The sequence below is a fragment of the Gadus morhua genome, chromosome 6 (assembly GCF_902167405.1).
Source record: "Gadus morhua chromosome 6, gadMor3.0, whole genome shotgun sequence".
In the NCBI taxonomy this organism is placed as follows: Eukaryota; Metazoa; Chordata; class Actinopteri; order Gadiformes; family Gadidae; genus Gadus; species Gadus morhua.
In genome coordinates, this window is record NC_044053.1 from 9,382,433 (window position 1) to 9,441,034 (window position 58,602).

The 58,602-nt window shown below is 42.5% G+C and overlaps 2 protein-coding genes and 1 long non-coding RNA gene across 5 annotated transcripts; 2 read left to right on the forward strand and 1 right to left on the reverse strand.

Annotated features, from left to right (window-relative positions):
- Positions 1-6,705: 6,705 nt before the first annotated feature.
- On the reverse strand, positions 6,706-25,687 carry si:ch211-225b11.1 (sodium- and chloride-dependent GABA transporter ine). Of its 3 annotated transcripts, XM_030358912.1 has the most exons (14): positions 25,020-25,687; positions 21,144-21,278; positions 19,664-19,782; positions 17,732-17,942; positions 17,209-17,341; positions 16,711-16,845; positions 16,440-16,543; positions 16,015-16,139; positions 14,176-14,288; positions 11,468-11,608; positions 10,542-10,641; positions 8,756-8,856; positions 8,275-8,442; positions 6,706-7,814 (listed from the first exon to the last, which is right to left on the reverse strand). In XM_030358912.1, exons 2-14 carry the CDS (start codon positions 21,158-21,160, stop codon positions 7,707-7,709), a joined length of 1,575 nt encoding a protein of 524 aa, XP_030214772.1. In that variant the 5' UTR covers positions 21,161-21,278; positions 25,020-25,687; the 3' UTR covers positions 6,706-7,706. The 3 variants fall into 3 exon arrangements, with proteins under 3 accessions (XP_030214772.1, XP_030214771.1, XP_030214773.1); XM_030358911.1 differs by lacking the exon at positions 19,664-19,782 and having other exon boundaries at positions 25,020-25,686; XM_030358913.1 differs by lacking the exons at positions 21,144-21,278; positions 25,020-25,687 and having other exon boundaries at positions 19,664-21,128.
- Positions 18,768-21,888, forward strand: LOC115545599 (uncharacterized). Its single transcript, XR_003977129.1, has 2 exons — positions 18,768-19,086; positions 21,636-21,888. It is a non-coding gene; the product is annotated as an uncharacterized LOC115545599 (long non-coding RNA).
- Positions 25,688-34,509: 8,822 nt separating the features above from the next.
- limk2 (LIM domain kinase 2) lies at positions 34,510-56,502 on the forward strand. Its single transcript, XM_030359056.1, has 16 exons — positions 34,510-34,875; positions 35,185-35,284; positions 41,305-41,440; positions 45,114-45,223; positions 45,787-45,978; positions 46,612-46,717; positions 47,667-47,881; positions 50,261-50,447; positions 50,755-50,841; positions 51,301-51,432; positions 52,110-52,166; positions 52,782-52,847; positions 53,127-53,298; positions 53,682-53,737; positions 53,869-54,026; positions 54,667-56,502. The coding sequence occupies exons 1-16, from the start codon at positions 34,860-34,862 to the stop codon at positions 54,962-54,964; spliced, it is 2,088 nt and encodes a 695-aa protein (XP_030214916.1). The 5' UTR covers positions 34,510-34,859; the 3' UTR covers positions 54,965-56,502.
- Positions 56,503-58,602: the final 2,100 nt, after the last annotated feature.

Genomic DNA, 58,602 nt, shown 5'->3' on the forward strand with positions numbered 1-58,602 from the left:
AGCCCCCAACTTTGACGTAGTGCAGGGCCGGGCTCAAACGCGGTTGAATGATGCGACTTGACAGCAGGTCTGAAGTTATTACAAAACCGGTTTCAACTTTACTTTTTGCCTGACGCTGTTGAAAAGTTGAAGAATGTTTCCAGGGCCAAATCTGTCCTGCTGAGCAAGTGGTTCTGATGTTCTCATTAGCTTTCTGAATCCTTATTTTCCCATTGTATAAATACTCTGCAAAAACTCAAAATTGTTGGTCTCATTATGATTTCTGAGTAAAATGAATATAAAACATTAAGTATTCATGAACAACTGTGCAATGCAATTTAGTCCAACCAACAATGTTGAGTTTTGGGTCAAAAGTTGGGCTCACTGTAGTCTCTTTGTCAGCAAGACACACGGGTTAAAGTCAGACTTCTGTCTGAGGCTGGGCCAACTACGGTTCGCATGCGCATTTCGACACTACCCCCCGGGGAGTCTCGGTATTCGTGATGCCAGTTGGGAAAAAGGGGTTTATTGCCTTTTGTCAATTTGTTTCTGTTAGGTTAAGTTGGGTTAACGGCAGAGGCGTCGTCAGCCCCTTTTTACTGGGGCACGTGCCCCAGTAAAAGTCTCCAGTGCCCCAGTAAAATTCCATTGATCATTATTAAATTCATCTGCAGAAGCGCCGCTCTCGCTATGGAATCGGCAGGATTCATCAAGTGCATCTCCTGCTGCCTCTGGAGTCTTCAGTCGAGCCTGCCTCTTACCAGCCAATCAAAAAACGAAAGGGGCTACATAAAAGCCAATCAGAAAATACCCCTACTGTATCTGGGTAAGATTTAACGCAACAACCAATGAAAAAAATCAGTTATTTACGGATTCGTCAAAGTGACTCTTCTGAATGTTTCAGTGGTAAAGTGTGTAAAGTATGACCAAGTGTTTCTTTCTGTTCAATAGTCTAGATAGAACTTTATCAATCCCCTGTAGGAGAAATTTGTTAATAAAACAATAATGGTAAAAAAAATAAGGAATCTCCCACTTCCGCTTAATTTAAGGAAGTTATCTCCAGTCACGCTGAAACTAGTTTGCTAGTAGTAGCGCTTTAATTTGCAGCGTAAGAGAATTCTGAGAAATCTGAATGCTGACAAAATTCTCAGAATTCTGACACTGCAATTTATTTGCACGCTACGACTAGTGAACTACTTTAAAAAAAAAACACTGCGACCAGGCGACAAATGACTGGGGAGAACCTTCTTAAATGAACCTTTAATGCTGGATTTAATTATCAGAATTCGGATTTTATCCAAGTATTCTGACTTTATTATCAGAATGCTGAATTTTATCTCACAATTCAGAGTTAATTAGCCTATTCGATTTCTGAATTAAAATTCTTGTGATGAATAATCTAGATTTGTACAGTCGATGTGCAGCACTTTAATTCCCGTCAACTTTGTTTTCTAACACCAGCATTTCCACAATTATGCTCATGTTCGTGACTGCTATACAAAACCATTTATAGTGCATCTATTTTTCTGCTGGGTAGTGATAGTCGCCCTAAATGCAGCTTTAATTTGGGCTCTGATTCTGAATAAATGCCGCTGCTGAACTGTGTGAATAAATAAAGGGAACTGAAATCTAAAGAAGACGTGTGGTTTTGATGTACCGTGAATTCCAGCTGAAAGTGGAACATTGCTGCCATCAGGGGAAATTAATGTAACCTAGGCATATTGTAAGTAGCTTTCAATTCCTTGTTTTTTGTGATCATGTTTCGTTGGAAACCACGGGAGCTGGAAACAGCCCAGAGTAAGTCATCTCCTTTTTTAACGTTACAACAAATTCACAACTTGTTTGACACAAACAATGACAACTTGATTGCTGTTAAAGAATGTTGCCCATATAATTAGCACCAGTTTTTCAATACTGAGCGTCTGTAGCCTGTAGTTTTATAGCACACACACACACACACACACACACACACACACACACACACAACACACACACACACACACACACACACACACACACACACACACACACACACACACACACACCATGCGTGCACGCACACACGCGGAAAATGAATAATGAATGAAAAATTGTCTGTATTCAAAACTTGAAGTTTTAGTGGACAAAAACTTCCTTAACACAAAAAAGGAAATTATGGATATACAGGGTGTTTTTAACATACTGGATCCAACAATGTTCCCAACACTGACACAGATAATTCAGATCATTGCACTCACAATTCCTGTAAACAGTTGTAGTTGTGAGCGATCTTTCAGTGTGTCGAGAAGGCTCCACACCTGGCTTAGGTCAACCATGGGGCAAGGAAGGCTTCACCAACTTTCTGTTTTGTCCATTGAAAAGGAGCAACTATGCATGTGAGTCAAAGCCACGTTATTGACCGCTTTGCCACCATGAAGGCGCGGCGATACAGCTTAATAGTGAAAAAATTATCATTTAAAAAGGCTCTATGCAGTAGTGTATGGCCTTATTTAGTTTAATTTAAGAGCTTTGATGGTTCTATAACATTTTCCAGGTTGATTGGTGGCAATGAGCCACCTCACCTTAAGTCAGAAATTCTATTAGTTTTAAACCTTGTTTCTTGCCTTTTTAGTACATGTCGTTCTGGCAAAATTATGCTGTTTCCACACAGCTTCTAAATAAATATAGATGTGTAGACTTCTCCTGATAAAGAGGTGAATGTCATAAAGAGACTTTTTGTTTATTTGTCAGTTACCTTATTTGTAAATCTTTGAGATGTGTATGTGTTTAAATAAATATAATTGTACGGTACTCATGAATCCATCTTTGCGTCTTTACCTTTACCAGTGCTTTAATATAGCCTACAGTATGACAGTGACAATGGTTTTGAAGCTCGTTCATAACCTTCTGTATCCATCTATTTCATATTGTGCACACGTAAAAAAAAAAATGTTGGCAGTTGGGGGCCTGTGCCCCAGTAAAACTCTAGGTCTAGCAACGCCCCTGGTTAACGGGTTTGGGGTCTTTATTGTTTGTGTGTTGTTTATTGTGCGTAGTGTTGCCGCCACCGTTACCGAGACTTGCATGTCCATTGGTTGGGTGTGCGGTGCGCTGTGTGTTGCCGATGTGTGTTAAATAATGGCAGCTCTCGGGATCGTGCGGTGTATGAGGCACGAGAGTTGCGTCACCGTTTAACCTGGGCTCCCGTCTCGTGCAGAACAAGTTTGACAATAATGTCAAACTTGTTCTGCTCTTTGGTTTGCTGCATTTAGACAGCGATTCTCTGCTGCTGAACTGGCTGCATGTTGCTTGTTCTATTGCTGTCTGGCATTCAGAAATGTAAAATGGAAGTTTCAAATTATTAATTTTAATTAAGTGAACTTAAAACTCGTTTTGCATTCTTTGAAATGTTTTTTTTTTTTTTTAAATAATATTAACCTTAATTTGAAATATTAAGTTAACACCCCTGACTTATTTTTTTGAGTTTGTAAAATATGAAAATCTTAGTTGGTATAACTCTAACTTTCAAGTTTGTCTAAAGAAGAAAATCACGTTTTTGATGGACTCAAAACTCAAAAATTGATTGCAGTAAGTTGCCTTGCAATTTTGAGTTCGCCCAACTTTTTATTTTATACAGTGTAGAAATCATGTCCTTTGCTTTTTTGGAAACGAAATCGTCATCTCCAGTGTGCGAAATACCCGTCAATATTCAAGGGGGGTCCCATCCCCCGATTGTTGCGCAATACCGATCTAAATTATCTCAATATGCAGTAGGCCTAATAGCCTACATTACAATATTCCATGGATGCAAGCAATCAGTCTATAGCCTATATGACAACACACACCCGCACACAACAATTGTTGATAATCCGATATGCTATAGTAGCCTATACGAAAAATAAAGAATTTAGCCAATGCAGCCTCGTATACTGACATAGGAGGCTGCATTGGCTAAAGTTGTTTGGACGCACAATGTTTTATAACAAGGAGCGGCAAAGTTGTGCATTCCAATGCAAACAAAACAATAATTGGCACCAATATAGCGCACAACAACTGAATAAATGCCAGGTAGGCCTATAGCCTATCGGAGACGGGCACGCAATCAGTCAGTGCACTTGCGAATGAAAGCCTGCAGTATGACCGATCGTGTGACATTATTTAACAATCCATCTACAGCAAATACGATCAGACAGATACATCTTTGAACGCATACACAAAGCACATTCGTCCAACCACGGCGGATGCTGACAAAATTTTACACAAGCCAAACATCACCACGGCAGGGGCACTCTCTCTCGCTCTCGCACGCACGTAAACAATTAGGGCTACTCCAACTTGCAAGGCTAGGCTGCTTCACTAAGACCACAACCAACCACGAAGCCTTCATAACCATGCAGTATGCCGAAGCCGGAAAGGACATGCATGCACACAGTTGCACACACTCATCATGCACAGTGCACCCTATGTCCCAGTTCTATCATCACAATTCAGTCACTGCAAAGATTTAAAAGATAGCCTCTTACCTTAAGTTAGAATGGACATAAGTGTGTGAGTGATACACTCTGGTTTAGCTTTCGCTTGCTAGCCGTTTATAGTATGACTTTTCAACACGTCTTTCTTCTGTTTGGCGAACATGCATAATTTCCATATATACGTACACAGGACTTGCTGGCTCCGCTTGGCAAAAAATAACATATTTGTTAATAAATGTTTTGAATTCTGAATACTGGACATGGTGAGCTTAAAAATACTTCAGTGACCATTAGTGACAATAAAATATGTATTTATTTATTTTTTTACTAAATTTGAGACCCCGTCAAATTTTGCTTTTCAGGCTTTCAGGGGGTCTCATCGGTAAAACGGGGGGGTCGAGCCCCCCCGAACCCCCTCGTACTTTTCTCCATGTGGTGCACGGGAGAGCTGAACTGAGCTTTTTTTAATGGGCAATGATTTTGAGCAGATTTTTAGATTTGTGGTATGAATATTGGACTTAGTCAATCACAATCACAACTGTCCAAACTTTTCGAGAATAAAGAGTAATCCAATTTTATAACAATTATGGTCGTAAATTTGGGAAATAACGGTTCTCCAGTAGCGCCGAGGTCGTTGATTGGCCTGTGGCACGTGCCACTGCGACTATGGCATATGCCGTTCTGGAACGGCACATGCCGTTCAGGTGGAACGGGTTCTGGAACGGCTGCCATTCAGGTTGAACGGCATATGCGTTCAGGAACGACACTGCCGTTCCCAACAAATATGACACCAGCCAACCCCGCCTCCTCCGTTTAATTTCAAGACTTTGAACGGCAGTATTGCCGTAAATGTAAAGCTAGCCTATGTATTTTTGGTCTTCATTGACACTATATCACACAAAGCTGAGGTCCCCTGCATGGAAAATCAGCCCGAAAAGAGGTTCGAAGCCGTGCCTTATCAGATGGAAACCCTTCGCTTCTCGACGGTCCCCAGGGGGTCAAGAAAACAGGCCAATACAAAAGGCAGCTAGAGAAACGGAATGTGAAAATAATATTTTCCCATTACATCAGCCCGGAAAAAAACCTACTTCCTCCCAGGGACCAGACGGGTAGGCTACTCTTTACAGGACTCTATCCAACCCACAAATAGGTTAAGGAAAGGAACGTACCACTGCAGTTGAGTGTGTTAACTGTTCACTAGAGAAGTCCTGAGCTCTCCCCTTGAGAGGCTAAACCTTACCTTCTCCTAACCTGGAACTTTCTTAGATGTTCACTGAACCTCAACCCCTGGGCCCTTAATTTAGGAAAGCGACCATTGGACCGAGCTCTGAACCCCAAGCCCTTGTCAGTAAACAAGCAGTAGAGGTAAAAGTGGAGGGAGGGGCCGGGGCCGGGGGAAAGATGATTCGGCCTACCAGTTCATATTTAAAGAGTGTGTACGATTGAGTGGCATCTAGCGGTGAGGTTGCAGATTGCAACCAACTGACTATCCCTACCATTCCAATGGCCTAGGATAAGCTGGCATGCCTTTTAGGTGCCATTATGTACTTTCAAAATGATGTCATTGTCCATGACAGCATCGATAAACCAAGGGTCAGGTGATGAAGTTAATTGATCGATTTATGCATTTTAATTTGTTGCTAAGTCTGTACAACTAGGTCATACCTTACAAGTAGCGATTAGGGTTGCTTAAAATGCAAAAGATGTGGTTGCTCGAGCTGTTTGTCCCTTCTGGGCTACTATAGACACATGGAAGTGCAATATGGTATAGAAGACTTTAACCATGGACCTATTAGACTTTAATAGGTCCATGATAGAAGAGAACCAACTTCCTATGTCCTGATTACAAATAGCTATTTGGATGGGTAGGACTCGTTAAAAAAATTACACACAATTGACTATTAAAAAAGCTTTAATAGTAAGATATTCAGTACTATACATATGTATACATATACATTATATATATATACATACACATACATATACATACACATACATATACATATATACACAAATATAGATAATTATTATTTTTATTATTGCCCCTTAGTTACAGCAGCTTGCAGAATCTTAACATGTGAATTTCATAATTGTCTCTTATTATGCTCACATAATAAGGACATGAAATTTAAAACAGCTTATTTTATGTATAGTAAAATAGTAAAAAACAAACCTCTTTTGTAAAGTCAATTAGTAAACATGTTCATTTAGACCCATTCAAATCTCCAAATCCATTTTGATTACAAAAATCAAAATCAAACACGTAAAAAACATGCAATATTCCATCATATTTTATTAAATATTTACTAAATATTGTCATTCAGGTATGTATGAAAAGATCAATATTCTAGAATTAAGGCACTTAAGTGAATATAAACTCCTAAGCAGCGAACGTAGGTTTTTCAAAAATGTAAAACAGTGAAAAGAAAAGGCTTGCATCATAAATTGCACAAAGCTTTAGTTGATAATATTTAACATAAAATTATAATTTGCTCTAAAGAAAGACTTATTTATCATGTTATGCCATAGTACAACAGAGTAAATGGCCATAAGGCGTATCATTTCATGGTTTATCCATAACATAATCTAGCGGCAGTAGTACAGTGATCCAAATGTTATTCCATAATTCCGAACCCGATATACATTTTATAACTTAATTTCTTTGGTATAACACATTTTAGAGACATTGTTTGACCTTTGCAAATACAGATGTGAGTATTTAAAACAATATTCAGTGCTTATCTCTCTTCAAGAACCCTGGAAGATACGGAGCAGATCTAGGTCATGGATCATGGGAAGGTGCAAAACAAATGAATAAAAAAGCAGAGGGGGCAATCTCCTGGATTACCTCCCTGTTAGGCCAATTCAACGTAATGGCACAAGATAAAAGGTTCCCTAATTGGCTAAAATTCAACCTTGCGGTGAAATGCCCAGTACAAAAGAATCATAAAAGAAGACTCAGTAGGCTTAGCCTTGACCTAATGAATCTGTTAAAGGGCCACTTGGTAATCAAAACGGCATGAGAAAAAGTTCAAAAAGTTACAATTAGCTTATATATATAATATATATAAACACAAATGGCATTCAATATATTTTGCTAATGAAAATAACCAAAAAGTTAACATTACTCCCATAGAAACCTAAAACCAAATGACCCTTAACCTAAAAACAAATTATGTAAATTGAGCTCTCTGCATATGGATGCCAGTTGACGAACATATTAAAACTATGTTTGATGCATACTAACCCAGCACAGCTTGGTTCACCAGTGTCAAATCAATCATGGCTATTGATGGTTATCAATGGGAACTTTAATTTCTTCTCCTCTGGGTGGTCATCTTCAGCATCCAGGTCTATGGTTGGCTTTAATGCATGTTTTATTCTCTGCGGAATGTTAAATGGAGGTTTCAGAAACAAGTATACAAACATAGCATACCAACATACATACAAACTTACACACACACACACACACACACACACACACACACACACACACACACACACACACACACACACACACACACACACACACACACACACACACACACACACAAAGGGTAGACTGCTGACATATATGATAAATTAACCAATATTACAGGTTCAACGTCAGGGTTAAGCTTGTTCCCACTTCTTTGGCACAGGTCAATGCAGAGAGACATCCACATTGAGGGGATTAAAAGTGTTTGAACAGACGAGAAACTCAAAAATGACTGCAAGTCACGCGACGACAAAGAAAAACGGGACAAGGCCGGTCCCACATCTCTGTGCGGTGGTAGAAGCAGGTGTTGCGGAGAGAGTGAAGAGTGTGAGCGTTTGGTTTGGTGTTTGGTGGAGCGGTGGTTACCTGAAGCAAGGTGCCCTCGTTCCTCCAGATCTCCTGCAGAGCTCCCAGGGGGATGCACACGATGGAGAGCAGGGAGATCCCCCAGCCCACCACGTTCGCCCAGGCAGGGAACACGTACTTTCCGTAGTGTGCCGGGCTGTACTGCGCGATGCTGGACACCAGGATGACCTGCGATAGCGTTGTTTTTATTATTGAGGCATGACGTTGCTTTTATTCACAGCAGCTTATAGTGAAGGTTTTCTTGTTGTCGTGCTGTGTGTGCTTTGTTTATGTACTGTGACCCTGGCTGCAAAACATTTTCCCACTCAGGGACAATAAGCCACCTGAACTTGAGACACTATTTAGGAGGTAGGGGTAAGGCTTCGTGCTCAGGGGGGCCAACAGGTTATACTGCTGATTCTGGGGTTTGACCAAATAACCTTTTGGTTAGGTGTCTGACACCCAAACCTATAAATCGTGAAGGAGCTAATAAATGACTCACCAGCACCAGGAGGGGGGTGGCCACCATCCAGTTTAGCCGGAAAAAGAGGTTTGGTTCTTTCCCAAGCATCGTCCTTATCATTTTTGAGATTCGACTCACCCCTGGAACAAAAACCTACTTATTAACAAAATGCTTTGAAATAATAACATTTGTATATAAAAAAAAACGTACAGTTTATTAATAAATAAATTAACAAGAACTAAAAAAAAAGAGGAGAAAGAGATAGAGACAGAGCGAGAGAGAGATCCTGAATGACTACACCAGAGTTTTTCAACCTGTGTTACGCTTAACACTGGTGGTACATGAGGGTACTGCAGGTGGATTATATTCTTTAAATGAATATATAATGTATACATATATAATTCTCTTTGTTCAGTAAATATAATATTATAGCTTGCTATTATTAAAAAAAATACTGTCGCTTTGTAAGTCCCATCATATGTTTTCCATTGTAATGTTTTCCATCAATGTTTTGTCTTCATTTTTTTCTTTGCTAAATAAACCTACTCAGGGCATTAGCAGCATTGCTGGGATTTCCTTCAACTGTTTCCATCTGGCCATGGCCTTTCTTAAAGTAATAATTCTGTATAGATTAGATGAGGGCACTATTTGCTCAGCCGCTGCATGTGTATTCATAAATATGTACCGTTGGCATATGAGGTCTTGATAACAATTTAGTTGTACGCCAGAAATCTAAGGTTGGGAGCCATTGGGCTATACCATGCAGTACACATGACAACTAAAGTTGTACACCTATAAAAAGCTAGACAAACAAACATATGAGGAGTTGAGCCGTTTCTAATTATAGTAACAGTTCTACAAGCAAGTTTTCAAAGGATAACTCTAGAGAGTCAGCTTCAGCCATTTCCTATGGAGCAGTGGCGGCCTGTCAATGTCTGTCCTCTGAAAGTGTTTGTTTTGCCACTGACTGACTCAGATTGTTATTAGGAGTGTTATAAGCAGATTTGTTTGGACACACTAACAAAGAGAAAAGTTATATTTCTCTCTAGGATTCAATTCCATTAGGGTGAGGACACAACAATGTGATCATGTCAGCGGCCGAAAACAAAGCACTTTTAGAGGGTGTACATTGAGGGGAGGCTATTGCTATTGCTGATATCAGGAAGCAGCAGGAGGAGGGGGGTTGGGGGGGGGGGGGTTGTGTAATTGGCTGCCACCTCCCCTTACTGCAAAGCATCTGCCTCACACGATGCCTTAGGAAAGCGCGGAAAATCACAATAGGCTACATTTCACGATGCTGCCATCTGGTAGACGTCACCGGAGCATCCGGCCACAGCCCCCTAGACTCACAAACTATTCTTTTCCCTAGGTCTTGAGGTTTTCTCAATGAGATAACAGCACGGAGAGCGTGAGAGTTATCACCAAAACTAAAATAAGCTATCTCTTTAGCGAAATGCAAATCCTTCTGACAAATAATCATCATCATCATCCCACAAGCTGTGTGTGCACTTCAGTAGAATATATAGACATATATAAAGAACTATATATATATAGACAACGGCATGGGGCTTCACAACGCGTGACAGAAGACAAATCAAACACCAACAGTAAAGCTTTTGCTCCAGTTATCTTGATAGTTAGTGGAGTTTGAACGCCTTTCAAAAGCTTTGGTTTTCTGAACTAATTTTAGCTCAGATGTGGGACTTCCTGTTATTAACTCCATCTTTATATAAAAAAATTAACCTAACCAAAAAAAAAAAGCAATGGCGAGCGTGTGAGGGAGAGAGAGTGAGAAAAATGATGAGAATGAACGAATGTGTAGTACCAAAGATCCAGCAGACTGCCAACACTTCAAAGAAGGCTAGGAACATCAGGGAGACCACGGCAGTGTAGTGATCCATGAGCTGGAACACATAGATGCCCCCCTGAGAGAGACACAGTGAGAGAAGACGTGGGAGAGAGAATGGCAGAGCTCCTTATTTGTTTCAAGGGGCAATTGTAAATCCACACAAACAGTTGGCAAAAACGAACAACAACATAAACAACAACAACGGAAGTTCCTAATATTCCATCGTTAGTGAGACAAACACATCCGAACGCGAATGATACACAATCCATCCAAAGCTAAGGTGAGCTAGCTCCCACGATAGCTCCTTTTCACACATGCGTCATGGCAAGTCAAACAAAGGTGCCCTCATATCACTGGTTACGGTTCAAGTTCAATAAATATATAATGAGATAATGCCGCATTGGCCTTTGGCTCAGTTACAAATCTCAACCAACTTCTATTCGTATTCCTACTTCATTAATTTGGGATCAGCGAGTAAGAAATATAGTATTTATTTTATTTAAAATAAAATATATATAATAGGATTTAAAATTAATATAAAAACTAAATCACTGACTAAATCGGTGGAGGACAGAACTTGTGCTCCACCGATTTGGTCAGTGATTTAGTTTTTATATTAATTTAAATTTTCAGATAAAGTGGATGAAGTGCTTTTTAAAAAAAAAAAGCACTTTGACTGACCTGTTCACAGGCCAGTCTTACAGCCTTGCGAACATGGCGGCGACGTTGCGGTATCGCAGCAACAGTTTGAAGTAGTCAATGCGGCTCTATGTATATAGGTCTCTGCAGATGAATGTGTTTAGAACTAAGATAGAACCATGATGGCCTCTAGGTGAATAGGTCCCATAGCTCTGGAGAATATGAAGTAAAGACGAGGCGAGGGGGTCTGTCCTTCAGCTCACCCTGGTAATGTGTGGGATGCCGAAGAGAAAGCACGCCGAGCAGACGGCCAGCACCAGCAGCTCCCTCCTCTTGAAGATGCGCAGCACCTTGACCCCAAACTCATCCACGACGTAGGTGACGGCCACCTCCGCCATGGAGAACTGCAAGACAGGGGCAGGGACATGGAGAGGGATTGTTATCATATGGAAGAGATTGATTAAAAATTCACCAGCGCAAATAAAAATAAAAATAGTCTGAGGAAGTATATTCCAAAACATACTTTTCCGCCTCAACCACTGCTTCTTCTTTTTGTATCAATGTAAAAATATGTTTTTTAAGAGGTTGAGATATTATATATATATATGCCCTATATATAAAGTCTTATATAAGCCCCTTTGTCAGCATCAGAATGCTTTTGACTGGGGGGGAAAATGCTATGCAGCTCTGTGATTGGTTGGCCAACTATCTTTCACAGAGGTTGAGTAATAGTAATTCAATGAGACTAGTTTCAGTAAAATTTACGAAGCATATCTTTCCTCTTAATGGTCGGGCTTCGTTATCGCCAGCTACGTGACATGTTCTGCCCGCTGTGAGGGACACGAATCCAATAAACTGGGTATAGGCTTATGGGCGTGCCTTGGTTTACTTCACGTTGCCAGCCGCCGCGAGTAACGTAATCGCTGGTGAGAAGGACATTGTTTCTGATTTGTTATCTACAGAAACAAATAGGTTAACTCTTAATAAAAAGTTGGAATTAATAACAGAGAGACTCACACATGGGCTAAAATTGGTTCAGAAAACCAAACCTTTCGAAAGCCATTTCAACTCCATCAACTATCTTGATACCCATCAACTATCGCGATACCCTGTCACACGCTCTGCACCCCAGGCCGTTGTCTATGTATAAGGATATACAAGTATGAAGTGCACACAAAGCTTGTGTGATGATGTGATTATGCGTCAGGTGTTAAAGTATTTCGGTATGGTAACTATGAAGCAAAAGGAGGGGATATTGTGTTGAACACGCGTGTGAGCGACAAACAGCAGAGCCTCTTCTAGCCCCGGGGCTTTCCCCGGGGCTCTCAACGGACTGCTTCCTTGGGGCTATGTGGGGGCAGCTTATGTGCTTAAAACACGTAACACAGGAGGATTTGCATTTTGCTTAAGAGATATCTGTTTGTAGTTTGGATGATAACTCTCACTCCCTCTGTACTGTTTGCTCGTTGCATTGCTATGGCTGGACTAGCGTATTTGTTTTTTCTTTCACTTAGTTGGAATTATCAGAGGTACCTTTTGCAGTACTATAGAGAGGACACAGTAAGATAAACTGGTGGTCTAGTTTTTTCGCGATGGGGAAAGGGGGTCAGAGGGTCATGGTATAAGAGTCACGGTTCGCTACAGGAGTCCTCCCATTATGAAACAAACATGACCACCGTCATGTTTGTTATTCTGGGATTATTGCTATGTATCTTCATCTTACTTATCAATATCCTTGTCTGAAGATTCTCTACCTTTGTATAAGACACTCTCGTGCATTTGCCATTCACATATCATGCAATCAAAGCCCTGAAGAAAACTGGGCAGATTCTTCAGGCCAATCTGTCCCTGAACAAACCAAATAGATGCTTTGTCTATATCTGAATCTCTCTGGGTGATTCTGCCTTGGTCCCAAGCCTAAATATTATTACATACTGGTGGCACAGAAGACTCTTAGTGTTTTTCCATGCTGGGATGTTTGCATGAATGGGTGAATGTTAGGCAATAATTGCAAAGTACTTTGAGTGGCCGCTGGTTGGAAAAGCGCTATATAAATGCATTTCATTTACCATTCAGGGTTTGCGGCATAAATTGTTAGTTAAGGTGGTGGGGTTTGCTGTCAGAACGGGGGGGTTGCAAACGACATCGTCAAAATAACGGAACCAAGAACAGTGAAGGAGGTTGTGCAATTTTAACGATACAAATATTTAAAAGTAAAGTGCTAGACAACATTGTCACAATAACCACTGAAACAAGAACATCATGTTTTCCGGGTTTTTTAATGATGTAGTTAGGCGGCAGCTGTGTGTTGCTCATGCGGCCGCCTAAGCTGTAAAGTGCTGTGGGAAACCCTGCCATTTATCTGCCACATATGAATATCCTTTGTTTTTGCCAGTCTCTGCTGACCAGTTTGTAAACGTTCCACACTACTCCGAAACAGTTGGGGTTCCTTTCGTGACGTCAAAGGGCCTTAGTTAGTATACTCTTCGACGTCAGCTGGGTAGCGGTTGTTGACGGTGCCCTCCTAGAGGGGGTTAAGCATCTCGGACGATTATAGTATCCCGCCACTGTGTGTCTGGATGCGTCATAAGCATCTGAGAGATGCTTCTGCTTCCTTGTCTCGGACACTGTAGGATAACGCCACTGTGTGTGGCGCATATCATATACAACATCGCTCATTTAAATGCTCACACATGACAACGCTAGGCTACTAAAAAGGTTAAAAAAAAAAGGTAAAAAAGGCTACTAAAAAGGTACTAAAAATCTTAAAGTTGCCAGGGGTCGAAACAATGAGGATAACCTCCCTTCTACCAAGAACCCTCAGCTCAAAACAATATCTTTCTCAAAAAGTGTTTGATTTTGGGCTGAATCAAAGTGACACTTTAATGATTTGCACGTGCAAACAACTTTAACCACAACTTGGAAGAAATGGCCCCAAAAGGTTGGGATCCACTGAGCTACACACACAAACCTGGCTATCAAGTCCGAGACAAAGCAGCATCAGGAAGAAGAGTGCAGCCCATAACTGGGGTACAGGCATGGTGGAGAAGACTTCTGGATACACCACAAACACCAGGCCAGGGCCTAGAAACACAGGACAAACAGAGTTAAAAACTACATGTTGGGGCCTCAACAAACAAACCCCAGGCTAGGGCCAGGATACACAGCACAGACACAGTTGCAAACCCAGGCTCTAAACAAAGCAGCTAAGACCCAGATGCAGATACAGTTTCAGTCACAGTTAAAGGGAGCCACAGACACAGAGACTGAGACACTTAGAACTCTGTTAGACATAGTTAAACCCAACCCCTTGCTCTAAAGGAGAGATCACACCAGAGAACGGATACCAGAGCGGAGGTGTTGAACCCGCAGAATAAAGAAATACAAAACCATCCAACCAAAATGACGTACACAAAGAACGCCAGGAATGTTACACTGAGACGAAGCGGAAAATAAGCTCTTCGGCTGATCAATAATTAGTGGGTGCAGTTAATCATAAGGCCTTGAGCAGGGCAAAAGAAGCATGCAGTTGACACCCAGACCTTGTTAATAATACATTCTTGTTCTTTCATTTGCATCCTTGCGTCCTGCTCACGCATCTTCACAGGGCTAAATAGCATTTTCTTCGGTCAAGGGTTTAAACAGTGGGTGCCTTGATGCCATTCGAAACAGATAAACACAGGCACAACACACTTTTTGATGGTTGATCTTGTTTTACTGATGAAAATTAACACTTTGAGCAATATAAAGTATTCTGGTTCTACTCGGAACAAATCCATTTGTTATTTTTTGGGGGGGTTCTAATGTCCTGTCAGCCTCACATAGGTTTCTATTTTCAAACAAATATCTGGTTACGTTTGTTTTTCTTTCAGTTGGAATGGATGCTTTACTAGCTCTTGTTCCGTCTCACGTGTAGTAGTACTTAATCTTTAATGAAAACAGTTACTCAAACCTGTCAGTTTCCCATTAGCAGCATCTAGTGCCTTGAGTTGTAGCTACAGTTTAAGCTATGGACACTAGCTGGTGAAACCCATCCCAACAGAGAGACAGAACCTATAGAATGCCAACAAAGAGCCTGCTATTGAGAGGGATCCAAGCAAGTACACACCTTTCACAACAACTGGCTTAGGGTGCACTCACACTAGGCCATCTGGCCGTGGCCGTTGGCCGTTTTCACACCTAACCGTGCTCAACTGGCCCCATTGTTCTATGGCCTGCACTCACACTAGGCCATCTGGCCGTGGCCGATGGCCGTCGCAACTGTGGCCTGGCCACGGTAGGCTCTTACATACGTCATCACGTCGTAACACGTCATCACCAAGCGTCCGCTGCATGGACCATATAAAGTCTGCCGCCAGTCAGAGTTTTAACAACAATGGACAACAACACAGAGAACACAGTTCTTCACCAACTGTGCCTGAATAGCATCGTCTGCCCAAATGGCTAACAGACGCTCGACTTCTCTATGGGACCAACGTGAACCAACAGTTGAACCGCTTGACGCCATGTTTACCGTTTAATGGGAAAGAAGGCTCGTCGCGTTAATTATGTCCATGGTCGTCGCATGGACTATACGTCATCCAGCTCAGGTTGCGTAGCCGTGCGTGTGCACGTGTCGGCTCATTAGCATCTGCGACGTGGCGGCCCGTACCGTAGCAGCACACCTCTCCCAAGTGGCCAAGTTGGCCTGGCCTGGCCAGAACGGCCACACTCACACTGGCAGATTTGAGCACGGTTAGGTGTGTAAACGGCCACGGCCACGGCCAGATGGCCTAGTGTGAGTGCACCCTTACTCTCTCTTCACACTCACCATCTGTAGCAATGTCATCCACCGGCAGGTTATGGACGTGAGCCATGTAGCCGATGGCGGAAAATATCACAAATCCAGCTAGTATACTCGTTGCCGAATTAGTGAGCGCAACGATTAGAGTGTCCCTATAGGAAGGAATTAAGAAAGAAAAGGAAATTATTTACATGTAATATCGATTATTTTTGGATCTTCGTGATACATCTTTTCTTGACTATATCACAAACACACCATGAAAAATTCCTTTGTTTGTGAAAATAAAACTGGCGATAAAACACATTTAAACTCTCATTTGTCTTTCAAACATAGATTTGGCGACACACGTTTGACTAGAAGTCAAACTCATTTTTTCGGGAAGTAAAAGTCCCCAAAAAACTGTCCACATACCAAACCGGTATGTTTACTCTGGGCCCTGATATTCAACATACCGGAGGATGTTGTTGTTGAACTTGTTGTAACTAGCCAACGAGATCATGGAGCCAAATCCAATACCGATGGAGTTAAACACCTGGGCCGCGGCATTCACCCACACCTGCCGCAAGGACATGGAAGGTCAGCCGTTTTATGATGCTGTCATGGGGCCCAAGGATGTCATTGCTGTTGACTACAGCATCACATGCTAGGGCACCACCTACAACTACTCAAAGAAAGATGATACTAAAGAGGCTCAAAACGAGTTCAACAGATCGATCACCTCACCTGGACTTCCAACAGCTTTCCCCAGACAGGGGTCAGGAAGTAGATAATGCCATTGACTGCTCCAGGGAGTTGCACGTTGTTTATTAACAAGGCGAACAGCACAAAGTACGGGAACAGTGCTGTGAAGTACACCACCTGCTCGGCACCAACAAAGGGGAAACAGCTGTCATGCGTGTGCATTGTTCTCTATTAGTATTAGCCAAAATACTTTTTTCTAAGCTTTTGAAGAGCAATGTGGGAAGAAAGTATGAACACTGTCCAAATAAGCTTAAATAATCGTAAGAAATATTACCACAATAATAACAGTAACGGTAAATACTATAATAATTGTGTCATTATTATTCGAAATAATATGAATATCATAATAATAGTAGACATTATGAATAATAATTATTATGAAAATAATAATGACGGAACAAACACATTGTTATTCACATGAAATCGTATGTAATAAACATTGAGTATCTAGTCCTAGATTGATGGAGAAGGGGCTCTGACCTTGCCGGTAGACTTGACGCCCTTGAAGATGCACAGATAGACGATGGCCCAGGCCACAAGGAGCAGGCCAAACAGCTCCCAGCGGACACCACCGGCCTCCTCGATGCCATCCGTCTTCTCCAGAAGCTTCCGACTGAGAGACATAACATGTATGAAAATACAGAAATTGTTCATAGCGTTTTTAAAGACCAATCTACCGAGAAAATAACGTATGTTTGATCCTGCTTATATTTTGTAGTGGAATTGTAATTAAGCTATTTAGCAGACATCCAAACCAACAGATTTAATTGGTGTTTTGTTTAATCCATGACTGAGCAGATGGCAGTATGGTGTCTTACTCATAGAAGCCTGTAGGCTGCGGTCTTTGGAGTTTGAACTCCCTACTTTTGGGCTTTTTGTCAAACACCCTAACCACAACCCCATCCTTTGGGGGAGGAATCTTTCTCCCATACCAAATATCAGTTCAGTGACATTTAACAGCCGAACAAAACGTTGGACAAACATGACAAGATCCATTCCTTACTCAAAGAACTGCTGGCTGGCTGACTGCAGGTTAGAGGCGTTGCCAGTGAGACCACTTGAGCAGTTTTCAACAGCATTCCAGCTATTGTTGCAGGACTGCCAAGGCAGGGTTGTCCAGAAGGAGTTGAGGAAGTAATACAATGCCCAGGTAATGATGACGTTGTAGTATGTACACATCAAGAAGGATATGACGGTGGTGGCCACACCCACACCTGTAAATTGAAACGAGGAGGGGGGGGGGGGGGGGGAAGCCTGGTAAGTTTCCATGCATGTGATTGGCTATTGCACAATATTTGGTAATTTGGCACATATGAGCTTTTCATGGACACATCATGTTTTACCTGGCTTGGGAAAAAGGTTATGCAATATCTTTCATCTCAGGAACTACAGTTAGGTCATTTAGGGTGAGCGTTTTGAGTAAATGCTGAGTCATTACTATGAATATGATGTCATCAATAATTTATTGAGTATTGAGTAATTGAGTATGAATGATAAGGAATTTAAGAAGTTATTTCACAAGTCTGTTAAAGATTATAGTATAGGTTTGAGAATGAAAAAAAGGTTACAAAGTACATTATGCTACATAGCCGCTTTCAAGTTCAAGCTCAAGAGTTTTCCTGCTTGTCCCTAAAGTTAGGGTAGATATTTTATTTTGGAAGCATCCTTTGGTCTTACAAAATTCAATTGACATCCCAACGGCAATCAATAAATCAAATTTGTTAACATTCCAAAAAAACATCCATTGTGATTTTGGAATAATTTCAAACGTTGTTTATCCATTAGGCATGACCTTGAGTCAGCTTTTGACCCAATTCCTAGATGAAAACAAAGCACACCGATTGTTAAGTATCCCGAAAATGTGGCCCTGCTATCAAAATATTTTCATGTTGAATAGTGAAAGGCAGGAATGCCCCGCTCCATTGGTCCCTACGCTGTTGGATTTAGAGAGGAAGGAGTAAGTGGAAAACAAGCTCTACGATAGCATAATGATCGCGCCCCTAACTAAACCCATCCCTGAGCTCCAAGATTAGCCAGAACCAACTGTCCACAGGCTGCGACAGGCTCACTGCCCTTTGTGATCACTGCGTTGTTCACATTGAGTCGATCCAATATGCGGAGCAGCCAGACACTGTAGGTGGCGGAATGGTTTTTGTTTGTTTTTTTCTGTCCAACAGTTTGTTCTTTTGGACCCAGCTAAAAAGCCAGTTAGTTTAGTTTAGACAGGGGTAGCAGCTTAGCAACTAAAGCAGTGGATTCCTGCCTGTAGTCAAGCATTCTAATTGGCCTTAGTGTCTGAAGGGTAAATAAGCTTGCATTGAAACATATTTTTTCAAACAACGTAGACAGAGCTACAAGGTAAGTAAGGTAGAATTCTTGACTACTTTAAATGGTATGTGAATTACTACACATTTGGCTACTGTGAGACAAAGTAAAAATAAAGTTTGGAGGTTGAGGTTATGATCATGGCTGCTATGACAACATATGATGGGATATATGGGGTGCCATTAGAGGATTAGACACCTTCGTTCCGGTCTAGTAATTAGCAGCCTTAAAATCACTATTCCATAGGGGATTTTACATCTACATAACCATAACTAAACAACCAAAGTGTCCTCCACTGTAATCAGAGTCTCTGAAGTGTATTATGGTTCATGATTATTCACAGGTAACGTATTGAGGACCTACATAATATGACCTTTAGTATCAATATATTTGATTTGCATTGTCATCTTTTCCAATTTGTAAAAACAGGCTTCAATGAGAACATCAGATGGCCATATGACCACAACCTTCCAAATTCAACACTTTTCATGAATTAAAGGCAAAAAATGCATTTTGTTACAAGTAATAATCATGTGATACAAATATAAGCCTTCAACATGTATAATGCATGGTCACAATACATTTTAAAAAAATATTCTGAAATAACTACCTGCTTTTGTCCATTTGCTAGCACAGAGAATTAACCAGGCACAAATGATTGGATTAATCAAGGGACGGAACCAATACGTTTTGACCGGGTAGAATATCTCTGTCTCAAAGGAGAAACAACTATGGAGAAAAATGGTTTGTTAGCACCAGATAGAAAGCCACATCAATTTAGAATGGGGATAAGGGGGTACATGTTGATGGCTGTGTTCTTGTTAGGTTGGGAAAGTAGATCATATCCGACCATCTGACTGTGCATGACTGTGCGTAATTTGGTTCTATACTCATGGGGTGTGTGCATGACTCACGCCCTACAGTGATGGCGTTGTTGCTAAAAGAGTATCATTGTATAGGGACTTTTGGATTAACTATGCTTCCATTTAACAATGACAACAGAGAGTTGTGGGTTCACAACGCTCAATTTCTGATCTAAACGTATATAAACATGCCTAGGCGAAATAAGTAATGATTCTACCAACAACTTTCCAACAGGTTCTCAGCCATCAACTGATCTTTTGAAAGTAATACATTTTTCAGTTGATGAAAACCAAACATAAGTAAACAAACATTGTTCATAAAACATTCATTTATTCCGACCTTTGAAAAAAAGAAAGAACATATCAAAGTCCTGTGAAATAGACCTATGAAGAATACATCCAGCCTCCTAGGCTGCCGGTTCCCTCTGTCAATTGTTCATGGGAAATAACATGGCTTTTTTGAACGATCATAACAAACTCTGTAGGTGGCAAAGAAGTAAAAGCTGCGTCACGTTTTAAACTACACACTCTTTCCGCCTAGTTTCCATTGGGGTTTTGGATTTTTTTTTTGTATGCCAGATAAAGCATGTCTCATTTAATGCAATTAACATTCACACATTCCATTTTTGTTTATATAATGTTGATGCTTAATACAACGATAACCAACAATATCTGCCTGGAGATTATGGTCTCATGGTATGTTTGTATGGGATTTATTGTCAAAAGAGTGCTATTGTCGTTATATTCTGCATAGAAATGGTGGGGCAGACAATCAAAAATGGAATTGTGTTTCTGCCAATACTGCATTTAGATACAATATATGATAACTAATGTTTTATGCATGGTCCAATGTTAATTCCTGATAGATATTCCTCTCTGGCAGATACAAATACACCACTCTACTAGTAGTTCTAGGTTTTTTGGACACTGGTTGCATGTATGGTTAAATATTTATCAAAGCAAATATTGTCGACCGTGTTAAAGGTGAGAACACCTTTACCGATAGTTTCAGCTTGGTATTGTTTCTAATCAGGTGGTGAGAAGGGAGTGACTAGTGATAACCCTATATTTGAACAGGTAGAATACCACAAACAGCGTTCTTTTTTTTAATCAATATCCAAAAAGCCCATTGGTTATTTTATTGTTTTGAACATCAAGGGACCTGACTATGAAACTAAATGTACAGATTGTGACGTGTAAGGAGGCTTTGCATTTGAAGTGACTCACCTTTCAGCAGGGGGCATATTTTAGCCAGGGCATGCACAGGGCCAAGGCGTGTGTACTGTCCAATAGCAAACTCCATGAACAGAAGAGGGATGCCGCACAAGAGCAGCATGGTAAAGTAGGGAATGAGAAAGGCACCTGAAACCGTTGGATAGAAATTGCAAAAGCATTGTATTAAGGCATGCAACAAGTTCATGGTTAAAGATGAGGTCAATTGTGCGTGCACTGAGCTCCTAACTGAGCCAAGGAGTTGGCTCAGTTAGCATTTGCTCCAAGTTATCCGCTTCCATTGACTTGCAGAGTTACAGTATGGTGACTTTTAGGCCTCATATTATGAGTGGCATGCACAATTACATTATCAGCTGCTCGTAGCTGGGTTGTTTATCACAGATAGATGTGTGATGGCCCTCGTTTAAAAGTTTCGACAAGCGTCTGGTGAATATTGTATTTTGTGCTTTTCCAGCTTAATGCCTCCAATTCCCACACTCCCACCAGGTTTCAAATCGACAGGACTGAACCACCAACTTTCCAGTAGCAAGACAACTTGCTCCCTCTCCTGAATTACTACAGCCAGCCTGATGTTGTCAGCACGACTACTATCTAAAAACCCCATCAAAGTCCAACACCAAATCTTCCACTAACTGAAGTGCCATGGGAAGACATCGTCTGAATATTTGCTGAATCATGATGAGCAAGAGGAAATTGCCTCTGTAAATACAGGAAAGAGTAACATTAAATGTATATAAACGTATGTTCTTGTTTTCTTTTGGGTTTGTTTTGCAAGTCTTTGCAAGCTTCCTTTTTTGAGGCAGAAACTACCTTGAGCCTCACTTTTTTGAAACATTGCGATTTATGTGTTGAAACCTGAGGCTAGAACAGATATAGCCTACAAGTGCTTGTTAAAACAGCCCAATCCAGAATTTGCATTCTATGGTATTGTGTTTAGAATTGCGTTTTTTATTGGTTAAAATAATTGCATAGACTTAGAGAAAGCAAATGTATTTTGGAGGCTGCGCTTAATCAATACATTTAAAATATATATATATTATACGTTAAACAAGATTTAAGTGTAATATATGACAGTGATGTAAGGACTCCCATCAAATATTATCATAGTTATGGTAATAACCGTGTTTCATTATAATTCAACGGCTTACCGCTAAATGAACGATGACAATCTGAACAGCTGCTACTATGCACGTGTTTGCGATGTAGGCACACCCACAATGTTTGTCACCGCTAACAGGTAGTGGTGAGTCATCCTGATGACATTGCATTTTTATTAAATCAATGAGAAGGTGGATGGTTCCTGAGGCAATGAGTCCCTACCGTGAAGCAAGCAACTGGAAATGTAACAAAACTAGTAATTAAGTTGATGCTTCCATCCGAACCGACTCACAGTTATTGATGGACTTAAGGTAGAAAGACATTGTGGCGCCTTGTCTAGAGGACATCGTTAATATTTAGGCTGGGGGACAAGCATAGATACTGAGCCACAGAAAACACATTTTACACTTTAGATGAGGCAACAATTAATGAACTTATGAGCAAACCTCAGAATAGAACTAAGATGTTTATATTGCATAATAGATCCTAGTAACGAAGAACGGGGACCGGTTTGATTTTAGAGTTGTTCCGATGCCAACACCAGTAGCGTAAAACGCTTCAGATACCGCCTAAAATGCAGTACCGGGTATCATTGAGTCTGCAAGTCTATGCTGCTATCCGATACCATCAATTGACTAGAGCATTTACTACACAGGCAAAGCACATCACAAACATGTGAAGGGTCATGCTGCGTTTGTCAATGGTCGGAGGTGGGAAGTCGGCAGTGGAAAACAATTTGTACATTTTTGTTGAGCAGTAGTCGCCATGGTAACTGAACTGACAATTGTTCATTCTCTGAATTCAGATTGAAAGACAGACGACAGGCCGGCAGACAGACAGACATCGACGTTTGGAGATAATAAACATGTATTTTTAACTAAACAAGACCATACGAAATAGCGTATTGATAGTTCCCACGAATGGCGGTGGGTCAATAGAGGGTGCTAGGGCGCCGCCCCTCCGTGAAATATTCACTTGAATATAGCTGCCAAGCGCCAGTCTCGCAAAGCCAGACCAAACTACAGCAGGTATTTGTCTGGAACCACGATATTTAAAGCCGTCTATCCGGGGGGAAACTGGGCTGATCTGTTTTTATTTCTTTAAACCAATCACAATCGTCTAGGGCGGGGCTAACCCCGGGAAGCAGCAGCGGTGTCCATCCGAAATAGTGCAAGAACATCTTTCTTCCTCAGCAAAGGCTGTAAGCAAATCTTTTGAAGTTCTTTGCCATTTTCGACGGAAAGAGCCAAACATGCTAGCTTTACAGCGCCGTCAAAGTCCTCTTCAAAACTCGCCATACTGACTAGTTTCCGAGTTTGAGGGGGAGCACAATACGGGAAAGCCAGCAACAGGAAGGGGAGGATTAGCGGTGGAATCCGACCCTAGCGCTAGACGCTGTCCATTTCCGCTCAGCCAGATTAGCCAACTATTAACCAACTTTTATCAATACAAAATAAATCAACAAAAATCCATAGCGTTTATCCTCGTTTAATTGTGTGAGATACTTGTCACTGCCAGCAACCATTTAAATGCGTCTGGACGTCAATGATTTGTGCTAGGCTAGTTATTGGTCATTCGAAATAAAGCCCTCCTCCAAATCAGGGGCGCCGGCCACGTTGAAGTCAATGTAAGCTTGCTAACTTTTTGCTGTCTAGCAAGCAGAGACAGCTTTTCATTGGCGCAAGAGGATTCGCCCTCGGGTCGCACCAGTGTGCGCCCCAGGCCAATGGTATCGCGTTTCTTTTCTGTTAACACAACATGATTGGACAATTTAGCGAATCAATCAAATAGGCTATCTCCCTCAGCAGCATTCGCGCAACACAACTACATGTAGAGAAGAGATAGATCGCTAACTAGCAGAGAGTTGTAAGCACTTCCCACCCTTTTCAGTGGAGGAATTGGACTCCCCAAGCAGTGTTACACTTAAAAGGAGCATGTAAGTTACATATTAATTTAGTCTTTCGGCCTGTAGAAACAAAATGAAGCAACTGTCCCATATTTCTAACTGCATTTGAAGTAGACATTGAGACTCACAAAAAATGGACACTTAGACAGTGATCATGATTTGTCTCAATATCAAAATAACAACAATGGGTAAAATAGCAATGGCTGGTGGAATGGCCATAAAGTAGGTCTGTGTATGCAGTGTAAGCTTGTCCAGGCCCTGCAAGTCAGGATGTAGGCTATGAATCTGAATAGATAGTAGGTAAATAGGTAATAGGTAGTGGCCATCCCCAAAATGCACCAGAATACAGGAAATCAAATCTAGTAAATTCAATTTTTTTATGGGGGGGGGGGGGGGGGACCCAGACCCCAGACCCCCTGTCTATTACTCTGCCCCACCAACATTTTTGATCACCAGCCGCCACTGCCCACGATTGAAAAATAGATGATTCCTGTAAATATATATAGATTTTGAACAGGGGAAAAGGCTTCTATCTTTCTCATGATTATTAATTGATACACAGTCGGTAATTGGTATCATGTTTCTCTCATGTCAATCTGATAGGCAAACACATCTATCAACTTTATACGATTATCAATTAACGTGTCAATGTTTTTGGCAGGTTTACCAACGCTTAAGAGTTATTCTTTGAGCATGTACTGCCCAATCCTTCACTAAATTCACTCTACCATAATTGACTAAATCTGAATTTGCTGATATCTAGCCTATATATAAACAAAAACAACTCAAAAATGTCCCCTGATTTCATCCTAGGAACTGTGCATCTCGTTGTATTGTTAGGCCTGTTTAGGCTACCTCGACCTTACCTCCACCGCTCCTGTAACAAAGGTAGGGGAACCGCCACACGTTGCCGAGTCCCACCGCGTAGCCCACCGACGCCAGGATGAACTCCAGGTTCCGACCCCAAGTGGGTCGTTCTTCTTCAGCCTTCTCGGGCATGGTGTTGTCCAGCCGCCGGGGGTCGGTTCCTGGAAGCGCGTCTGTTTGATCTAGATACACTTCGATGGAAGCAGCTGATACCTTGCCTCTGGATATTGTGTTTTCAGCTCCGAGACCCATTTGTGTTGTAATTTATACGCTAAACGCGTACACACCATCCGCGTAGGCGGGGACGAGGTGAAAGTGGGGATATCAGAAGCTGATAGAGCATTCAATTAACTACTGCCGGTCGATTCAATCGATTAGCCAATGATATAAGACCCGGCTTCACCTCATTTATTCAAGTCTTGGACAACCTCAAAAGATGCACACGATGCGGCGACGACTATAGAAAGGTGAATCTCAACTACCTAAATCCAGCAAGACATTACTAGTGATTAAGGAACGATATGTTATATAGGCCTACTGCTATTGTGTCTCCAGTGGCTCCGCGCTGACAACTGTTTCCATAACTCCCACATGTAACAGCGTTGTAATAAGCAATACATAATGTCTCTCGTGTAGCTCGCTTGCCCTTTTAAATTGAACAGTACGGAAAGCTTAAAGGAACAAAAACGATCAAGTCCAACCACTGCCCACTTTGGTGCATGCCAATGAACAGATGTATCAATGTTTAAGCATAATCAATAATTGTATAGAATCACAAGAAAGCAGGCCTACGGTAAATATAATAATAAGTAATATTTCATTTTAATTATAGTTTTTCCTCTCTCGCATCCCCGCCTTCTCCCTCTCCCCCCTCCTCTCTCTCTCTCGCTCGCTCGCTCTCTCTCTCTCTCTCTCTCTCTCTCTCTCTCTCTCTCTCTCTCTCTCTCTCTCTCTCTCTCTCTCTCTCTCTCTCTCTCTCTCTCTCTCTCTCTCTCTCTCTCTCTCTCTCTCTCTCTCTCTCTCTTTCTCTGTCTGCTGTCTCTCTGTTTCTCTCTCTGTCTCTGTGTCCGTCATGTTTGTTTTTTATTTTTTCCTAATCGTCCATCCAATTCATAATAAAACACAAATCCCAATCTTAAACCCAATATAAAATAATACAAATGATATGGAGGAAATAGCCGATGTAACATACACGTGTCGTGTGTGTATCAAGTTGTGGCATCACGTCATGCTACGATCCGGTTTCACTTAACACGCACGCTTCAACAAGGTGTGAAAACCTTTACCTGTCAAACTCTAATAAGGAATGCTTGCCCAGGCTCGAGAAATAAATAAGACATGTTTGTATATTTGAAGTATGCGCCTGGGGGGACGTATTGCTGCTCGTCTTGCTGCTAAAGTCGTGTTGCTGCTAAAGACGTGCTTCCCTTCCAGATTGACCACGAGTTTTGCATATTTTTTTAGATTTAGCAAATAAGCACCCCTCCAAATTGTAATGCGATTTTCTCATATATAAAATATGAATTATATGTTAAATATAAAACCTAAATCTACCTTTTATATCTATAAGTGTTCCCAAATCCCAAATACATACAACAGATATGCTAATCAGTTCGGACTCCTTAGTCACATTTCGGAGGCGGCATCCAGGGCCGGATTAACAATTTCCTGTGCCTTGGGCAACAAGACTCAAGGGCCCCCCCACCCCTGCCACAAAGCAACAAACGAAAAGTCGTTATCATCAACAGCATATTGCCTATACTTCTATTCGATCAGGCTTCTGCATGGCTCAGTGGAGATGTATGCATTTACAATAGCCTCAGCACAATTCAAGAGATAAAATCGATGCACACATTTTCAACATAACTTTTTACAATGAATCTTTCACAGAACTTGGTGGCAACAGAGTAATTATTAAATGTTCCAATATGTAGCCAATCAATTTCCTTCTGGCTGCAACAGAGGAATAAAGCAGACAGCTAGGGAAGCCCTAATTTAAAACCAGAGATTATTTTTTAAATGCTCAAATGTGATATTATCATCAGCCATGAAGCAGGCAATTAGTGTGTATTAAGTAAAAGTAAACCATTGGCTACACTGTTGCATGTAGCTCAAAGTAAAGATCATGTTTATTGATTCACAATTCAACATTTGATGTTGATGCACTACTTTATATGCATAGTATTTTATTTTAACAAATGGGCCTTACAACTGGCCTCCTTTCAAGACTGAACTCATGAATACACAAACTATTTAATTATTAGGTCTAATGGCCTATATTTGCTTTTAAAGGTGAGCCTAACGACACACTGGCATTCCAGACTATATGTGAATAACTCATTCAAAGCATTTCATATTAGGCCTAATACATGTCTTTTAAGTCTTATAGATTTTCCTTTTGTTTAACAGGTGACCCTGGTCTAGCTTAAATCCATGCACAACATCTGACATTAGCACACATCTATTAGGCCTTATTATTTGTATATTTTCTCTTCTTTTAACAGGTGATCTAAGCACACTGGCCTTCTTGACTTAACATATGTAAACCCATGCACAACATCTCACATTAACACTATATGAATTATTATTATCTTTTCTCTTCTTTTAACATTGAGGGCCCTATCTTGCATCCGGCTCAATTGACTTAATCCTTGGCGCATGTGTCGTTGCTAGTTTGCAACTGGCACAGAGCTCTTTTCCCTAAAAAGAGAAAAAATTAGGGAATGATATTGCGCCCCAAGGGGCGGTTCGGCAAAAGGAGGAGGAGGTTCTGGCACAAACGTTCCCTGGTGCTATTTTGCCGTTGCGGAAACCACTTGCGCCACAAACCAGGAAATACCTGGTTTAAAGTCAGTGGCGCGATGTTCCGATGCTATTTTAAGGGCGCATGCATAATGTTGCTTGTGCACCTCGCGCACACACGTTGCTTCTCTCATCTACCTAGCCACACATTCTTGGTAAATTATTTTGGAAAGAACAGCTGATACAGCGGTAATAAGTTGTACTTTTAAATCAATGCATCTGCAAACACCATACAGCAAACACATATTTTCTTGACACAGACAATGGACATGCCCATAACTTTTAGGATTGATGAGTATTTGATCGTGAGAAAACATTGTTTAACCGCGAGTGAGTGTTAAAAAGAACGAATGAATGCGGGTGCGCGTGTGTGTATGTGTAAAATAATTAATGAATATGGGCGCGTGTGTGTGCGTCCATCTGTTTAAACACATGCAAACTAAACACGTAACGCATAATAGAGTCCATGGCAATGTATATTAACGGGGGGACACATGCATATTAGGAACACAAGTCGATAACGATAATGCATGCAATACTGATAAGAAACTATGTTTATAATGTATTGCGTATATCCTTAAATAGAACCACAGTTACCGCATATCATATGTTATATCATATAAGATTTCTTTGCCGAAATTTATTTGAGGACTCAGTATTTCTGTTGTGGAAGTTGTGGAAGAAAACCTTATTCCATGTGTGAATAAGGCCATATTATTTGCCCATAAACTGAGCCATTTGAAGTTTGAAATTCATGTGCATCTGTCTCATCGGAGACTGCAGACGCGCTGTCAAAATATCAACTTGTCAGATTCAAATGCGCTCATGGCTCTTAAAGGGGATGGGAGCTTGCACTCTCATTGGTTTATTGTACGTTACGCCCAAAGCACACCTACGGGTAATTAGGCTACTTCAGACCAACCCTTTTTAGATTTGCGCCAGGCGCAAGAGTTATTTTTTGCGCCGGTAAAATAGCGACATCGCCATAGAACCGCCCACAAAGCTAATTATATCTGGCTTTCGTAACTTTACATACATTTTAAAATCAAGATAATGTTATATTTTATGTTTTTTTGTCGCCCGCCGCTACAGCCGACGGCAGGCATTTGTGCAGGCAGCTACAAACATTGTTTTTTACGTGATTTAAAATATTTTGATCAAACGGGTTGCAAATAAGTTTAAAACATGATCTAACATATAAGTTGACGGTTTCCAGGCCAGGGCCCCTTAGATGTCCTGTGCCCATTGGCAAGTGACCAGTTGCCCTAATGGTTAATCCGGCATCACTTGCATTGGGCAGGAAATTTATAGTGATGCCAGTTCCCAATTTTCCATCATTTTCACCATCCATCTTCAAGCACCATGCTTGACAGTTGTTCATTATCAAACTATTGTGTGTCATGTCTTTAACTTATTTTGTTTAGTGTTTGTTCTCCCCCTGTCCACCTGATGTCCATAGACTTTTTCCCTCAGCTTACATCTCCAGCCTGCAATCAACTCATTCCACTCCTGGGTCCTTGTCTACCTTCCCACCCGCAACGTATTCCCCGATCACTCTGTCCCCATTGATACTAGTTCACCTCCTTTGTTCCCTTGGCAGTTCTTTGTTTTTCTCATGTCCATTGTTCCTTGTGGTTCCCAAATGTAAGTGTTTTTTCGGCCTGTAGATGGATATTTTGAGTTTCTTGTTACATTTTCTTAGTCCCAGTCTGCATTTTGATCCTATCCCTCTTTGTTCCTGCTGCCCCGCCGACAACGACCATGAAATTGTGTCTCCGCAACTAGAAAAACTGGCCTGGCTGCTTCTGAGTTCAGTAGCGTGACTGCGTGCGACTTTTCTTTATTATCTGTGGCTTGCGGGCCAATAATCAGGACGGGCCAACGGGAAAGCTTTTGTTGCTCCTGATGGCCTGCATGGGCCATCAGCATTAAAATGCACTTTGCTAACTTTAAATGCGTTGGTTATTTTCTGCAAATGTATATATTAAATGAACCTTTGTAATGGATTCATCAGCGAAAACAAAGTGAACCCAAACTTCCGGGTTGCTCCACAAAAACATGTCGGCCTATTACGTCAGAAGAAGAAATGTCTAAGTTACATAAAATAACACTTTACACAACAGCTCAGATGACTACGCAAATACCTTGATTAAAACAGGCCTGGTGTTGTACCTCTAGAATTTAGGCTGTTTACTTATTGTTCGCCAAATAAATTCAAGGCCTCCTGCTCTCATGGCTAGAAAATAGCCTTGATAAGCCTTCTGGACCAAGTTTGACTATAGTAACACTTTGTTAGACTTGGATCTTTTTAAAAAGGCAGGCATGTTTATTTTTCTTTTGCCTTCTGTCAGCTCCACATCTTTAAAAAGGCTGTCTACCTTGATTTCCCAACTAATGCCTTCATGGCTGTTAAAACATATTTAGACTTCTCTTCTCTGCAGCTTGAGAGACAGACTCTGTTTCAAGTTCACGCAGGTTGTCTTTCATGCCAGCCAAATCTTGCACAAAAACGTAGTTAGTTAGATAGATGCAGAAGAGGACTACGTGTGAACATGTGAATTTTCTTTTAGTTCTGACTTTAAACTCAGCACAAAAAAAAATGCACATGTGGCCCTAATCCTCTTCAGTATCTTCTGTAGTTCAGTGTGTAGTTCCCATCCTGTATGTCACAAGTGACTTTAACTGACCGTGGTAGCCTACCCATAATTCTGACTTTAATCTCAGAACCAACTCTTTTCATTCTGCCTTTAAAGTCAGAATCCTGTAGTTAAACTCTTCTATAGTTAAATGCTTGTGCATCCCTTTGTATTTTTGCCTCCACATAGCTCTTACTGTGCGTTCACACCTAAAGCGAAGGTAATATTCTACTGGGGTGAACCGCAAAATAACTGATTCTTCAGAACTCCAACGTTTCTTCCCGCCAAATTCATTGTTTACCAACAATGGAAGATATAACCACCATTAAGAATCTTTACCTGTTGTTAAAGTACCAGAGACATTAGAGCACACTGTCGTGTATGGGTTAATAACATCACCAACTACAGCGCGACATCCCTGTCACTCTTGTCCAATCCGAAAAGGAATGCCGATAGGCCATCACAACACAGTATCAAGCGTAATGCCACCAAAGTTAAAGTTTTTAAAATTGAGTGAACCTGTGCCATTCCAGCCGCCTGCTTGCCTTGGGGGGGACATTTGCATATGTTAGAGTCTTTGCATTGATTTTGTATGTTTTTGCGCCACGTCTTAGCTTTTGGTAGGACCGCACCTTTTCTGCATCATAGCAGGTGGAATCCTATCTGATGGTACATTTTGAAGCACTTTGGCATTCCTACTTAACTTGCCCAGTTGGCAACCAGTCAATTCTTGAAGAGAATCTTTGAGTTCCAGTTCTAACCTGTGAGCCAGGCAGTGTACAGACTGCACGTTTGGAAAGGCGTTTTTTGAGTCTGGCGTTAGTCCACTGGCTTGCCCAGTGTGCATGGCAGCCCCATCGGAGTCTATTCTTATGCAGTGGGTCTTCATTAAATCATCATCCATTCCGGCTTTATTTAGACTTGCCATCATAGAGTTGTAAATGGATTTAGTATCGACCCCATCTGTATAGACAAAGTTCCACTATATCCAGGTAATCATTATCCACATCACCCTTACCAATACCATAAAATCATATACTGTATGATTATATTGGGACGTCTGTGAACTAGGGCTGGGCGATAAGGACAAAATCTTATATCACGATGTGAGTAATTTTATATCACGATATGGATATATATCACGATATGGTATTTTTGAAGTAAATTAAAATAATAAATGGCTTAAAATAACCATACTTCACATTTGATCAGTTTTTTCTTTTATTTTGAACTTGAATTCCCATGCTTACAAAGGAGTAAGTAGTGAACAATCTGTCATTAACTGCAGTGTCATATAGTGCAAACATCTTGTAAACATTGAACTGTTTTTTCAATACAAATAACATTTTTTTTTAAAGGTGTGCTTCACACCTGCCTGGCTGTCAGTCAGTGCAGTGTAATATAAAATAAAAATCATAGCATCACACAAATATTTTAAATACTAATTATACACTTATAAAATAAAGTTATGTGCTGTGCAAATAGCTGGTGGTCTTCAATACAAATGAGATTTTTTTTCAAGTTAACAGGTGAGTCTCACACCTGCCTTGCTTCAGTCAGTGCAGTGCAATATATTTTTTATTATTTTTTTTCTCTCTCGATATAAACGATATGGCCAAATCTCTCCCGGTAGACACTTTCATATCGTCCACGGTATGATATCGTCATATCGCCCAGCCCTACTGTGAATGGTACTTTCATAAATTGTGGTGCTTAACCATGGTTGCATTTCATGCACATTGGGGACAATTGGAATTCCCTTGGAACAGGGCCCTTATGCCCCGTGTCCATCGAGCGGGGCGGCTGGGGTCGGGTGGTTTGGAGTGGCTCAGAGCGGGACAGCTCGGTTCGGCTCAATCTGGCTGGAATTTCCACCACAGGAAGTACCCATATGGTGCGGGTTTAGGCTGGATGGCGATAGCCGTGGCAGCTACGTAAGCATCATGACATCATAGCAGCGACACAGTCTAGCCTGCTAATAAATTCTATGAAAAAGAAGAACGCGATACAATAAACCAAGAGCAACAATGGAGGTTGTCCAACAGCTCCTGATCTCTCTTCTTGGGACATTTTCTTGAATTAACAATGCTTTCACCATGCCAATACCTTGCGGGTACTGTGTTTGTTTATTTTTATCTCCCTGTCGCACGGAAATGACGTTTCTGTCGTCCAATCAACGGACGGACACAGTTCACGTGTCACTCATTTACACCATTTGCCGAATCCAGAGATGAACCCCGGTTACTTAGCTGACTAAATTGGCCCCTAGAAAGGTTTAAACCTTCTAAAAAATAAGGCCTAAAAAAAGTTCTAGGCCCGGTGCATAGGGTGTTGTGATTGGTCAGTGCATGTTGAGGAAAGTTAGACTGGTCCTACCAGACCATCGTACTTCATTTCATTTGTACAGAAGGTCTGGAATAGCCTGGCACCGCCCACCTACCAACTTACGCTCAATTTTCATTTAACTTCAGTACTAGGTCTGGGTCTGCTCCATATGCATGGGTTCCTTGGAAGCAAGATTTTGGCGGTCCAATCAGCGAAACTGGAACTGGCGCGCGACCTCGACATCATCGTTCTCAGCCACTCCCTCTGTTAGCTGATTGGACCGCCAAAAATCTGGCTTCCAAGGAACGTATTCATATTAAGCAGACCCAGACCTAGTACTGAAGTGAAATGAAAATTGAGCGGAAGTAGGTAGGCGGTGCCAGGCTAGAGGAAAATCCCACAGAGTGGGAATTTAACCCGAAGCCTGATGCATGATCGGGAGTGCTTTGCAAACTATCTCAGGCTTTGTTATTACTTCTGTGCAAGTGATAATAAAGTATTTATCTTTCAAACCTTGTCCTTTTCAACCTCTGGTATCTTGTTAAAGTGTTAACATGTGAGGTTTTATCCACACACACAACAGCATCCACACACACACTCCACAACCTATTAACAGAAGCTCGGTCACCTGAGACCTGTTTCAGGTCTTGCAAGGAGCGTCGTATTCCGAGCACTGAAGAGTCTATGTTAGCCGTCTAAAAACGGTAATGTTCAACACCTGCAAACCCATCCAATTAATGTTATAATCCATCAAAAATCTGTAATGGTTGAATATATTCTAGCTTTAGTACCGCTATATCTGGCCATGACTACTACTTAGTGGGGTACTTTACCACTTTACTATTCCGCAATTTACCTATTTCCTCTGAAACCCCCTATACATTGGTTGTCACCACCATGTTTAGTTGCAAAATGGTTCACAGAAACGTGATTATACGTTTATGGAGATTTTATGTGACCAAACACAACTTTGATGACAAAAACATTGAAGTTTCTTCTTGATTGTATTTTGCCTGTTTTCGTTTTAGTCACAGTCGTATTATGGCCGGACTGTTGGAATCAGGAGAGTCTCAGCTCTCATTTGATAGTACGATAGTATAGTAATTGTGTAGATCAAATCACAAAATGCACAGCTTTTGCTGTGCATGTGCACAGTCATTATATTCATAAATATTTTTGTTTCATGCTTCTCACAGATCTATGCTAATCCAGGGTAAGAGCTAGGGTACTGTTTAGCCTATTGTGGTTCAATCAGAGTAACATGCAGCCTTGCTTGTCCTCTTTTCAAAGTCACTGAAGTCTCAATGCCATACAATTGGACATTGACAACCGAGAGAGAGAGAGAGAGAGAGAGAGAGAGAGAGAGAGAGAGAGAGAGAGAGAGAGAGAGAGAGAGAGAGAGAGAGAGAGAGAGAGAGAGAGAGAGAGAGAGAGAGAGAGAGAGAGAGAGAGAGAGAGAGAGAGAGAGAGGGAGAGAGAGAGAGATGTCGATTCAGATTTGGGATGTGAATTTAACATATCATTCTAATTTGTGGCATTAAAGTGGCATGGAAATTGCGGTGCATTTTTTTAAAAATGAAGCAAAGCTCGAGCTAAATCGAGCTTTTATTTGTATTGAATGTGATATCACCTAAATCAGACGTTGCCTACATTATTCACTGTTTTAGGGAGCAATGTTGCCTGATGCACATTTCGACGATAGATGGCGCTGTTGTTGTATAACGACAAAATTGGGTGCTCTTACGTGTGTGTTAGTGTGTGGTTTTTGGTTCTGTGCGCTTTGTTTTCCAGGTGATCCAGTTGGGTCCTTTCCGCTCTCCGTACAGGAATGCAGACTGCATTACGTCAGTTATCCTGCCAGCAGCGAGAAAGTTTCGTCTGTCCACGGTGATTACTACTATCAGGGGACGCGTTTTTTTATGTATATCTATATATGTATACATATATATCATAACTGGACCTGGCGATTTATTGGTGTACGTGTGGCCGAAAGATGAAACACTCAACGCATCCATAGCCCCACTGCTTCAGAATGAGATATTGCTGGAACCTTTAAAGAGCAGTCAACGAGATTAGATGGAGAAACTGGAAGGTAGGCTAATGCTTTTCACATGTTTGTGCGCTGGATATTCACAAATTTGCTTCGATTTAAGCGAGTGTTGCTCCTGGCTAGTTTAAAGAGGTAGCCTGCACGATGTTGAAATCGGGATGTAGCCTATTTACTTAAAAATTACCTATAAATGAGCTATTTCTGAACATTAAAAGGAAAACCATGCGTATTGCCTAAAGACGGTTGCAATTGTCGCTCGACCGTATTGTGGACATATCCACTCCACGTACCATCACGCAATCACAAAAATGCAATGCTATTTTACATCATTACATTGTTTATGTCTGGCAGACACAGATCGTGGACACCACTGCGCATGTTGTGGAGGACCGATTGAAGACTCTCATCACATGAAGATTCTCCAGGACACATGGCATAACGCCTGCTTCCAGTAAGTTTCTAAACCGTTTGCAAAACAAAAGCTTTTCCATTTTGCGTTCTACAACATGTCCCATAGAGGCCCGACAGAGATGCATCTCGCAGGCATTCCGTGAATGTTTTTGTTTTGATTGACTCAGGAAACGAATTGTATTCAAATACACTCAATTGCTTTATCTGCAGATTGGTATTCAGGTTTGGCATCTGGGAGAAGTTACCCTACATTCCCAGAGGTTTCAGACCTTTCCTTGTATATAAATAGCCCATTTTATTTGTGGGCCGTCCACTTGTCCTAATTGGACATTTATAGTTAGAGTGTGAAATGTAGTTACAGTGATACCCCTTTCCATTTGTGGGCCTTCCACCTGTCATAGTTGGACATTTATAGTTACAACAGAAATGTAGTCATACGTTTGTTTATAACAAGATGCTATAGTCATACCCAATGAATGGAAGTATAGATGGCGTGACCACAGTGGCTAACCCATCGTACAGCGCCTCTGAGAACTCTAATCTCAACTCCCTTCAACTCAAGTACTGCTTCATCATTCAATAACCTGGAATGTAGAAGAGGGCTCTAGAAGAAGTGTGAATTGTCAATAGCTTGCTCGAGCAGACACCTCATCTTCTTTAATACAGACACAAGTTATTTAGTGTAGCCCAATATTTTTGTATCATTTTGTTAGTTGAAGAACTTTCACCAGCCTGACTCAATTATTCACAACTGGAATATGTGCAACTATTCTATAGGCTTCTCCTTGTTTACATGAGGTTTATAATTCTCTTTACAGGGTTTTCAAAATATCTCAATCAGTTAGTAAGTGCTGGGAAGAGCCGAGCGTGTTGAAGTCTTACCTGTACCACGGGTGCTGTACAAAGTGCAAACCCTATTCAAACAAACACAGAATTTCAAGCATCACTGATCACTTGGCACTTAAAATAGTGTTCACTTGTATTTTCTTGCCGGAGGCCAGGGGGTGTGGGTCAAAGTACTTTATTTCCCTATAAGAAACTCAAAACGTTCTCCTCCACCCCCCTCCCTCTCCCTCCATTAGCACAAAGCTAACTAAAGGAACATTCTTTGTGAATGTCACCCGCTGCGTCGCAGCTATTGTCCATTGTTGTGCGCTCAGTGGCAGCCATGTAAAGGTGCCCTCCTGTGTAAACACGGCCAAAATGATGACATCAGCCCAGTTCCAGTAACCCTGAAGGGGGTTCAGGGGGGCCTGTAGGTAACAACAGTAGTAAAGGCCCCTGCCACGCTCCCAGCCGCGGCATTCCTAGACGACGACTCAGAGACCAGGCTTATTCCTCAGAGACGCTTGCGGCGAAGTTGGCCCCTTTTCTCGCTCCCTAGACACCTTGATTGTTCCGGCCTCGCTGCAAATAACGTTTGACTCGGTGCTTCAGGTACTATTACGTACCCATGTTGCCTTTCTGGTGCATGATAACTAGCTTGCTAGTTTCCTGTGTTAGGCAGTATTACGTTGATGCATTTGACAAAAGTGGGTTACACACATTTAGGAAATGATACACACACATAGTCTATTCTTAAGTTGTTCCCATCTCATAGTACTATTAAAATAATGTATTTTAAATGCATGTTTCCATTTAATACATGGGAATTGTAGACCATTAGGATAAAGCGCTTAACTCAAATGGCTCAAGCCGTGGCTGACAGAATAATTCTTAACATGTGGTACATGTATGGTTTCGGTCGCAAGAGTTTTCCTTCTCTTTCACCTCGTCTTCAAGGGGTTCTCGTACAATACACACAGGAAACAGTCTGTCAGTCACCCGAGTTATGAATAATAAGTCATGGTAAACTTGCCAACTTGCCAGCCAGGCTCATATTAAAGGGCCTTCTTGCAGTCTACAAAATTCGGAATTCTCCGCTCTCGGAATTAAAGGAAATGATGAATGTTTACTTTTTTCAGTGTTTATGTTGGCGCGTCCATTGTATTGTCTCTAGCCCGGCCACCTGCATGGGCCCCGTCCTAACGCATACCCTGAAGTGTGTTTGTTTTGTTTTTTTGTCCCAGAGAATCGTTCCTATCTGGTCTTTGATATCTCTGAGGCGTTTGAGTTTGTTTTTGATGTGGAGGGACTGCTGGGAACTGGCTGTCAACAATTGTTGTGTGTTTCACTAGGGAGAGTAAGACATGTTGACTGAGCTAGGCTCTGCGCAGGGGCTTCACTGTGTGTGTGTGTGTGTGTGTGTGTGTGTGTGTGTGTGTGTGTGTGTGTGTGTGTGTGTGTGTGTGTGTGTGTGTGTGTGTGTGTGTGTGTGTGTGGTGCTGCGTGTTAGTTCCTATCCTAAGGCCTTAATGAGCAGGTAGGGGTTATACCTCTTGCCCCTTGACCAAAGGTAGACTCACAGGGTTTCGAAAGCCCTCCCCACTACACTATCCTGGCCCCTGGTCCTTGACATAGACACACGCATGTGAAAGTGACCAGAGGGAACTGTGTCGACTGGAGGAGGATGTATGTGGTCTGCCTTCTGCCACATTATGCATATTTATGTTACGGTTGAGGCGAGGTGAGAGTCCTTTGCAGTGTTATTGTTAATAGGTGCTTCATGAAAGCTATTGAAGAGTTGAGTATCTTTGACAGTATCTGCATGACCGCATCAACCTACCTTAGCAGATGTCACAAAGTATCAATGAAGTACAATATTGCTGATTTTTTTCATATTGAGAATCTGGCATACCCGGCAATGACAAACAAATACACATAGCAGAATCCTGATTCCGGATATAATCATTTCATCTCAAATGTCGCTCTATTTTTCTAACTCGTAATAATTCACACTTTGTACTTTATGCCAATATGAGGATAATCATGTTTCAGCGGTATTAAAGTTCAGTAAAATATTGTTCACTAATGTTAAATAGCCAAGCTCAGATTCAGGCCCAGTTCATGTATTACCAACATATGTAAAAAGCAACTGGTCAGAGTGCTTTGTAGCTATAGGAATCAAACCTAACCTTACTACAATTCTTAAATTAGTTTTATAGAGGCAGTGAGTAATGAATAGGTGGTACAGTTCAACAAACCACCTACTAGATTTCACAGAGGTAGCTCTTCTCAAATGCATTCTAAATTCAAGACAAGAGCTAAAGTAACCCAAGTCAACAGGGGGGCAAATTTCAAGTTAGTGACACTGTCTGTTTTGGTCTGGGTCTTTCCGTCCCGGTTGCTGTGTGATGTCTCCAACACCCCATCAGACATGTTTCTAATAGGATACATGGCTCCGGTCCAGCCGGCTCCTAGGACAGCTTAGCTCCCTAATGTGATCTTTATCGGTGGAAGACTTCCCGCTCCACTTCCCCAGTATTATGCTGCACTGTGGAGCATCAAGGAAGCCTTTTTCCTTTATCCGTGCCTGGCCTGCTTGTCTTTAAAAACAGTGTTATTGAACTATTAAGTCAAGTCAATTGCCTCAGAGTCAATTTGCCCTTGATTAAAGTCTCAAAGGACTACATTTTACAACAGCACCTAAGCTCTCGAAAGGGCAATGGAAACTCCCAAAATCCAAGGGAAGGAACCCTGGGAATTAAAACAGAAACAAAGGTCCCTCCATAGAAACAAAGGTCAAGTTGAACTAAGTAAATGGTAGATAAAGTAAAAATAACCTGACAATGACTAAACTTTGTTTTAATGAGGCCACGTTTGTGTGGCACATTAAAATGGTTATCAGAAGTCTTTAAAGCTAGGCAGTCGCCTTCCTCTCTGGTAGTTCTACATTTAGTGAACATTGTAGGACATTTGTATGATGTTGAATGTGTTGAAGCTGGTCATGCTGCGTCTGATTAATCTAGCGTTAGCGTAGCCCAAAGACAACGATGCCCTTTGTTTGGCATCTACCTCTCCCCTGTCTCCATACCTTTACACTGCATCATTCCACCCAGCCTATTTACACTTGACAGATTAAAAGGTATTTTATACTATATCTATACACTATAATATTGAATTGAGTTAACTTGACCAAAGAAATGTAAATTATCTTTTGACAGGCACTCATGTCTGCCGCAAATCATGTTATAAGCATGAAACATCGCTGCCTTCTGCAGTTATGTCTCGGTTTTCGATTGGAAAAACCTGCAGCATAGCGGTTTTCTAGCTAATATTAAATCATCTCGGAATGATGAGGCAAGGAGAGGAATAACATGTGTTTTTTTTCTGGTAACTTCATCCATCTGGATTATTAAGTGTGACGCAATATTCTTTTGTTGACCTCAGTTGACTTTTCTGTTACTAACTGATCATAAAGCTCTGCTGCTGGTCGAAAGGCTAAAGTCCACAGATGCCCCTTGTTGTGGATGGCAAAATCAATAAGTCTGCAAATAGGTTTGCTCATCCTTTTGATTGCGCTGTGTACCGGTGGCTGAACCTGTTTCCATGCATTTGCATAACGCACAGCAGTTGAGACATGCCCGTTGGCTCCAAGTGTCGCAGCTGCGCTCACCTTCAGCGTTCCACTCTTAACTATGTGAACATTCCGTCTCTGGTTTCACTGTCACTCCTACCTCCCATCAACCCTCTCCCATTAATCTGCTGGTCTTCTCAGCCTGTCATTGTGATAAGAAATAGTGATCGTGACTTCGTATTTCAAACCTGGAATGACATATTTCTTCAAAGTCATGCTGCATCCCCGTATCGCTCAAAGATCTTCAGATTAGTTGTCGGTCAGTAAGCCCAGTGTTCAGTGAGATAAAAGGCACTACGTTAGCACAAAGGGTTCTGTCAGGAGTTATTTTGACCCACATGAGAAACCACTCTGTGGTAAGAGAGCTGCGGGAATGGACAGAGATCTTCCTTGACTTATCCAGGAGGGATTTGCTGCCACAGTAGTGTCAACCCGAAGTCTTTTCCGGCATTTTTCCAACCCTTCTTCTGAAATTCTATTTTAAAATGCTCATAGATTGCGGTCTTCCTTTTTTTTAAGCCCTTTCATACAACTGGTTCGAATTAAGGTGCAGGAATGCAAGTAAGGTGGGGCTACATTTTAGGATGTATTGTTAAGAGCAAGTCAGGATCAACCTGTGTATGTTTCCTGGCTCAGTCTGCTAGCTGACACTTTTATTGTCCTGCGTTATCCGAGGCTCGTAACACAAGACTCCACACGATTCATGGGATGAGCTCTTTCCACCCAAGTTGTTTAAACTTGATCGACATGGACGGAAAAAGTACACACCGTCACCTGAACGGACTTCCACCTCCAGTCGCTGTCAGTCTGTGGTGTATGGCTTCTGGGCTCCCTCTATTTGCCCTTTCACTTGTCCCTCCACACATCCACAGCCCATGGGTATCTTTAACTGTCAAATGTCAACCTGTTCATCAAATTCAAATTGTTATTGTTTTATTGTTGTCCAAAGTTTGACTTTGGACAACTGCCCTTTTTTTTCCCTTCTCTTTTTGGTGTTCCTGCTGTGTTTTTGTTTTTTTGCGGGACTTGTCTGCAGCTCTTTTTGACCCTCTGATTGGTAGGTGAAGTTAAGGCTGGAAGGCATACTGACAAAGTCACAGTTTGTTCTGGTTTGTAGCTTGGCAGTCAGGATTGTACTCTGGATTTGAGTCAGAAATCGTTCAACTCATGAAGTGTCCTCTATAATTCTTTCTTATGTGCCGTTTGTTTTATATACCTTATGTATTTGTGTTTTTAAGGACCCCTCGAGTTCAAGCTTGAGGGGTTGTCCTTCAATAAAACTTTCCATGTGCTCTCTCGCCCTCATTCTTTCTTTCCTTCATTTTCTTTTTTTGATAATAAAAATGTAAGATCCAGGCATCTGCCTACTTGTCACTATCCTATCACGTTTATACAGAATATTGCTCTTAAATAAACTTTTTTGGGATACTTGAGCTATTCTATTCACTTTTTTTCTTGGTTACTTCTTTGGTTTGAAATTTTGAGGAGGGCTGAGTTTCAAGCATTTCTTCGCCATTAGCTTGCTTTTTCTTTTAATGTGCACATGACAATAAACTGGAAATCCCTCTCTCTCCCTCCCTTCCTCCCTCCCCTTCCCCCTGCAGGTGTTCGGTTTGCTCAGACCACCTGACCAACTGGTACTATGAGAAGGGCGGGAAGCTGTACTGTGCCAAGCACTACTGGGAGACGTTTGGGGGCCAGTGCCACGGCTGCTCCCTGCTGATGACGGGTCCTGCCATGGTGAGTGGAAAGGGGGGGGGGGGGGGGGGGGGGGGGGGGCACGTTACAATGTGTAGTAAAGCGCTGTGCAAATGAGCACTTGTAGACTACTTCTAGACGCTCCCATAAAGCTAGAAAACATATCGAAATAATCTTGTGTTTTATGAGACAATTCAGTGATATAACTTAAAAGGCAGCCATGGGTTTGTCTGGACCCCCCCCCCCCCCCCCCCACGACAAGAGCTGTGGGTTGTCTTGTTTGGATTCTGAGGCTCTTCCATCGTGGGGGGGAAGGTTGAGGTTTTTCCCCCTCTAAAGCTAAGGGGGTAAACTAAACTTTTCGCTGTTGGCATTTGTGGGGGGTTGCCAAAGGAGAACGATTAGCTCAGATTACAACAGCCCTTTTAAGTTTGGTTTATTATTATTTTATATGTATGTACATGGACAAATCAAAGAAATTGTTATCAGTACGGCTGAGTTTCATTCACTGCAGTTTGTGTGGCAGAATTTATTAATAAATCAACAAATAAAACCAAAAGTTGTAAATGTGTGGCAGAAGTGCTGGCATGAGTCACCTCATTCCACTTGCTCCCAGGTGTTTGAGATTACTGGCAGCAAAAAATACAAACCCAGCTGCTGTTAACAGGGAGAACGCGTAGAATAGAGAGAATGTATTTTTACACTATGTGAGCTGAGCTGGAAACACAGCGTTAGAGGGGCCCCGACCGAAAACAACCCTGTTGTGTAATGGGTTACCCCCTTGTGGCCCCCATTCACTTCTCCCCTGTTCAGAGAAACACCACAGAGTACACCGCCACCACCACCAACACCCCCCCGACTGCAACACACAGAGCGGTCCAATGGGTAGATGGCAGAGTGGAAGGTGGTTTAGGTTTGGAGTCTGTCCATCACATCGTTGAAGCCTTGATGTGGTGAGAAGTGTAGAGACGCTCGCTGGCGCTGAACAATGGCGTGGCTGGCGTCACCAACCAAGGGAATAATGACACTCCCCCCCCCAGCGCTGTGCTGCTGCTACCTAAATCATAGTGAGCACTGTGGTCGTACAATGACAACTTTATGTATTCGACATCAGTTCCATGACGACGGCGCAAGAACCGCCAAACATAATAAAACATGAATTCTCTGATACTCGAGATGAAAGAGAGCGGGAGCCCTTGTGTGCCAAACAAACACAAACCACACAAACCGACATCAGAATTCAACACCGGTGTCAAAATGTACTTATTTGATTAAGGTCAGGGAAGCTTCATGATGCTATCAAAGACGAGTGACAAGTTGATGGACCGCACCCTTGATTTTGTCTAGAATCGATCCAAACTTCGAAACACAGCCGTGATTTATGGGAACATCAATCATTTGCTCCTCTTTGATTGAGTTTCACATACACTATACAACGCCAAGAGCACCAAAAGGGATATACATGAGTACAGCCACAATAGATAAATAGATAGATAGTGTCATTGCAGTCAGAAAGTTATAACAAGCAGTAAAGGGCCAACAGAAGAGAAGGGTTTTTTAAAAAAAAGTTATTGTTACAGATTACCAGTAGATTAACATTTGAACATGTTAAATGAAAAAGGGGAAACTTTGAGTGAGGGTAGGGATTCAAATGATACAATAAAAGTTAGATTGACCACCTGTAGCTCCGTAGGGGTGAAAAAAGGGTCCTGCCTGTCAAGTCTTTACCGGACTCATAAAACACAAACTAATGGTTTTGGTCTGAGAGTAATAGGGACCAGAGAATGTTTTCCGTTCTTCTTTTTTCAAACGTTCATTTCATGAATAATCACCAACTATTAAAGGGACATCCCAAACATCCAAACTATTTAACAGCTTTCATTGCAACCAGCATTATTTTATTCTTTACTGTTTTATTGTTCTGCAGAGCCTTTTTAATGTTTTTAACCCTACAAAGCAAAGAACATTCTGGGGCCTTCAGATTTTCTGCTGCCATCTTTGCCATGTCTTTTTGGCGGTTGGTTGTCTTGTTAACCTCATAACCAGAAACAGAATCATGGCTACCCCTCAGGGTCATGTGGGAGTATGCACCAATAGATAACGATCTGAAATCTTTCGGAAGCTACATCATCTTGTTCGGAATGAGCAATGTACAACCTTTATCAGATTAGCATCTGTGGCTCTAGCCATCACATTGTTGTTTGTTATCTTATATTCATTTAATTTGATTAGACCTTTCACAGCAACCATTTTGTCAACATAGTTCCATATAGCCTGTATAGAAATGTGTTATATGTGTTATTGCGTTATAATTGTGGTACATACGAGGAACCAAGCCCAGATGAGCTTTCCCTCTCTGTAACCCTTCTCTCTATGTGATGCTAGTTTACCTTGGTCATAACTGTCAGCAGCTGGCCAAGCTTGTGGCTGTTGTGACGGAGATCAGTGTTGACTCGTTGCCTTACAGGGAAGGCACACACAGGCACTTAGATTCATATCAACCCTTTTCCCACTGCAATGACAGACATCCATTCCCAGCATTCTGACTCAGCAACGGTTGTGACTGAGAGGGGAAGGAGCCACAAGTCATTAATTGCACATGTAATACATGACTTATACTCATGTGTGTACAAGGAGACATGTCCTATAGCCTTCCGCTTTCTGTTTTTAGGGCTCAGGGTTTAGATTGGGCTAAGTCTCGGCATCTCAGGATTTGTTGACCCCTAATGCTCAATATACTTGTTTGTGTAAGCTGTCCAACTGCCGTTGAAATATGGTAATTTCGACGGGGTCACTGGTAAGTGCAGGTTTTTTGTCTAATGAAACCCAGAGTTTCCTACCTTCTTTCTTTGTGTCCTTGTACGCCCTGCTTAAGCAAGTCATACAAATGCGCATAAACCCTCACAATCTCAGCGAAGTCTTGCTTCAAAACGGGTTTGTCTTTAAATAAATTTACACTGACCGCAGATTGTCAAATTGTACAGATACCAAATATTTATGGATTCCAGATGCGGTTGTAGTCATTCATGTGGCATTGTGGACCAACTGCAGGCAGCGCAGTATTGGTGGTGATTTGGGTGAAGTTTGAATACTTCCACTGAGCGCTCTGCACACACTGCGGCCAGAGAAACCCAATGTGGGGCTTTGTTCTCGTCCCAAACCGGCCATATTGTCCGTGAGAACACACCATTTTCGTTTTTCTGTGTTTGTGTCACTGAAAACAAAAACCCTAACCCTAAAGCCAAACCCTAACAACTAAAAACCAAACCGTAAAATCGTGCTAGACATGCGGTCATGTCGCATGAGCAAGGGAGAAGAGAGAGTGACAGTGTTACTTAATTTGCCTGAAGAATAGTTGTTGAAAGGGGGGGGGGACATGTGGGAGACTAGCGTGAGACAAGCGACCGAGGGGGGTGGTGGGAGAGAGTGGGAGAGAGAGAGTTCCGCTGACATCATGGCTGGCTTCAGACAAGCAGCCTCAGTCAGACAGACTGGGAGGTGAAAGCAGGTGTTACCTTATGCATCACAGCCCCGCCTTCCCCCCCCCCCCCCCCCCCCCCCCTCACCCAGCAGCCTGCTGGGAGGATGGGCTGTGACACGCAGCCAGTGAAGATAACACTGCAGATGATCGCCCAGCACTCATTAGGGCACATGTAGCTCCAGGTCCCTGGAGTCTAGCAGAATGAAGACGTGGCCCTTGTGTTTTTGTTTGCAGGTGGCCGGGGAGTTCAAGTACCACCCCGAGTGCTTCGTGTGCCTCTGCTGTAAGGTGGTGATCGAGGACCGGGACACGTACGCGCTGGTGGAGCGCTCCAAACTATACTGGTGAGAAGCCCGTGGATACAGTGGGACCAGTGTTCCTGGGACCAGGAGACCTTGTTGTGCTGTGGACATGTGGGACCATATCGGCCTGGTTTTACAGCGTTTCTGGCCCAGCAGGGTGTTTGATAGAGTAGTACCGGTTGACTAATAGCCATTCACTGCATCTTTTGTTAACATAGTTATACAAAAACATTATATTTGTATTTTTGTTTTGTTTTGTTTTCTTATTAATTATTTTTTTAAGTTTCAACCATCCTCAACTTCTTATTTTATTATCGTTTATCAGATTTTCAAGTCTTTCAACTAAAGCAAACCAACATTGAAAATTAATGCTGTGAATTGATTTATCTTTGGAAATATATTAACTTATCTTTCCTTGTACTATAAGTTTATTGATCAAACACTGCTATCCTAAATGATCAGTAAATTGATTTTAGATGCGCGTCATTCAGGAGGACAAAGGAGACATCCCAGACACTACTAGACTATCCTGTGTCCTATTGCGATCGTCCGCTGTGTGCCTTGTTTCCATGACGACCTCTCCTCTCTCCACTCTGGTTGTGCAGCGGGGACTGCTACAAGCTGGTGGTCCTGGAGCCTGTGCTGGAGAAGCACTCGTCCCAGGACTCTTTGCTGGACTCCCTGCCCCACACGGTCACACTCATCTCCATGCCGTCTGCCGCCAACGGCAAGCGGGGCTTCTCGGCGTCCGTGCAGAGGGACTCCAGCAGCTCTGTGGCCAGCGTTCAGGTCAAAGAGTGAGTAGTGATGACCGTCACAGTGTGCTAGCCGGCCTGAGGTCCTCCACTCACTCACTCACTCACTCACTCACTCACTCACTCACTCACTCACTCACTCACTCACTCGCTCATACTGCTTCAAGCATTCTCTCTCACACACATGATAATGTGTGGCTAATGCTTAACAGAATGAGTAAAAGCTGATTACGTGGTAGTATAACCCAACAGTCAAAGACGGATCAATCATAATTGGAAGGAATAAGACAAACAGATACAATAAAATAACTGTAAATGACCAGGAGAACTTTACCAGTCAGGGCCAATGTTAGGATTAAAGGTCAAAAATAAAAATGTCATAAAAGGTAAACTGCAAAGTAGCAGGAAGCTTAAGTTCTGCTCTCCTATTCCCTCTACAGGGAGCATGTGAACAGAGCTCCCCCAGTCCTCAGACGTGCATAATTGCACGTCTGTTAAATAAGCGTGTGTGTACACGCCTGCAAATTACACAACAAGTTTTCAGGGTGTTGTTTGTATTCTTTGTTTGCCAAGCGTAGAGTTAGTACAGTAGTTCTTTCCACATATGATAACCACATCGTGCCATTATTTTAAGAGACTCTTTATAGAATTACTTACACCTCTGCTCCGATTCAGGGTTCGAGGAATGCTCATCAGCCCGGAGCTCCGGAACGCCATTCATGTGGGAGACCGGATTCTGGAGATAAACGGTCTGCCAGTGGCCACACTGTTGGAAGAGGAGGTGGGTTAATGCAAGAGAGAGGTCTTTTACGCTAGCTATTGCCTACCCACCGCAAGTATCGTGTGTGTGTGTGTGTGTGTGTGTGTGTGTGTGTGTGTGTGTGTGTGTGTGTGTGTGTGTGTGTGTGTGTGTGTGTGTGTGTGTGTGTGTGTGTGTGTGTGTGTGGTTTTCATTTAAATTCTCACTCCCTCTCTGCCACCACAGCTCAATGGGTTGACCAACACATACCTTTTGTTATGCCGAGCATTCCTTCACCTGTGCTTTCGTCCAATGGGAGAGGGCGGTCACCTGGAACTGCTCCAGTTAATTGGCACTGCTTCATCATTAGACACATTCCAGTTCTGTGTTCTGAACCTTATGTCTGTTATGGCTGTTCCCACACATTCACCTGCTCACCCCTGGCGCATTACTATCATTACTCGCATAGGTTAATTTAATTTAACTTACATTCCTCAGATGCATTGCGGACATGGTGTATAACTCTCTTTGATTTGTCGTTGCATACCGTTCTATCTTTGTACTCGAGACAGACGAGAATGCCAGTAGGATGATCAAACATACTGTGTTCAAGTATGTTCCTTACATCACCATTCAGGGCAAGTGAAGGTGGAATTCATAGAAAGTAATTTACTGTAATCCTTCATTCAACACTACAACACTTTGCGGTGTTCGAGTAGAGTCTGTTTTATTAACAGCCTCAGCTGCCCAAAGAGCTGCACATGCCCACACCCTAAACTAAACCCCTCTAAAGCACAAGGGGAAATAAACTCTCCAATTAAGATGCAGAATTGACCGCACACCCATACATCTGTTATTGCACCTCTCTTTTATTCCAACCAATGTATTGCTCTGCTGTCCATCTACAGTAGCCTTTCCTTAAAAACAAACGCATGTATGCATGTTTCCTTTATTTAAAAAAAGGTGCTCTCTTCTGATTGGTTGCGCTCAGGTCGACGCCCTGGTCCACCGCACCAGCCAGACGCTGCAGCTGCTCCTAGAGTACGACCCGGTGAGGCAGCGCCTGGACCGGCTGAGGCTGGGCTCCCCCCTGGACCAGCTGGGGGTCCCCGCCACCGGCCGCATGCGTCTCTCCTCGCCCTCGGACGCCGTGCTGGAGCGGGCGGACGTGGTGGACAACAGCACCCTGAAGAGGCGCTCGCTGAGGTGCGTGCGGAACGGCCATCCCGCGAGCCAGCTCTCCTCTGAGGCTGTCAAGCCGGCTTCCATTACTGAATCAGTTACACTCCCTCCAAGGCCCCGCGTTTTATGAGGCCTTCTCACTCTTAAGCCCTCCAAAGGCCAAGAGAGCGAGGCCAATTCAAGGGAGGGAATCCACAGAAGGTTCTTCTGTTCTTCCAGGGCATGAGGCATGTTATGAGGGCAAAATGTGCTAACGTTGGCAGACTGAAAGGATGTGGGCACTGATGGCAGGAGGAATACAACGGGGATGGAATGATCGGATACCAAGGTTAACAGCTCATTATGAGCTAGATACCTTCAATTTATTTTAAATTACGTACATTCCTGACTCTTTTGACCAAAAGTGGTATGTTTGCAGCTCTAAAATATCTCAGACACATGATGGGTTCAAGTCTGATCAATAAGAGCAAGAGACTCTGCATCAGCTGACGGTTAAAGGGCAGGGGTTTTCCATTTGACGCATGGTTACACAGAGCTGGGCCCTGTACCACGAAGCTCGCTTAGAGGGTTAGCGAGGTATGTTGAGCTCCAAGCCTGGGTTAGTTGTACCACGAAAGTCGATCTCTTTTAGCGTCGCTGTATCACCATGGTGACTTATGCTCGCAACCAAACCTGGTCGGGAGCAGTTTTTCGGCTTAGTCTAGCCGGAGATCGGCTAGTTAAATCGGCGTGTGCAGCTTCCTAGCCCCTCCTCTGACAATGGCGTCACCATTTGTGGGTGTTCCCGTGGACCCCGGCGCACTTCTCGTACAGGCGTCTCTCCGGAGACAAGGGTTTTACGGGACAGAACCGATCCCTTGGCTTTGTCTGACGATATTCAGATTTCAGACTTTATTGTCATTGTGCAAACAATGAAATTGGGGTTCTTCATGAGAGATACAGATTCTCATCAGAGGGTGTTCGTTATTTGATCGTCCTTTTGGACCTTATGTAGACAATGATTACTGTTGCGCATTGTGTCTCAGTGACAGAGTGCTAGAGTGGAGGTAGCACGTCAGTCTTGAATTTCTGCGCGGGGGGTTCGACTCCCAAGTGACGCGAATTTATGTGAAGCTTAAAAAGTCCTAATTCTCATGCATATGGAATACTTATTCACAAAAGCTTATGGAATTATATTTTTGTGCTTATTTCGAACTTGAACCCATATTCTCAAGGCCGTGCTGGCACCACATCTATGGGGGTAAGATGCATGATGATAGACCGGCGAATTTGAACCCCGGTCGCTGGCGTTCGGGTCTTATACTAATCCACTGCGCTACAGCCGCTACCTCTCAGCGGTCGAAAACATGCGATACATTTCTTAAATAGGGTGTATTTAAAGTGAATTCCCTAAATGATTGAATAAGGCAGGATGGACGTTGCTTATGCATTTTTAAATCATCATCATTCTATTTGGATTAATGGCGAACAATTCTGCATTTGGCATAGTTATTTTACAGACAATATGCAGAATCTTTTCACTTATACTCATATAGACTAGGGCCCGACCGATTTAATTGGCCGATTATAGCCTTTTTGAAAATAATCGGCATCGGCCAAAAAGACGCAGATTACAACCGATTTTTTTTTTTCTTTTTTTTAAATGTTATTGCGCTTAGCATCCTGCAGATTGCGCTCCTACTCGCCTTGCTAACTAACAACTTTAGCTGGAGTAAAAAAGAGGAGATTGAATTTTACCGTACAACATGAAAGCACGCTCGCTCAGGCAGCTGCGCGCTCACCTCACCAATGTACACAAGACGCGTTGTTTGAGCATGTTGTGCCTATTTTTCTTTAGGTCCCAGGCCATGTTAATTTGTTATACTGTAGACTCTAACGGTGAGACCATACTGCTCAGCACGCACGTGTTAGTCACTGCTCACGAGCACAGCACATTGGGAGTTAGTTATTAATTTTACATTTTACATTGCACTCATTTTTGACTGTAAATGTATTCTAAAACATTCAAAGGTTCTGAATTCAATTCACATATTCGTCAAAAGTGTTTAAAGTATATTTAAGGTATCAAAAACTACGTTTTATATGCTTATATATCAAAAATCAATATCGGTCGGGCCCTAATATAGACTGCTTGATCTATCGTAAAGGTGAGAAAAATGACGCAAAAAACGCCCCTTTCACGTGAACGCGCACTGAACCTAAAGCGGAAAACCTGGTTCAACTAATTGAATCTAAAGTGAGCTTTGTGGTACAATTTAACTCTGATTGCGAGTTGCGGCTCTGTCGAGCCAGGTTTTCCCAAGAAAGCCTGGGTATGTTCAGCGAGCTTCGTGGTATAGGGCACTGGGCTGGAGATGTGTTGTTGTTGTTGTTGTTGTTGCTGACGGTGGCTCTCTCCTCCAGGCGTAGTAACAGCATCTGTAAATCCCCGGGGCCCGTCTCACCCAAGGACCAACCCTTCCTATCGCGGGACATCGGGCGCTCCGAGTCCCTGCGTTCCTCCAGCAGCTGCTCTCATCGCATCTTCCGCCCCTGTGACCTGATCCACGGCGAGGTCCTGGGGAAGGGTTTCTTCGGCCAGGCCATTAAGGTGAGGGTCCGCCTGACCACGGCCGCCATTTTAGAAACGGCTTCTGTTAACAGGCAGTGTTGGCTGTCGCCATTTTAATTTTATAATAAATAGCCCTGTATTTAATAATAACTCTGTTGTTTCTGTAATGTCTGTGGCATTGTGGTCTGAAGTTTGAATTGGATTTCAGTTGGATCTGTTTTTTTATTTATATTTCAAAGTGCATTTAACTGCACAATGGCAGTTAAATGTGTGTACTGTTTATTTTCTTAACTGGGCATTAAACACAATTCCCATAAAAACTAATTTTGTCTACTGAATCTGGCAGGTTACCCACAAGGCCACGGGGGAGGTGATGGTGATGAAGGAGTTACTGCGCTGTGATGAAGAGACACAGAAGACGTTCCTGAAGGAGGTCAGTCATTTCTAAAATTGCAGTGGCAGTGGCATCACAGCATCGACAGCAACAAGAATCATCGTTGTCAAATCTTCCAACAAATTAACTATCTTCCAAAGTAATCATTAGGATTCTTTGACATAGGATTTGAATTCAAAATCCTACACAATGTACGTATATCAGTCTAGAACAGGATTTCCCTCTACGCTGTTGGGGCCTGGTCAGTATTCTGTAGGTTGAGGCTTGGACCTCATGACCGAGTTAACAGAGCGGCTTTCACACGCCCCCTCTAATGAAGCCTCTTCTATTTAGAGCTGCATTGTACCACAGCGCGGTGGCGCCACATGTACCACACCAGTCACGGAGCACTAAAATGATCGATGATAGTGAAGGACACTTTAACGAGTTCCCACCTGGACGACCTGGAGTCCACCAGCTGAATTGTAAAGTTTGACCTATGACCTGTGTTGACCTTAGGTGAAGGTCATGCGGAGCCTGGAGCACCCCCATGTGTTGAAGTTCATCGGCGTCCTCTACAAGGAGAAGAGGCTCAATCTGATCACAGAGTACATCAGGGGAGGGACCCTCAAAGACTACATCAGAGACATGGTACGATGCTGTGTGTGTGTGTGTGTGTGTGTGTGTGTGTGTGTGTGTGTGTGTGTGTGTGTGTGTGTGTGTGTGTGTGTGTGTGTGTGTGTGTGTGTGTGTGTGTGTGTCTTGACCAACAGATTGGCATTGACTTTACAGAGGTGTGTGTGTGTCTCTCTTTCTCTGGCTGTGGAAAAAATGTAGGCTGGCCCAGAATGAGCTCTCTGTCTGTGTATGTATGTGTGTGTGTTTTGTATATATAAATGTGTGTGTGTGTGTGTGTGTGTGTGCGTGTGTGTGTGTGAGAGGAGACCTAAGTTGAACCTTGTAGGCCGCTGATGAAAGCCTGTATAGTTTGGCTGGCATGTGAGTGGGCTTTGCCAGGAAACCAGAGTACACGTAGAAAGTGTTCCCAGGTGGAAGATCCCCTCCCCCTCCTCCTCCTACCCTCCCTTCCCCCTCACAGCCTGGCAGCGGGCCAGCGAATCATATGGTCCCTGAGTAGCAAAGGGGCTTTGGACCTTGTGTCGTGTTTTGAAGCAAAACTCTTTTAATTCGCCTTCAAATGTGACTTTTCAGATGCAAGGCAGAACCCCAGATTATGTGTTTTATGCCTTTTGTTTTCTTTCTCCCTCCCCCCCCCCCCCCCCCCCCCTCTTCTTTCTCTCGCTCTGTCTCTCTCATTAAAATGACAGGACCTGTTTCCATGGGAACAGAGGGTCAGCTTTGCCAAGAGCATCGCGTCTGGCATGGTGAGTTGGTTTCCTGTCCAATTAGACTCCCTTTTTGGAGTTGCTTATAGGACTATACCATTCTGTGTGATCAAACCACCGTAAACATCCGTCATGGTTTTGCTGAAACATCCGTTACCAATCTCAGTTATTGTACAGTTTCTGCCGGAGAGAATCGTTTAGCGTGCGCGCGCCTGCCATGAATGTAAACAATGCCAAGATAGCACTTTCGTCTTTTGGAAGCATTGTACTCCGTCAGGAAGGAGTTTGTGGTGTCGCCAACAGCGAATCGCCATACGGGTACTTTACAAATGTCTTAACACAAAGACAAAAGTACGATATTGCCAATGTTTACAATTGTAGCTGGCGCATTCACACAAATTCTCTCAGGCCAAATCAGAACATCAAAGAGATTATGAATATTGGTAACGGTTGTTTTAGAGAAGTCAGGAGAGGCGGTTATGTCGATATGATCCCGTCGATGTCCTCCCAACGTGTGTTGTTGCTGTTGTTTCATGTCGCCATCAAACCCTCCGCATGAATCTACCATGTATTCAATCATTCAATTACAGACATGCCAAAGGATCGCCGCGCATTCGGTATGTGATGTTTGTTGCCCTTTGTTGTTGTGCTTAGGCCTACCTTCATTCCATGAGCATCATCCACCGCGACCTGAACTCTCACAACTGCCTGGTTAAACTGGTAGGGCACAAACTACTTCGGACCAACACTCCTATCAACACATGTTAATGTGCATGTCTATTTAATGTATTTTTGTCTTAAATGGCACTGCTTCTGCAGCGCTCTCACTTTTAAATCTGTCTTAAATCTGTATACTTGTTTGCATGTGACAAATAAACCTTCTTGAAACTTGAATGCCAATTTTAGTTAAAAAAAAACACTTATTTCCTTGTTGTCGCGGTGTTTCCCTTTTTGAATCGTTGTTTATTCATGCGTGCTTCCCACTCCCTGCTCCGAAAGGACAACACGGTGGTGGTGGCCGACTTTGGGCTGTCCCGGCTCGTTGTGGAGGAGAAGGTCAAGCCCGTCGAAAAGCCCACCTCAAAAAAGAGAGTGTTCAGGCGCATCGACCGCAAGAAGCGCTACACGGTGGTGGGGAACCCCTACTGGATGGCCCCGGAGATGCTCAACGGTGAGCGTCAGAGCAAACTCTGGAGACCCTGAGGCGCCATGCTTCATCCCGTCTGTGATTTCAATAATGTGATGGCGATTGTATTTTGTACGTCCCGGCCCTTAAAAATAGTACTTTTTGCATTGTGTAGCGTCTTATCCTGGCTATCTTTGTTGCATACGGTGAATGGGTTAACCTAGCAGTTGTAAGTTCTTTGCACTTATTTCTATGACTGTCTTTACTGTACCAACGGTGATATATAGTGTTGTTATTCTTTCTCCGGACAAATCGACTTATTGTAAGTCGCTTTTGATGAAAGCGTCGGCTAAATGCCCTTCATGTAAATCTATAAATGTGATGACAATTGTTTCACGTTCTCCCTTTTCTTTGACTCTAATCTCCAGGGAAACGCTACGACGAGAAGGTGGATATCTTCTCCTTCGGGATCGTGCTTTGCGAGGTAATGGCTGGTCCTAAATTCTAGCACGCTTAACACTCCATTCTAGTCGGATGTCTCAAGACGCCCAAACTGCGGTCCAGGTGGATTAACTGTTTGTCTTGTTTGCTCCTGTTTTTTTGCTTCCTCTCCAGATCATTGGACAGGTCTACGCCGACCCCGAATGCCTGCCCAGGACTAATGACTTTGGTCTGAATGTGGAGAAGTTCTGGGAGAAATTCCTTCCTGAAGACTGCCCGCCTGGTTTCTTCCCTCTGGCGGTGGCCTGTTGTAACCTGCTACCAGACAACCGGTAGGTGGACCTGGCCATCGATCAGTCAAACTCTATTTATATGGCGCTTTCAGTGTGGCACAAGTGTTTAAAAGAATAATAAAACAATGCTATTCACAGAGATACATTTGAGAGGTAGATTTAAACGAAAAAGCTTATACACGACTTGATTACATTTGTTAATTAGGTTGATGTAAAATGTTTTAAAACTAAGCTTTTTAATCAATAATGGCAATGGGTTTCTGCTTAAAATTGACCTAAACAACCCCAAATTAATCCAAATGATAAGTTCTTTGAGCTTTCTTGACAGTTAGTGGTTTGTATGTAAGTAGTAGGTGTTTGTCTTCTGGGAAGCTTTAACTGAGGGGACACGTGTTGTAGAAGGGAACAGACTGTATCGCCGCCCAGCGTTCACCCTGTCTGACCTGGCAGCTCTCTGCTCGGTGCTGCCCCAGGAACCAACAGGAGATAGCATCTCAGTTTCACCCTTCAGATTCCTATGACATGATTGTTTCCCTGTGTTGTAGACTTTGCTTCCGTTATTTTAACCTCAGGCGTTCTCTCTTTTTCTATTTCTCTATTTTTCTCTCTCGTTTTCCCTCTCTTTCTCTGGCTTTCTTTTTCTGTATTTAATTATTCATTGTTTTTTTTTCTTGCTCAGACCCCCGTTCCAGAAGCTGGAGGACTTCTTCAAGGCCATGGCCCTCAACCAGGAGCTTGGCATCCCACTGCCTGCTGAACTGGAGGAGCTCCACCAGAGTCTGTGTCGAGATCAGGGGCCCAAGGACGGCGCTCCAGTCACCGGTCAATCCGTGGGCTCGGGTCAGGCCTTGGCCCCGGGCGCGGATAGTACCGTGGCCCCTTCAACGGGTCAGACCGTGGCCCCGTGCACAGATCAGACCGTGGACCCCGCAGCCTCGCCCCAGAGCTCCACGATGACGGGTGACGACAGCCCATAACAGACGATGGCCAATCAAAGTGGAGCTTTGTTTAGTCAATGAACAACGGTGGACTTCTGTCTTTTCCGTGGCCAATGAGGAAGACTGAGAAAAAACTGGATCGGCGCATGTAGCCATAGCCAGCTTCCTAAACGGACCGCCCCCTGACTACAAACAAAGTAGTAGTACCCAACCTTACAGCCAGCTATCGACAACGCCACTACGACCTTACTACAATCTCACAGCAACCTAACTTCAAAGTTACAGAAACCTTAGTGACTTCTAAGAGCACGCTTAACTGCAACCTTACTACAACCTTTCAGCAATTTTACTGCAACCTACCTACAACTGTTCATCAGCGTTACTGGAACCTTACTACAGTCTTCACAAACCATTATAGCCACCTGTCTACAACTTTACCACAACCTTATTTTACTAAAACCTTATGGAATCATTCCAACGATCATACTACAACCTTACAGCAACATTCCTGCAACCTTCCCGTAATCCTGTCTGCATCCTGACTAGAACCTGATTACGATCTTACTATGCGCCCTGACGGCTACCTTGACAATACGATTAACCGCCCTCCTGCCTACAATCCTGAGCCAAACATAACTTTATTTGGCTTGTGTTCCATGTCTCAATCATGTACCGACACTTGACCAGTTCTGTCCAAAGACCAACGAGGAATCTTCTAATAGGGTGTAATAGTGTCTACTATGTGAGGAATGCAGGTGAGTATTCGCCCAGCAGAGAAACCCCAACATGCATTAGAAATATCTAGTCGATTGGAAGGTCAGAGAAAGAGCTGAAGGCGGGGCTTATAAAGGAATTTTGTTTACCGACGAGACGATTGGTGAACCAAAGTAACATTGGTTGAAAAATAGTGTCATGGAAATTTGCATTGGTGGCTTTGTTTTTCACCTTGAAGTGTAATATAATGACCAACAGTTCGATTTTACGATGAGTACAGTGTTGTAGGAAATCTTCTTCTGAATTTTTAAGGAAATGTTTTAATGAGCCTTATTGTTGAATTAGTTTTTTTTCTACATTCAACAACGTTTTTACCAGATATTCACTGTTCTTAGGAGCCTTTAGATCAAAGCAGATTTTGCCACTAAAGTTAACAGTTTATGTATATACTTTGTTAAATGAATGCATTTTCTTCTTACCAATGTTTTCATGAAAAACAGGGTGGTTGGTTTTTATAAAGGACTTATTTAAGTTGTGGTAGGAAAACTTGCTGCTGATCATTTGAGAGTTCTTGCTTAACTGTGTTCTCCAAGACGCTGTACAACTTACTAAAGAGATAACGTGTACAAACTGGATTTATACCTTTTTTCGTGTAAAGAAATGTATAGAGATGTGTGTATATACGTATATATATCTATATATATATGGTTCTAATTTTAAGGATTTTTTTTAATGGGACTAATGGATTTGTAGATTTCGAGACAATTTTGTAATTATTTTTGCTAGCATCTTAAGGTACGGACTTGCCAGATTCAACCACTTCTATCACTGTACTGATTCTGTAATAAACCTTTTTGAATTAAGGGTTGGCCTTGTGTTTTGGCTGCTAAAAACACATGCACATTATAATATTAAGAGAATTGAAATGAACAGTCAATGTGTGTGAGAAGCTACCTCCAGGGTTAGCGAGCTGCACATCCCTTGAAGGAAATTACAAAATGATTACTAAGTAGGATTTGATGAGCGGGAAACCAGTGGAGGCTGCAGGAGACATACAGTGACAACAGCCCGTGGCACTGCAGGAAGAGAACTCCGTGCCTTGATGGACCCATCAACAGCTCCCTGAACAGAGACCCAGCAGTGACGGCAGGCCAGGGCTGGCAATTACTTTGTCCTACTGGTCCAGAGACCAAGAGGCCATTCAGTCAAACGGAATCGTCAAAATGTTTTGAAAAACAATGCCCGGTTTATAGATCACCGTCTTCCTGTGTTTCTTAAAAATACAGGAAACAAAAAATACTAGAAAAGAAAAATAAGTACAACATATTTAAAAACGTACTTCAACTTGTATACCTCAGAAGATCAGTACACTGATCATCTGATCATCACTGACCAGAAGATCAGTACACTGATCATCTGGGGCATGCTGAAAGCCGAAGACATTGTGTAGAAATATAAATATCACTCTAGAGGAAGAACCAGTAAGCCAATAAACCCTTAGGTGTCAACTGGAAATTGTAAGGGAGGGGCTCCGCTTGCATCCGGAAAATGGTCAGTAACGGTCATTGCGGTATGCCGTTAATCGGCAACGTCCAATATGTTTCAAGCTTCGGGGAAGACCAGAACATATGCAAGAGTGTCCATATTAGACTTCCACATTAGACTTCCATTTAAGGTGTTCATGTTAGATATTCAGGGTAGGTGTCCATAGTACACGTGCCTGTCAGATGTTCAGGATCCATTTAGATGTTCAGGATCTTGTTGTTAGGAGGCATCCATGTAAATAAATCAGGTTATGGGTCGACTTTAGAAGTCCCAGATACCTAAATGTCAGCTTTGGCATCCATGTTTCATGTTCTGTTTCAGTGTCCCATGTTAGCTGTAAGTGGTGTGTTTCTCTGCTCTTGCAGGTTAAGAGCCGGCGAAGCCAAGACCACCTCTTTTTTTTCACCTCCACAGTCTGCAGACCTTCGTATGTAGGCCATCACAGGAACCTTTCTGACTGTAAAGGACACCGGACTCGTGGCCTGTGTGATAGGCTGTTACACTAGTTACTAAGATGACTGACCTTAGGGGAGGTGGGCAACGTTGTGTCTTCCCCGTCGAGACACTCCACTGCTCCCCTGATGTCATCAGGAAAGCTCAGCAAGGTCTTTGGGCCTTCAAGGACCTCTGTGGATAACATAGGAGGCCAGCAGGGCGTTCTGGAGTCAACAAAGCGGTTCTGATTGTGTCAAGACAACCAGTGAGCAGACATTGAACATTCACAACAAAAATGATGGTCTTCTCCTTTTATGTACCTACCAGGGCACTACCAGGGCAGATAGTAGGCTTATCTTAAAACCTTTCTTTGTGTCTAGGACACCACCTCATTCCCTGTTTGAATAGCTGCTCCACTAAGATGACCTTACGGGGAGCCAAGAGCTGTTTGCATTCCCTGTGAACACACTCCTCTGCTTCATTGATGTCGTCAGGAAAGCTCACAGAGGTCTTCGGGTAATCAAGGCGATCAGGGAGCAGGCCAGCAGGGTGTTCTGGGGGTACTTCATAAGCCCGTCCCTGGAAAGTCGCACACCAGGAAAGGCCTCTTTCGGCCTCTCCTGAAGGACCGAGCAAAGCTCCATTCCCAGTTTGTCCTGAATGACCTGACCTTTAATTCCTCTATATATACATATCATTACGATATTTCCTTTGCACACAAATATTCCCTGCATTTGACCAAAAGCTCCTTTTTACTTGAAAACAGGATCACACATTACATCATAATGTTGAATGTACTTTTTATATTACTTTCTTTGCAAAGTGTGCAAACTTCCCCTTGGGGACATTCTTTAAATTAGAAAAGCTGTGCATGTTAACAATGCTTGGATGTGATAGAGAGGGAGCTGTTGTACTTCTTCACCGTTTCTTTCCTGTTGAAACAAATGTAATTCCTTTTTTGGATTTATAACTAAACCCAAAGC

Coding starts and splice junctions, on each gene's coding strand:
- si:ch211-225b11.1 (XM_030358911.1), bottom strand. CDS start 25,272: ATGGGTCTCGGAGCTGAAAACACAATATCCAGAGGCAAGGTATCAGCT. Junction 10,642..11,467: donor GCATCCCACACATTACCAGG/GTGAGCTGAAGG, acceptor TGTCTCTCTCAG/GGGGGCATCTATGTGTTCCA. Junction 7,815..8,274: donor ACGAGGGCACCTTGCTTCAG/GTAACCACCGCT, acceptor AACATTCCGCAG/AGAATAAAACATGCATTAAA.
- limk2 (XM_030359056.1), top strand. Junction 47,882..50,260: donor CTGAAGAGGCGCTCGCTGAG/GTGCGTGCGGAA, acceptor TCTCTCCTCCAG/GCGTAGTAACAGCATCTGTA. Junction 52,167..52,781: donor AGAGCATCGCGTCTGGCATG/GTGAGTTGGTTT, acceptor TGTTGTGCTTAG/GCCTACCTTCATTCCATGAG.